This window comes from Barbus barbus (assembly GCF_936440315.1).
Source record: "Barbus barbus genome assembly, chromosome: 15".
In the NCBI taxonomy this organism is placed as follows: Eukaryota; Metazoa; Chordata; class Actinopteri; order Cypriniformes; family Cyprinidae; genus Barbus; species Barbus barbus.
The window spans coordinates 26,858,310-26,930,398 of NC_136743.1; the positions used below are offsets into that span (position 1 = coordinate 26,858,310).

The window sequence follows — 72,089 nt, forward strand, 5'->3', positions numbered from 1 at the left end:
ATTGTTCAGTATGAGTTACTCAGAAATGTTATCATATGCAGAATTTCCATAATATGGCTATCAGGCTCCTCAATTCCCTGACATCTTCCACCTAGAGGAGAAACACTGGACTGTTGAACTGAGGCTAAATGCAGTAACTACAGAAACATTTGCACTACTGCTAGTACTTGGCATATTTATCAATATATGTATAATACATTGTTTTATTAGTATTTCTTCATACTATACTGTATCAGCAAATTACTATAACAATAATTGTTACAGGTTTTCTTACAACACTGCTGCTACCACAAATGACATACCACTTCAGGATTCCATCTCGTATATAATTATTATTAAATTGTACACTGTGTTTGACTATTGTTCAAATGTTCAAAAGAAATGAATGCTTTTATTCAGCAAGGATGCATTCAATGGACGAAAAGTGACAGTGAGAAGACATTTATAATGTTATAGAACGTTTCTGTTTCTAAAAATTATTATTAAAAAAAAAAAATTCATCCACAGAGTAAAAAACCTATCATGTTTCCACAAGAATTTTAGGGTGTCTTAACTAGTTGCTTATTAGTATGCATATTACTAGAATAGTAGACATTTATTAGTAGTAATTAAGCACTATGCTTTATTCTACATCCCTAATCCTACCCAATACCTAAACTTACAAATCAGCAAATACCAGTATTTTAAGCAGCAAAGCTGTTTTCAACGTTGATAGCACAATTTATGATTACTAAATCAACATATAAGAACGATTGTGAAGGATCATGTGACACTGCAGACTGAAGTAAAGGCTGCTGAAAACAGCTTTAACAGAAGTAAATTACATTTTTACAATTTATCAAAACAAAGAAAGTTAGCAATTTTACACTGCTAATGTTTGAACAGTAGTTTAATTTTTAGGCAGACGCAGTATAGATACTTTGCACGCTGCAGGTTGCAAAATTTTCATCTATTTGATGGCTGTTTAAACATTAACCCCACTAAATATTGTTAGAATACAGAAGATCATTTTTATTTTATTTTTTCTCTAGTAAGAACAATAGACTTGTTTCAAATCACTTTATTTAATAATGTGGTAAAACTTTAGTATGGGGACCAATTCTCACTATTAACTAAAGTTGCTTATTAGCATGCCTATTGGCTGTTTATTATAAAGCACATATTCTGCACGACCATATTCTATATCCCTAATCCTACCCCATACTTAAACTTTACAACTACCTTACTAACTATTAATAAGCAGCAAATTTGGAGTTTATTGAGGCAAACGTCATACTTAATAGTTTGTTAATAGCAAGAATAGGACCTTAAAATAAAGTGTGACCGATGATGTTAATATTTGATCAAAATATTTATGCTCAATAATCAGTGCAAATAAGGCATCATGCAAGGTTAACTATCTTGTCATTAAGATCAATCTATTCACTTAAATTTTTCTTCCTCTTTATAATTTTCTCTCTTATGTCTTATTTCATGTATATTTTCCTCTCAATCACTAATCCACAGCATTGGTGTTTGTATCCTAAATGAACGTTCCTTTCATTTTTTATGTCATTCAACGACATTGCAATCATTGAGGTAGTTAATCGAATTCCCATCCTTTATTAAGGGCTATGATTAAGGGCTAGATTTAGCATACCCACGTGGGAGCAACTTGATTACATAGCAGCCGTCGTGAATTAGCACCACTAGATTAGCAGGGAGGTCTGTATGTGCTCATCTAGTATCCTCAACCACCCAATTATACACCGAACTCACTAATTACTCATCCACGCTCTGCAGACTCCCCTGATGTCATTGAGTACACTGAGATATGTACTAGGTACTTCATCTATTGGCAGATAAACTTTTAGCAATGAAGTGAAAATGTTTAAAGCGCCTTAATTATTTCTTACCGACCATGAAACTGTATTTTGCTTTCTTTTTGTTTCTAAGCCAATGGCAATTTTGATTTTTTTTTTTTCTCTCCTGCAGGTTATTGAGTTACTCACAGCACCATAAAAGATGAGCCATTCTTTCACACATTGTGAGTTTGTTCCTATTGTTTTGGTAGCTTAATGTGAGGAATATTTGTGTCGCCACAGGAAAAAGTAAAACTTTAGGCAAATGCCTGAGGCTCCAGAGGTTATAACACAAGAAGAACAAAAGATAAAAAAACAGCAAAACAAAAACACAGCGGAGATAAAATCATACGAAATGCACATTAAAAGTATAACTAATCTTATAATAATGCAAAATCAAAAAAATCTTGCTAAAAGCTGGTCAAATTAGGCAGATGCCAACATCACGCACCTGCATATTTCATACCAGCCAGCTGAAAAAATTGTAGAGATTGTAAATGTAGATCCTCACCAAAGCCAGTTTATACTCTCCTGTTAAAATAAGTGTGCTTAAATGTACCGAATTTTACTTGTAGTGTGCTAAAAATCTTAAAAGTACATTTTTGTACTTTCAGATAATAAAGTATATTAATGAAATAGAAGTGTACATAAAGAGAGTACAATTTTATGATTGTTTCATAACACACTTAAGTAAACTTTTAAAAAGTGTCAAAGTAAAAGTTTTATTTTAAAAAGCATTTTTCATTATTTTTGATGTTTTAACAATCTATTGTCATGTACAGTTCTTTTGATGTTGAATAACATACACAAAGTACTTGAGGTTACACTTTATTTTAAAGTGTCCTTATTACAGTGTAATTATACATTTAAGTACATATTAATTAACTACATGTACTTAGTATATGGTTAGGGTTAGATTTAGAGTTTGGCTTTACTTGCATGTAATTATACATTATTTGTTGTTATTATAATAGTAAGTACATGTAACGTAACAAGAACACTTTAAAATAAAGTGTTAGTGTACTTGATTATAATTTTTACTGTATTGTTATTCAAACTATAGCCCCCGGTTTCACAGACAAGGCTTAAGCTAGTCCCAGACTAAAATGCTTGTTTGAGCTGTCTCAATTGAAAATATCTTGATCTGACATATCTTAAAATATGTCAGTGCCATTGTTCCGTCTCTAGATGCACACCTGTAAGGTTCTCTTCTAAAGCATTTTTATAAAAGCTGCTTAAATATCTTAATTTAAGGCCTAGTCCTGGCTTAAGCTAAGCCCCGTCTGTGAAACTGGACCTACATGTACTAAATTGAATCTTTATCATTACAAATGTGTATTTACAAATATATTTAAATACACGCTGTGCAAGCTTCAATAGAAATTACAATATTTTAGTTTGTAATTTACCATACATCCTTGTCAGTACACTTTAACCATATTCAAAGACAATAAGCAATTCTGAACTTAAAGAAACTTAAATCTTACTTAAGTGGGTTAAAAAAGCACTCGTAAGTTCAACTAATTGCATTTAATATGCATTTAAACTAAAATACATTGTTATTTAATTGCATGCACTTAAGTAAAATATGTAAATTACATGCAAATAAGTGTCCAAAAACACTTACACTCAGTTGGCACTTAAGTATATTATTTAAAAGTATATAATTTCCATAATAAGCACTCTTTTTAAAAGTATGCTCAAGTGAACAACTTTTTCACAAGTGCTGAGTGGTAGTTTTGGTCCCTTTCTACTGGAATGATATATTAAGATGCACATATGCATCTAAAGGTACTAAAAAGGCCTCCGTTCTGCAGCCTGTTATAATGCCCCAAAACAAGGGTGATTGTAGGATGCGATTATCTTTCAACTGTTTTGTCAGTTTTAAAAGGGATCCTTTGAAAAGACATAAGTCCCTTCGGCTGCCTCAGACAAAAAACGATTATTTTTACCTCCCCACTATTACCTCTCCCACACTCAGTTTTATTAACACATGAGTTAGAATTGATCGTTTTGCTTCTCTTTTTTCTCACCATATCACTCGCAAATCCATACTTTGGGTCTATTTTTTTTTTATGAATATATTACCATAAATTTAGTCAAATCCACACATGGATGTCGCTTCTAATGAGGCCACATTACCATTTCAGACAGAGCAGGCGCTGGTTTTATCTTCTGTTCATGGAGACACGCTGCCTCAAAGAGAATGGCAGAAGCGAGCAGTAGAGGCTCTGTCATTCTCAATAAAGCGTGATGGTGTTTATCAGGGAGGATGGTTCCCTTTGCCAATTGTTAGCCTTGCGAGCAGAACCCAGATCTTGCACTTTCACCGATGCACGCTACAGTCAGCTACTGTGGGCTTTTGTGCCACGGCTAGCTGCGTTAGCATGCAGGTGACAGAGTTTGGGACTTCAGTGTGCTGGAAACAGCAGATTTGAGTTAACCCAGGTTATTGAGCACAGGTTGAACCAGCTGACGACTAATGACCCGAAACAGATTTCTCATCTCAACTTAAGGGCATTGTGTTTCAAAACCATTTTTAACTGTTTTCAGGGTCATCAAATTGTCTGTCAAATCAAAAGAGGGTCTGGATCTGCCCTTGGACATGAAAAGTCTTTTATCTATATGACAGTGTTTTGTCTCTTAAAGCTCTCTCTCTGAGCACAAGTGCTGCAAATCTGACATTAAAAAATGCCATAAAATATGCATAATTTAAAAGAAACACTGTGATTGTATTTCTGCTTTTCTTTTAAAGCAATAATTCATCAGAAATTTATATATACATTTCTACAGTAATTTTTACTCACCCTCATGTTGTTTCAAACCATTATGACTTTCTTTCCTGTGTAGTAGACCTACTTAAAAGGAACTATTTTGAAGATTCAACTAACTGCTCTTTGTTAATTTTGAGACTTTCAAACTTCAAAAAGGAAGCAAAGCATTACAAAAGTATCATTGAATTGGTCCATATGACTTGTGCACTATATTCAGAAGTCATATGATGCTTTATCTGAGAACAGACAGAAATGTAATTTATTATTCACTAAAAAAAAATAGAGCCATTAACAGCTGTGAATTTACCAAGTTGAAGTCGAGGACTGGATCAGTTCCATTTTCTGGTTTGTGAACAAGATTTTGTTTTGTGAACAGAATCAACTCAATGACTGAAAAGATTCAACAGCACTACTTCTCTTCTAAACATCCTTTGCGAAAAAGAATAACATACTTTGAATATTTATAATGTAAATAATATAATTTAAAAAAGATATGCTTACGTGCAAACTGAATGTAATGTTTTTGGACACTTGATGCATGTTATTTACAATTAAATTAAAAAGTATTATAGCTAAAATTTATATTAAATGCAATTAGTTGAATGTAAGAATGTTATTTTTTGTTTGCTAGTTTTGTTTTTTTCTTTTGGTATGCGCTCGCACTTAAGGGATGTGTTACATCTCGTCCTGTGTTTCTGAAAAATTGTTCAACCGTAATTTTACGAAGCTACGAGAATACTTTTTGTACGCAGAGAAAACAATAATAACGACTTTATTCAACAATTCGTCTCCTCCACGTCACCACAGCGCAATTTTGGAGAGTATCCAACAGCGTATGCTGTTCTGTGTCAGCCGCACCGCACGGATACATTTTCTATGTTTATTTATGCTTTGATTTTTAACGAAAACAGCGTATCCATGTGGTGCGGCCGACACAGAACAGCATATGCTGTTTGCATTCAGTAGATACTCTCCAAAATGGAGAGGCAAATTGTTGAATAAAGTCGTAGCTTCGTGAAATTACGGTTGAACCCCTGATGTCAAGGATTAGTTTACTGATCTCCTTGCTACGTTTTTGGACGTTGATCGTGTTAATTACATTGCTGTCTATGTAGGGTCAAAGAGCTCTCAGAATGCATCAAAAATATCTTAATTTGTGTTCCGAAGATGAACAGAGGTCTTACGGGTTTGGAACGACATGAGGGTGAGTAATTAATGACAATATTTTCATTTTGGGATGGAGTAAACCTTTAAGTATCTTTATATATAATTGGATAATTCTGTTGTCTTTAAAATATGGTTAAAGTGTGCTGTCATAATTCTGACAAGCATTTATGGTAAATCAAATTGTACTTTAATGTCACTTCTGAAATGTGTATGTTATGTATTTAAATATATTTGTAATTACACATTAGTAATGATGAAGTTGTAATCAATATTTTTAAAATATATTAACTTTAAATGTAACATCAAATAAACACTACAGTTCAAATTAAAGTAAGTACTTTATATATGTTACATACATATGTACTTTTTATATGTTAGTCAACACAGAATAAGTATACTTCTTTAAATCATAAGAGAATATTATTAAAATGTGTTTTGAAATATACTTTAAAGTAAAACTTTTAATTTGACATTATTACAAAGTGTACTAATGTATATCATATAAAAGCGCCTTTTAGTCAATACTAAGTGCACACTTAATACAATTAGACACACCAAGGGATGCCATTGAGAGCTAGTCCTAATTTAAAGATTTTCAATCAATAATGAACATTCTGTTTCCTAATCAAGCCATTGTATGGAATAAGAAGATATGGTGCATTTTCATAAATATATGTTGTTTCTGAAAGCCTTTGCACTAATTCCTTGTAAATTAAATAGTGTCCAGCACATTCTTCAAAATCCACTTTTTTTTTGCTATTCCCTTTGCAAGTCCTAAATAGTCCCTTGCACTGATTTTTTTGTATATTATTATTATATTTTAATTTATTATATTTTTTTAATCATTTATCTCACTACATGTTAGTTATGGAGTTATGGAGAAAAAAAAAAAAACTAGATCATCTTCAAAATTTTCCAGTGAAACAAACGTCATTAGGAGTTGCGACAGATGCTGACACAATGTTTTGTTTCTCATAGCCCTTTCTCTGAGGACTAGTGCCGCAAAGTACCATTGCCCATATGCGTAATTTAAAAGACTTGCAATATTTCGCGCTTCCACAGATGGTAGACAGATGGAGGCGTAGATCAATGACGAGGTCTGTGACTAGTCTCAGATCAGAGAGTCTTGAAAAATGGATCACCTGCACGGGACTCATTGTTTTCACCCACAGATGAAGGTACTTTACACTTTATCACCTTTTAATTATCAGCAGTCTCTTGAAATGCCTCTTTGTCTGTAAATGCTCCACAGAGAACAAGGGTGGCAATGACACCGGAAGGTTTGGCTGTAAATCACTCTCTGAGAAAAGTGAGCAAAATGCCTCTTTTGTGGGATTTTAGGTTATGTGAGGAAAAGAGGAATTTAAAGGAAAATTCTTAGTGAGGCTCTAAGTGGGCTGGAGAGTCTAGACTATTTTAGGATCAGATTTAATTTTTCATCATGGGTCAAAACCTTTCTGAAGGATAAACTAAAACACCCACTGGCCAGACCGATGGTCAAAGGGCGAATATTTTAATCTCTGTCTGAATAGTTCAGACTGGAATGAAAGTTCTGTCATCATTTACTCACCTTTGTCTCAAATCTGTACGACATTGATTTTATTCCAAGGAATGCTCTTAAAATGCCAAGTTTATGATGTTTATGAACATAAATTTCCTTGAAAGATCAACTTTTATGAATGTAAATCATGATCAATGTAAAAGTATGTTTTACCTTGAAAACTATATTGAAACACTTTTATGATTAGTATTCAAGGTGTAAGGAATATGAGCTATTACTATTACTGTGGTTCTTTTCCTGGCTACTATAGTATGCTGGCCACACAATTTTCAATTCTAAGCTTGTTGCAAATAATTGTTTGCCGAAAAAATGCTGTTGTGTGGTGTCATTACGATTATTTAATAATCAGGAGAGCCAATATTGATTGTCCTCCATGTGTTTCTCATCTCTAGTCACGTTTGATCTCGCCAATCTCTGTCAGATCTCGTGTCACTGTGAAATCGTTCATACAATCAACAATCGTGTGGTCCCACAGTCTCACAGTCAGTTCGAATTGTCTAGTGTGTGCGTTCAGAGGATTATAAGTCTAAAAATTGGTTGAAACTGCTTTCATGTCTGTGGTCTCCCATGGTTTTACAAGCCCAAGGCCTTATATGGAAAAGGGCAGCAGAAACAAAACAAAAAAATATTTTTTTATGTTTCTTCTATAACCTTTCAATTAGACCTAGTTCTGTAGCTAGCATTAGCATTGCTTTGTTTCTGTTCTGCAAGTAACGACGCCACAATAGTGTTAGACATTGCACTGCCATCTGTCGACATGGTTAAGTGCAAGTTTTAAGTAAATTACACTGCTAATGTGTTTTTGAGAGTGGTTTATGCAATAATTAACTTCCTTACAACAACAACAAAAAAGAGCAGCTTGGGCATCATTGCATCAATACTCAGGATTTCCAGTAATCGAATCTTACCACGTATCTACCGTACCGATGTTTGTCTTCTACAGGCATTTTCTTAGGTACTGATTTTTCATTGTCTCTGCTTGTAGAGCACAATAATAAAAGTGATTCATTGTCTAATTTCACTCCTTGCATCACCAAAGAATGCATCATTTGTTACGACCATTTTTTACCTAAAATACTACTGTATTTGTAGAAAATATATGAGCAGAGTCTCATGTAATCTCATGTAAGTGTACTCCAGCATGACTCTTCACAAAAACACTATTTCTTAATTTGTAAAACTTTTAAAATTAGCACCAAACCTGCACCATGAAAGAAGAATCTTAAGGGAAATGTACCCAACAGGCACAGGACGTAAATATAACTTTAGGTTGATGCTGGACATGACGTCGGACAGAGCTTGCATTTTGGTTGAGAATGAAAATCGGGTTGACGTCAGTAATTGTTAGCACTTTGACTTTATATTGAATTTTGGTTACACAACCTAAAAACCACAAATGTCAATGTTTATCGTCGGTATTGGACAATCAATTCAACATCAACATTAGACGTTGAATTGACATTGAATTTTGGTCACCCGACGTCCCAAACGAAATTTAACCAAAAATCAACGTCTTATGTCATTGTGTGCCTGCTGGGTTTGTAAAAGTCTCTGTGAAAGAGACAATATCCACATGGTTTAATGTATTTATTATATCTCCACTATGTAGCTACCTTGAATTTTTTTGTCAATATTACAATCCTTGGCAAAACAATCATGCTGATAAAGCTTCTATTGACTCTGACTCAGATTCTGACTGTGGAAGAGTCATAAGTCAAAGAAAGAGCCGATGTAAATAGTTAAAATATTAGCTAAAATATTTAGCGAATGCCAGCTAGTTCTGCTAGCAGAGCAATGACCAGTTCAGTTCATCCTTTATTGTCTCCATGAGGAGAAATTTGTCTTAAGCAATCTTCTTATGGAGACAAAGACAGAAACGAAGCTGCTGTCCACTGCGCTCCATGGCAGGACGAATAACTCATGATGACAGGCAGTGCAAAGCAGAGAACTTCTGTCTATATATAACATGCTCTGGTGTCAATCTCTTGCTCTCGCTGCCTGAGCCTCGTGTCTAATCACTCCATAATCCCGCACACATAGACCACCTCAAGAACAAATGGCTTTTGTTGCTCATTTGGCACACATCAATTTCCTCATGACAGAAAAATTTTCCCTTAATCCTACCGCTTTGCTAAATGTACTGTAACAAGGGAAAGATGCGAGTCCTAATGCCATTACTTGTGTTCTCACGGTTACGGTCGCTCTTATTCCCAGTAGCTTTTTCTAGGGCACAGGAGACCTTTAAAGTAGTTTTATTTCCTCTACAGAAGTGAGCCAATGCACTGCCACTTAGCTTCTTATCCCACTGCCCTGGCCTCACCCCTCGGCTCTTATGATTAGGAGCCAGAGAGGAAGTGAAAGAGAGAGGGAGGAAGTTTATAAACTGTTGGAGAGAGGTCCATCTGTTAGAGCTGGAGACTGCAGCCACCATATGATACCCCATCGTGGGAGAATTGCCCCCCTTTCTGTGGAGATGAGGGAAAAAATAGAACATTCCATAAAGTATGGACCATAAAGTATGTATATCCTAACCCAGGAATATTTTTAGTTACATCTTTCATTAAAAAATTGACAGACCACCACTAATACATGTCTCTGTTGTAAAACCTATAGTGAACTGCATCACAGTATTCTAATCTACATGAAACCTCATCGTAAGTGACGGATTTGGTACACTCTACATGAGTAGCAACTTCACATTGCATGCAAAAATAACTTATTGGTAAGCTAAGCCTAAAAATGTATAAAATATTAGAAAATTTAGGGTTTAAAGCGATCTTTCCCCCAACCCTGAAACGCAATTTCGACAGAGGAGAAAACTGTGGGGAAAAAATGGGATTGGGCTAGTTTTTGGCTAATTTTGAGTTGGGCTGGTTTTGTTTTGCAGACCTGGCAACCCTGTAAATAATCCATTTTAATTATACTGTTTTTATAGATGCTTTTCAGTATTGACTGAAATATGAAGTTATTTGTAATTAAACATTTCTTTTGCCTCATCTGCCATCTTGATCATTATTATTTCACTGAGCCCAGCATAATGTATTGCGTTGTCTTCTCTGCAAATGATACATGCAATGCTTGTTTGGCAGAGTGCAACTAACAGTACTTAATATTAAAGTTTAAAATTAAGTTTAATGCAATTTAAGTTTTCTAAATAAATAAAAAACCTGAATAACATTTAATTAATTTATTTATTTATTTATTACTGAGTTGTCACTTACTGTGGACTAAAAAAGTAACTATAAAAGGAACAGCAAAAATATGCATTTTAACATGCATTGAAATATTTTCTAAAATGTATTATTATGGTGTGTCTGTACTAGATGGTGCTCCCTCCACAGATCTGCAAAAATGCCAGGGAAGAGACTGATGTGGGTCATACAGCAATGTGATCAAAGAGTCAATTTGCTCAGTGCTAGGAAAAAAAAAAAATCATTTTGCACATTGTTATTACTATGTGGAATTAGGATGTTCTGATTTGATCAAAGTTACTGAAGTGTGAGAACCACTGCTCATCGCTCTTCTACAATGAAGTAAAGCAGGATCTTCGGCACTCGTTACGCAAAGCCCCAAAGCACTTCAAAGCTATGAAGACAAATGGGTAAAATGAGTGTAGGATCGTAATATATTGTAATTCTGAATCAAAATACACTAAATATATAGATACTCATAATATTAAAGTATCATGGTCTGGATACTGATATAATATTGCATCACCATGCAGATCCCTGCAGATTTCCACCACACTGCCCACACACGCATTCAAGATATTTTGTGGGCATTGTACTCCAATGCTTCACATATTCCTGCTTGGACACACACACAGTATATTGTGGAGCAAATTCACTATGCAATTATTTCTCCCCTCCCACAGAAGCATTTTTTTTTTTCTTTGCCAAAGGGGGTATGGAGCGTCTGGCAAGTCAGAAAGCTAATCAGTGACCTGGTTAATTCTACTGTCAGTGCTTAAATCCTCAACCTCATGACCTTCATGGTGTTAAGTATGTGAGTAATGGATGGTATGTTTATTGATATTGCTCTATATATATACACAGTATATATATATACACTCACTTAAAGGATTATTAGGAACACCTGTTAAATTGCTCATTAATGCAATTATCTAATCAACCAATCACATGGCAGTTGCTTCAATGCATTTAGGGGTGTGATCCTGGTCAAGACAATCTCCTGAACTCCAAACTGAATGTCAGAATGGGAAAGAAAGGTGATTTAAGCAATTTTGAGCATGGCATGGTTGTTGGTGCCAGACATTTCACAATCTGCTCAGTTACTGGGATTTTCACGCACAACCATTTCTAGGGTTTACAAAGAATGGTGTGAAAAGGGAAAAACATCCAGTATGCGGCAGTCCTGTGGGCGAAAATGCCTTGTTGATGCTAGAGGTCAGAGGAGAATGGGCCGACTGATTCAAGCTGATAGAAGAGCAACTTTGACTGAAATAACCACTCGTTACAACCGAGGTATGCAGCAAAGCATTTGTGAAGCCACAGCACGCGTCGCACAACCTTGAGGCGGATGGGCTACAACAGCAGAAGACCCCACCGGGTACCACTCATCTCCACTACAAATAGGAAAAAGAGGCTACAATTTGCACGAGCTCACCAAAATTGGACGATTGAAGACTGGAAAAATGTTGCCTGGTCTGATGAGTCTCGATTTCTGTTGAGACATTCAGATGGTAGAGTCAGAATTTGGCGTAAACAGAATGAGAACATGGATCCATCATGCCTTGTTACCACTGTGCAGGCTGGTGGTGGTGGTGTAATGGTGTGGAGGAGGTTTTCTTGGCACACTTTAGGCCCCTTAGTGCCAATTGGGCATCGTTTAAATGCCACGGCCTACCTGAGCATTGCTTCTGACCATGTCCATCCCTTTATGACCACCATGTACCCATCCTCTGATGGCTACTTCCAGCAGGATAATGTACCATGTCACAAAGCTCGAATCATTTCAAATTGGTTTCTTGAGCATGACAATGAGTTCACTGTACTAAAATGGCACCCACAGTCACCAGATCTCAACCCAATAGAGTATCTTTGGGATGTGGTGGAACGGGAGCTTCGTGCCCTGGATGTGCATCCCACAAATCTCCATCAACTGCAAAATGCTATCCTATCAATATGGGCCAACATTTCTAAAGAATGCTTTCAGCACCTTGTTGAATCAATGCCACATAGAATTAAGGCAGTTCTGAAGGTGAAAGGGGGTCAAACACAGTATTAGTATGGTGTTCCTAATAATCCTTTAGGTGAGTGTATATATACAGTGGTGTGAAAAAGTGTTGGGCCCCTCCAGATTTTTTATTTTTTTGCATGTTTGTCGCACTTTAATGTTTCAGATCATCAAACAAATTTAAATATTAATCAAAGATAACACAAGTAAACACAACATGCAGTTTTTGAATGAAGTTTTTTTTATTATGAGCTGTGTTTTCTTTTTTTATTTTATTACAAAATCCAAACCCACTTGGCCCTGTGTGAAAAATCGCTTGCCCCCTAAACCTAATAACTGGTTGGGCCACCCTTAGCAACAACAACTGCAATCAAGCGTTTGCGATCACTTGCAATGAGTCTGTTACAGCGCTGTGGAGGAATTTTGGCCCACTCATCTTGGCAGAATTGTTGTAATTCAGCCACATTGGAGGGTTTTCGAGCATGAACCACCTTTTTAAGGTCATGCCATAGCATCTCAATAGGATTCAGGTCAGGACTTTGACTAGGCCACTCCAAAGTCTTCATTTTGTTTTTCTTCAGCCATTCAGAGGTGGATTTGCTGGTGTGTTTTGGATCATTGTCCTGCTGCAGAACCCAAGTTCGTTTCAGCTTGAGGTCACAAATAGATGGCCGGACATTGTCCTTCAGGATTTTTTGGTAGACAGCTGAATTCATGGTTCCATTATATCACAGCAAGTTTTCCTGGTCCTGAAGCAGCAAAACAGCCCCAGACCATCACACTACCACCACCATATTTTACTGTTGGTATGATGTTCTTTTTCTGAAATGCTGTGTTACTTTTACACCAGATGTAATGGGACACACACCTTCCAAAAAGTTCAACTTTTGTCTCGTCAATCCACAGAGTATTTTCCCAAAAGTCTTGGGGATCATCAAGATGTTTTCTGGCAAAACTGAGACGAGCCTTTATGTTCTTTTTGCTCAGCAGCGGTTTTCGTCTTGGAACTCTGCCATGCAGGCCATTTTTACCCAGTCTCTTTCTTATGGTGCAGTCATGAACACTGACCTTAACTGAGGCAAGTGAGGCCTGCAGTTCTTTAGATGTTGTTGTGGGGTCTTTTGTGACCTCTTGGATGAGTCGTCGCTGCACTCTTGGGGTAATTTTGGTCAGCCGACCACTCCTGGGAATGCAACCACTGTTCCATGTTTTCGCCATTTGTGGATAATGGCTCTCACTGTAGTTCGCTGGAGACCCAAAGCTTTAGAAATGGCTTTATAACCTTTTCCAGACTGATAGATCTCATTTACTTTCTTTCTCATTTGTTCCTGAATTTGTTTGGATCTCAACATGATGTGTAGCTTTCGAGGATCTTTTGGTCTACTTCACTTTGTCAGGCAGGACCTATTTAAATGATTTCTTGATTGCGAACAGGTGTGGCAGTAATCAGGCCTGGGTGTGGCTAGAGAAACTGAACTCAGGTGTGATAAACCACAGTTATGTTTTCCCTTCATATTCACTGTGGAGTATCCCATTTGGATTTGAGAGTTCTCAGCAGATACCCAGTGCATATGTTCCTGTACTCAGTCCTGCTGCCTTTAGTGAGCTCGTAAGTGTATGCTGTTCCTGCATCTTGCATCCTGCATCCTGCTCTTAGGAGCTGGATTGTCCCTGGGATTCACTGTACACTTTCCATCTTGGGTTGTTTTGTGTTGTAGACCTTTCAATTGATCGGGTGCAAAGTACATGTGCTACTGTGATTTGCACCCCTGTGCTTTTCCTCAGGCCTGACACTTACAACAGCTCATGGGATTTTGCTATAGGTTCCACTTTCTCCTCATCAGTTTCTCCAGTTGTTCCACCATGTCAAAGCTGAAGTGTAGATTAAATAATATTTGTTAAATGTATTTGAGTGATCTGCGATATCACTCTGTGGTTCAATAGCTGTTACTGGCATCAATCCTATGTGACAGAATTATATATAGGCCCGGTTTCACAGACAGGGCTTAGACTAAACCAGGATTAGGCCATAGTTCAATTAGGACATTTGAGTAATTTTTTATAAACATGCCTTATTAAAAACATTACTGGGGTGCATCTTGAGACAAAACAAAGGCACTGATATATTTAAAGATCAATCAATGCAAGTTTCTTTCAGTTGAAACAGCTCAGACTTACATTTTAGTCTGGGACTAGGTTTAAACCTTGTCTGTGAAACCGGGGGAATATGTGTTATTATGACAGTGAGTGGTTCCAGGGACATTTTGAATGATCTAAGCATTATCTTATCCACGGTGTTCACTATATCTGAAAGAAAATCAGATGTTTTTATAAGTCCATATAAGGCCTCGGTGGTCTATAAACATTGTCCTACGTTCTGTCAATGTCACACTGCATTGATTGATTTAAATTAGTACCCTGATCACTGTGTAACACTGAGCATGCCACAGTAAGCAGCAGCAACACTACCATTCACCTCCTTGAATGAGGGACATGCATAAATAGCCTGAGGGAGCAGATTCATTTAGACCAGAATTTCAGCTAGGTTTCAGACTAAAAAAAAAAATAAAATAAAAAAAAAAAAAATATATATATATATAATAAAAATTAAATAATATAATAAAGAAATATAAAAAATATGATATAATTCTTCTATATTCTATAAGATATTTTGAACTGTCTTGACCATAAAATAAAAGTCAATGGGGTCCAAAACAACTACATCAACAACAAAAATCAAAACCGTTTTCAGAAACATTTTCAAACTATTGAACTTAATGCTTTAAGGTATTTTGAAACTGCCTTCTAAACTTCAGTAAAGTTAAGAACTTCAGGAGGTTTTTGCGTTGTTTCTCTCTTTTTTCTTACCGAGTTGGAATCTGTTCGCAGTTCTAAGTGTCAGTTTGTTGTTTTTTGTTGTTTCAAAATTGTTTTTAGTTCGGATCTGTTACTACGATCTAAGTCACTAAGATTTGTGCCAATTATTGCCAGTGATAATTTCATTCCTGGCAACCGCACACAGCTGGCTATATTAGCTTTGATGAAGCATCAGCATATGCCCTAAGGGAACCCACTGCTTTCTGAGCTTTATTGATCATCTGCCGTCCAATCTGCTGCTGAGGTTTTTTGCTCGAGTGAGAATGAGAGATTGGTCAAATTTTTCAGCAGTGTGCTTTGACAGCTCACCCATTTGTTACCTTATCAGAGACACCACCTGTGTTCCCCTATTACCAAGATCACTCAAGCCTAGATGTTGAAAAATGAAGATGAATTTTCCTAAAAATAGAGCAATCTTGTTAGCGATGCAATTTCTCTCCTTATAAATACAGTTTATGCCTTTTAAAGTTGTAACTCGTCTTTATGGCAGTCCAGATTATACACCATAGCCTTAAATGACACATTTCCAAGTGTGCACCACATAAAATTTCAGTGCTCCACCAGATGGCTGGCCATTCAGAAAATAAACACAGACCCATTTTGTAAGCACCGCGTGAGTTTTAATGCTAGCTTTCCAAATCTCGAAGGGAGCTCTATGTATTTCCAACCGGGACAGGAGCCGTTGCTAAAGCATCAGCATAAATGAGGAAACGCAACACATTAGCGCAGTTAGCTTTCTCCTTGCAGTGTCTGACTCGTTTTTGTTTGTGTGTCTCAGAGCGTATGCCTCTGTTTTACAGCAGGAAATTCATTTCGAATCAGATTTGGCTGGTTGTTATTTATGGTGGTGTGGCACTTTGATGCATCCGAAAATAGCATTGCCTCCTGTCTCCCCTTATCTAAAATGCCATTACATGCTGGCAATGAGTGTTCAACATTTATAGAAAGCTTCCCTTGAGGAAACCACACTCATCTATTTTTCAGCGTGGTTCTGCTTTTATAATTAGCACAAATTAGCATCAACATTTTCCACTTACAGCACACACACTGTAAGCGAGGGAATCAGAGTCATCTGATGTTGCATATGGCTAGCATGGCTGATCTGTCACAATTAGACGTGAAACTTATTTAACACCCATATCAATTCGCTCTAGTGAGGACAGCAATTATGTTGGTCTAATGCCTGGCCTTATGCGTGGCTTTCCTCTTCTTTGGGTTTATTCAATATGCCACACGCTTGAATACTGCAAGGAATTATATACAGGGCTGCGGCTCCAGCTGGCTGCTTTGTCTTTAGTGTGATTCCCACTTAGACCTGACATGCTGAGACCACTGAGCTGTGTTAATCTCTCCCTGCTCAGACAGGCTAAATTCACAGTACAAATACATGGTTCCTAGGGCTATACTACATCAAGTATGCCATTAGTGAATTTTCATTTATAAAAGTACCAGAAATAGACAATAAGTGCCTGTTCCATTAGCCATCGAAAAGATTTATACAGTTTTTTGGCTCTGCATTTGTAAAAGTTTGCACAAAAAATAAGAGCACTTCACAAAATTAACACTTCACAGTCTTTTGGGGTAATGTATTATCTAAATTAAGACATTTATTAATCCTTAATGTTGGTTAAAACAACAACAACAACAAAAAACTAGGGTACAGCTTCATTGTTTGTTCATGTGAATTCACAGTGCATTAATGTTGACAGATGCAACTTTTGATTTGAAAACATATTAGTAAATATTGAAATTATCTAATTAATTAGTTTTTAACTAATGTAGTTAACTGATGCTAAAAAAATAATAATTTTCTTAATCACTATTTTTGTCATGTTTTCCAGTAAAAAAAGAAAATTCCAGTAAAAAATATATATTTAAAAACAGTTTGTTCTCATTCCATTAACTTTATGCAAATTAAAACAATCTAACAAATAGTGAGTTTTATGGTAAAAGGAAAGAAAGAAAGAAAGAAAGAAAGAAAGAAAGAAAGGCAGTGGGAAGGAGTTTTTTTTAAAGTTTTTTAACATAATTGATTTCTATTGATTTTCTGAATGTATTTTAAAATTAAATGTATTCCTGTAATGCAAAGCTTAATTTTCAGCATCATTACTCCAGTCATCAGTCACACGATCCTTCAGAAATCATTCTAATATGCTGATTCATTTCTTATTAATATCAGTGTTGAAAGCAGTTGTGCTGCTTAGTAATTTTGTGGAAACCAAGACCTTTTTTCAGGATTCTTGAAAATTTAAAAAGAACAGCATGTATTTGAAATGTAAAAATAACATCCTAAATGTCACCCTTGATAAGTTTCATTCATTCAAATGACATTTGTCTACAGAAGTTTGTGAGCCCCTCAATCCACACATGGTTGAAACCCAGTGACCTTTTGTAATCATCCTTGGAAGTGAGCTCACTGTGGGAGACGCATGTTGTCAACAACATGTTGCTCTGTACTGATTCGGCACTGATCTTTATCAGAGTGAAATGTTGATCAAAAGATGAAGTCAAAGCATCCCAATTTGTTGGCTCGGCACGGCGCCGTCCTGAATCACAAGCTTTGCTCTATCGATCGACGCTGCCATGCTAAAGAGTTGCTGGCGTCTCAGAGCGTCCTGAGCCTGAGTCAGCATGTCGATGCATTTGATCTGTGGATGCACCTCAGGTCTTTACTCTTCATTCATTTAATAGAGATGGAAAACCTGGTCTGCTCTCAAAGGTGAAAATTGAAGATTCAGCACAAAAAGGCTCAATAGAGGTTTTCCAAGCCCTTAGTCAAGCTTTATTGCTTAAAAGGTGAAAGATGAAGGGAGGAACTGTGGAAGGGAAATTGGATATTCATTATACTCACCACCAACAAAGTCAAATATCTCAAAGGTTTAAATGTTGATGTATTTGGACACATGCTTCTAGTTATTTAGAGGTTGTAGAATATCTGCTCTGTGTCTTTTGGTGAAGTATTAAGTTTACATACAACAAAAGTAAGCAGTAACATGACTGTCAAGCTCAAAAAAACCTTTAAAAGTATCATAAAAGTAGCCTGGAGCGATTCTAGAAGTTCACCTTTAGATGGGCTCAATCCCTTACTTAAAAAAGAGTAACTGTGACACAGAGGAGTTAAATATTGATCATCTGACAATGTTTTAAATGAAGGTTGCAACATATACTTCTGTTCCACCACATCCCAAAGTTGCTCTGTTGGATTGAGATCTGGTGACTATAGAGGCCAGTTGAGTAGTGAACTCATCACATTCAAGAAGCAAGTTTGAGATGATTAGAGGTTTGTGACATAGCGTGTTATCCTGCTGGAAGTAGCAATCACAGGATGGGTTCACTGTGTTCATAAGGATATGGTCAGCAACAATACTCAGGTAGGCTTTGGCATTTAAACAGTGCTTAATTGGTACTAAGGGTATACCAAGGTGTGCCAAGAAAATATTTCCCACACCATTACACCAGCAGCAGCCTGAAACACTGGTACAACGCAGGATGGATTCATCCTGCATCCAAATTCTGAGCCTACCAGAAATCGAGATTCATCAGACCAGGTGACCTTTTTTCCAATCTTCTATTGAGCAATTTTGGAGAACCCGGGCAAATGTTAGCTTCAACTGCTTTTGATATGTTGTGAGTTCAGAGATGCTCTTCTGCATACCTTGGTTGTAACGAGTGGTTATTTGAGTTACAGGTGCTTTTATATCAGCTCGCACCAGTCTGGCTTTTCTCCTCTGACCTCTTGGCTGATTAGATATTCGCATTAACAAACGGAAAGAAAAATATACAGAGAACTAACTGGATTGTCCACTTTAACCTCATGCACGAGCAGATTCGTTTGCTCTCTTGAGAAGTGTCCAGTCTTTGCTCTTCCAAATTCCACCATGGTTCAAGCACAACTGGCTTTTAAAGGGAATGGGAGACTCTGGTTGGTTTATTGCACATTGCACCCAAAACACACCCAAGATTCATTAAGAGAACAGGTCCAACCTTTTTGGATCATGTGCCTGGTGCGCCAACCGTCGTAAAACTAGCAAAAGTGGATTCGGACATGCTCTAGGTGTACCATGCACTTCAGACCATGTGCTTAGATCATTAAAATAGGGCCCTTTATTTTATTCCTTGAACTCAAAAAATATTCTCGTAGTTACAAAACATTAAGGTTGAACCACTGATGTCACATGGACTATTTTAATGATGTCCTTACTACCTTTCTGGGCCTTGCACGTGTCAGTTGTGTTGTTGTCTATGCAGAGTCAGAAAGCTCTTTGATTTCATCAAAAATATCTTAATTGGTGTTCCGAAGATAAACGAAGGTCTTATTTGTAATAACAAGAAGTTATTAATTATTGACAGAATTTTCATTTTTGGGTGAACTATCCCTTTAACACTGCTGCACGAGTGTTTCTAACACAATAGCTGAGGGAGTAATGGCAAATTTGACATCTTTCTCTCTAATATTTTTAATTTCATTGTCGAAAATGTAAAAAAATATATATGTTTTGTTGTAGTATCCATTTACCACTGTAAAAGTTTAACCAACTATGATGACTTCCACTTTTGAGAAACCTGCAAAGGTGAAAATTGTCCATAAAAATAAATATGGTCAATCTTGATATTGTTTTATAAAATGTATATTTTAAATAATTGTATTTACATGAAAATGTGAATATTTGACATTTATTTTAAATATATAAAAATAATAAAATAATAATTGTTGAAATTATAATTAAAAAACTTCAATGCTTCATATCTTTCCATAACAGTTTTGTATTTGGTTTCATGTTATTTTCAGTTAAAGGGCGGTGCTTAGATGAGATATGGCAAAAATGCCTCCTGTGTCTGTTCAGACCACTGATCCACAGAAGGAAGATTGAACAAACCAGAAAAAAGTGAAATATCCTTATATAATTTACTACATACAACATTTTTTAGGGGGTCGATCTCAGATCTTTAAGGAGACTGAGATGAAGTCAAGTCACCTTTATTTCTATAGCGCTTTATAAAGTACAGATTGCGTCAAAGCAGCTTCACAGTGATAAACAGGAAATAAGCATTTATAGAAATTTGGCTATAGAAACAGTCCAGATTCGGCTGTAAAGCACCTCTAAAAGTCAATAGTGTTATTATTAACTCAAGTTGGTTCAGTTAGTTCAATAGGTTAATTCATCTGCTATGGGCAGTTCTACAATATAGGCATCAATGTTGTTATTCAGCTCCAGTCAGTTTAATGTTGATTCAATCCAGTTCAATATCAGTTTTAATGTTTCAAGATTCAGATGTAAAGCAGTTCTGCAGAAAACAATCCGCAGATGTGCTAACATCCAGCTTAATCTTAATCTGTGTTCTCATGGTGTCAGTCAGTGCGGTCATATCAATAAATTATTAAAAGTGTCTTTCAGACTCCAACTAAGCAAGCCAGAAGGCGACAGTGGCAAGGAACCCAAACTCCATCAGGTGACAGAAATGGAGAAAAAAAAAATCTAGGAGAGTTAGTGGACCAGTTCTGCTCTGGTGAAGTGAATGAACTTGGTATGATATTGATCGAGGTAATCATACCAGCATTAAGTGGGAAGGAAGGGTTGTATTGTGTCCAGCAAGTCAAAAACATAATGGAAGAGCTGCTCTTTAGCCAGTTAGTAATAGATGACTGGCTTGTTACTGGCCTTAAGGACAATGAATGTTCTTCTTGATAAAACTGCATTTTGGTCCCAGCTGGTCCTGGCCCAACACGTTCATAGCTGGCTATAGGGATCTGTGCCGAGGGCTTGTCTAGATGCCAAGATCTTCGCTGAGGACTTGTGCAGTCACCAAGGTCTTTGCTGAAGTAGCACATTATATTCTACATTATATCACACAAAGTTAATACTGAATTCTCACTGATGTCAATCAAACCTGGTGTAATGCACCATTAGTTCATTAATGTTTGTCTCTGTTCACATGTACATGGAAAAAGGCAGCGTGAACATTCTGTTTAATATCTTCTTTTGCATTCCACGAAAGAAATAATTCCATACGAGTTTAGAGTGACATTAGAAAGAGTAGATGACTTTTTTTCAGTGAATTCTGCCGTTAAATAAAACTGATACTTTTTGAAGTTTGTGGTTAAGGACAAGAGCAATGAGAAAGAATTGAACAACACTGTATCCTGCAGTGCTGTGTTATTTGTGCCAGTAATAGAGATGGATGGCAGAGGGGTCAGTGTGTAGTTCTACACACACACACACACATACGCACAAACACTCAGAGCTGTAATCATGAGGCCAACACAGCTCTAAAAGTCCCCCAGGGGGTTGTGGATGGTGTTCTTTCTTTTTTTTTCTGCTCAGGTCAATAGTAATCACATCCTATGTGTGTTCTGTGGGGTGGTCATGTGGGCCTTGAGAGTAATGGGGGCACAGCTGTTCAGACGCCCCGCTGTGTTGGTTTTCCAAGCACTCTCTGTTTCTCTAACCTCAGTGCCTGTGGCCATCTCACAGGGCCGCGCTGACAGAAAAGACTGTACCAAGACTGCTCTGTTCCAAAACCTAGTGAGCTGCCTGCATACGTACCATTTTAAGAGACCATAGGTGTAATCCAGATGAGAAGCTTGTTTCAAATGGTAGACAACTACATTATGCTGCCAATCTTATTACCAAATACATCAAAAGGCAGAATCATAATGCAGGAACATACAAGATGATGGACAAAATGGTGATTAGAAATATAACTCATTAATTACTGAAAGCTAGCAATAATAATATAATTATTATTTAAATAATAATAATAATAAGAAGAAGAAGAAGAATGTTTGCATTAAAAACTATTTTCCCCAAAATTGTGTCTGATATAAATATATGTGACAACATGATGAGTAAATGATGACCAAATTAATTAATTTGTTTTTTGTGAACTGTCCCTTTAATGTTTTTTTATTTACTTATTTTTTAAATAAATGAAATTATACTCTAAAAAAATTAACTAAAACTACTAGCAGGTGGCGGTAAATGTCTTTATGAGTCGATTCGTTCAGGTATGAAGTAAACGGCTTTTACGAATGTGCTACTGAATCATTGATTCACAATGTTTGACAATTCACAATCATTGAATCAATAATTCTGCTGTGACTTTATAGCTAATATTTTAATTGGCAAAATTGAACAAAACACACAATATTGAGTTTAAAATATAACACAATTTTAACTCGAACTGTTGTATCAAATCACATTTGCACTTGCAAATCAGGACAAAAGCTTCGCTCGTTTGATATTGCTTATCATATAAATATGAGACAAAAAGATATGAGAGATATGAGACATACAGGGGCATTTTTTTCCCCCAATATCTTACATTTTAGGGTATAACTGCATTTATGGAGTTGTTATCCTGCATCATAGGCCTATTTGTCAACAGTCAACTGTATGAAATGTAAGATGATGTACAGGTCTGGGTGCTTAACTGTTAAAATATTTTAATAGCATTATTTTTTCATAGCTAATTAATTAACGTGTTAAACTGACAGCCCTAACAAAAAAATAAATATATTTGATCCCCTGCTGATTTTGTCCGTTTGCCTACTGACAAAGAAATTATCAGTTTATCATTTTAGTATAGGTTTATTTGAACAGTAAGAGACAGAATAACAACAAAAAAATCCAGAAAAAAACGCATTTCAAAAAAGTTAGAACTTGATTTGCATTTTAATGAGTCAAATAAGTATTTGATCCCCCATCAATTAGCAAGATTTCTATCTCTCAGGTGTCTTTTATACAGGTAAGGAGCTGAGATTAGGATCATTCTCTTAAAGGAAGTGTTCCTAATCTCAGTTTGTATAAAAGACACCTGTCCACAGAAGCAATCAATCAATCAATCAGATTGCTAACTCTCCACCGTGGCCCAGACCAAAGAGCTGTCAAGGATGTCAGGAACAAGATTGTAGACCAACACAAGGCTGGAATGGGCTACAAGACCATTGTAAAGCAGCTGGGTGAGAAGGTGACAACAGTTGGTGCGATTATTCGCAAATGGAAGAAACACAAAATAACTGTCAATCTCCCTCGGTCTGGGGCTCCATGCAAGATCTCACCTCGTGGAGTTTCAATGATTTCAAGGCAGCTGGGACCATAGTCACCAAGAAAACAATTGGTAACACACTACACCGTGAAGGAGTGAAATTATGCAGCACCCGCAAGGTCCCCCTGCTCAAGAAAGCACATGCACAGGCCCGTCTGAAGTTTGACAATAATTCAGAGGAGAACTGGGTGAAAGTGTTGTGCTCAGATGAGACCAAAATCCAGCTCTTTGGCATCAACTCATTTGGCCGTGCTTGGAGGAGGAGGAATACTGCCTTTGACCCCAAGAACACCATCCCCACCATTTCTGCTAAGGGGACAGGACAACTGCACCACATCAAAGGGACGATGGACAGGGCCATGTACCGTCAGGTCCAGGGCATTGAAAATGGGTCGTGGATGGGTATTACAGCATGACAATGACCCAAAACTCAAGGCCAAGGCAACAAAGGAACGGCTCAAGAAGAAGCACATTATGGTCATGGAGTGGCCTAGCCAGTCTCCAGACCTTAATCTGTGGAGGGAGCTGAAGGTTCGAGTTGCCAAACATCAGCCTCGAAACCTTAATGACTTGGAGAGGATCTGCAAAGAGGAGTGGGACAAAATCCCTCCTGAGATGTGTGCAAACCTGGTGGACAACTACAAGAAACGTCTGACCTCTGTGATTGCCAACAAGGGTTTTGCCACCAAGTACTAAGTCACGTTTTGCAAAGGGGTCAAATACTTATTTCACTCATTAAAATGCACATCAATTTATAACTTTTTAGAAATGCGTTTTTCTGGATTTGTTTTGTTGTTATTCTGTATAAACTGTTATACATTTTATTTTACGCTATTTGTATGTTTGGAACTGCATCTGTAGGGGCTGCCGTTGTTGTTTCGCGGGCTATGTGACGTCAGAGCGTGAACTGGGAGTACATCGATCTAGTATGAGTTCACGGGTGGGAAGTCACGTTCCAGTGCAATTTCACGGGTAGAAGGTTGGAAAAACACGGGTTGCCTGGAACGCAGCATAAAACAAATCCAAAATGGTGGACGAAATGTGGATTATAAATATACTTATAAATATGCAGAGCTATAAAATTGCTTGAAATAATTCAAAAACAATTTATTATTTGTTTAACTCTTTATTTTACCCCCTAAAATATAAATTCGGAAAATTATCAGTAAAACTAAAACAATTTAAAAATGTTACCTCTAAAATTGTGTTTCCTACGTATATCTATTCTCAACATTTTCTACAATTCTGGGTGTATATTGCTCACTAACCTAAATATACTGTACATGGCTCATTATTTGGGGCTCAAATAAATGATATTTATAATCCTCATCGTGCCCATTGTGAATTCGCCATTCAATAATAAAACTCGAATAAATCATGAGTCGGTTTTGACTGGCAACGCAATTCGCCTCGAGAATGGAGATGTCAGGGAAAATGAAGAAACTAAAAAGGAAAATGGAAGTTCAAGAGATAACATTGAATTATTTTTGCGCGGCCCCAGCCTAGAGATTTAAACTTTTTTCAAAATTTGTTGTGGATGTATGAGATTTCCCGGCCTGAAATTTTGTCCCAGTATATATTTGTTTAATATTGAAAACTTTTGATGAAATTAGTTTCAAATAATTAAAATTGTACTATTTTACCTCAAAATTATCTATCCTGCCATTTCACAAGCTGCTTGTCCTATGTAGGTAACATGAGGTGTTGGAGACTTCTGACAAATATTGATATAAAGGGTTTAAAGTTATTTAAAACATAAAAATAAATCAGAATAATGAAGATATTAAAGTATATCCTCACACATCACAGTTTTAATGCCTGTGTAAAGTGTCCAAATCAGTCATTTATGAGTTGATATTTGTCTTACTGCAGGATGCTCTCACTACATCCTGCAGCATCTCTCTACAGCTACAGTTTAGAAAGAGCTTGTGTGTGTTCTGATTTGAGCTCTCAGCTGACGGTAGATATAGAGCAGCTAATGGTGTTTTCGGTACTGTCAGGTCAGGTGCTTGTCATTTAGAGCTCAATTGTTTTATCTTTGTTTTCACTCAGTTTCTCATCCCCGCTCAGAGAAAAAGCAGCACAGTTCCCCTCCAGAAGCTGCTTATTTGCTTCTTTCCTGCTGCCCCTATTTACAGTGAAATATAGCTGTAACATCTGTGCTTACAGCTCAAATTTCTGAAAACCACAACCATGTGGTTCTTCCGAGTACATGGTGACATTTATGATGTGATGTTTTTGTCTGCATAATCAGCAACAAAGTGGCCGCAATGTGCAAAAGTTTCCCGTTGAGACTGAAATAATATTATTCGCAGCTGTAAATTTGCCACTTCCAAATTGATGAAGTTCACTCGGTAAACCTGACCAAACATCCAGATAATGAAACCCCACACAGCTGGACAGTTCTCTGACCATAACGTGCAGATGTGTTCTAATTTAGGATCTGAACCATTCTCTTCTGGTGTTTTCTAAAACAACAACATTCAAATAAAACATTACATAATCCAATGCATACATACACGGACATCTAACAGCAAACCTCAATGGTTCTAATTTGATTTTAGAATAAATAAAGGCTCAAATCTGATCCGTTCTTCATATAAAGTTGTCATAAATCCACTTTTCCATTCTGACTGAAGTTGCAGTCAATAACTCCAGTCTCAACAACCTGAGGTGCTTCAGTTCACTTTGGCAAAGGCGGCTTTGCATAGTTTTTTCTGCACCATCAGATAAAAATAAAGACTCCAGCATGTTTTAAACTGTACTGTACATTGAGGTCATGACCAGTATCTTGACCTGTATATCTTCACACTGTCATGTCAATGAAATAATGATGGCTTCTGAACTTATGGCCATTAAGGGGGCCCACGCATGACTAACCAAGGCTATGTAACAAGATCACGTCTAAAGGAAAAGTTCTTCTCTTCCTCTCTGCTTCTGAAACTAAAGAACCTCATCTGTCCTAAAAAGCTCTGCATTAGCCACAGGCTGGGAACATTTAAATACTGTTGTGCTGAGCAAAGTCAAAAATTAGGAGCTTGATATGCTATCAAAAGGGAATTTATATTTAAAATGTGAATTTATATTTTTTATATATATATATATATATATATATATATATATATATATTCGTTATTATTATTATTATAAAATTGTCCCTATATAGTGAAATTATCTTTTTTTCCATTTTTTGAAAGAAATTAATGTTTATTCAAGAAACATGAATTAAATTGATCAAAAGTGACAGTAACAATTAAAAAAAATAATAATAATACATAAATACTATGCTGCATAATTGTTTTCAATAGTCATTTTTAAATTATAAAAAAAAATAAAAAAAATTCAGCACTAATGAAATTGCATTTATAATAATTATTTTGTCCACCATCTAGGACTTTTTATTTTTTATAGAGCTAAATTCATTCAATACTGAATACTGTACAATTATCAGTTTCCACAAACATATCAAGCCGCACAGCTGTTTTTAATAGGCAGTGTTTTATCATTTTAAACTCATTTTTAACAATAGCTGTTGTATTAAATATTAAGCTGCACAACTTTTTTCAACACTGATAATAATAGTAATATAAATATTAGAATATAATATATAAATATAATACAATAATAATAATAATAAAATGTTAATTTAAAATGATAAAAATATTATAGTATTTCACAATATTACTGTTTTAATATATTTCAGATCATACAGATGCCACAAATGCAGCTTTGTTAGCATAATAAATCTTTTAAAATATTCAAAAATCGTACTGACCCCAAACGTGAATGGAAATGCATGTCTTGTATATCCTGTATAGGTAAGACTTTACAATAAGGTTCATTAGTTAACTTTAGTTAACAACATTAGTTAACATGAACTAAAAATGAACAATACTTCTACAGCATTTATTAATCTTAGTTAATGTTAATTTCAGCACTTATTAATGCATTAAAGATTAATAAATAGTGTAATACATTGTTCATTGATTGTTCATGTTAGTTAATACATTACCTGATGTTAACAAATGACACCTTATTGTAAGGTGTTACCCTATATATTATAATATGTATATGATTCTAAGTAATAGCCAAATTTATTAAGATTAAACATGCCTTTAAGCTTTTGACTTTTATATGGTTTAAAAAAGTTCCTCCTTAAAATCACAAAAAAATAGCTTCTAAGTAAAAGGTTTCTAATAAAAACATTTCTGATGCTGGTGCTCATGTACTTTTTCCACTTACTGAAACCCTTTAAGAAGCCTGAAACTTTGCTTGTTTGGCTCGATTTAGCCTGGAGTGAATAATACGAATGGTTTCGGACTGTCTGGGATATATTGGATGTCTTTTTTTACCTCTCCACTAGATTTCGAGAACTGTCAGAGCAGTGCTGACTCTGTATTCTCAGAGTATGGGTCACCTTGCCATGGCTTTTCAACCAGAGGAAGAAATATATATTTAGATGCCATGGGTGAATGTGTTTAACTTTAGCCCAGAGTCGTTCCATTCATCACGGGAACACACTCAAAGGAGGGCAAACCTTGACTCCAGCTTCAGGCCTTGATATTAATTACTTCTGTGGTCAACCGAACAGCAAACACTTTATATTTATTTACAGTGTACTGGCCTATAAAAAAAATAAATTTTGCCTGACAAAACTTGATTATCCTGAAGCGATTCACATTCTGTTGAAGCTGAAGGATTGAAAAAAAAGGTTCATGTTCTGTTCAGTTTGACAAGTTTTCTCACACTCCTGCTCAGGATATGTGTGTTGGCTTCATTCCAGATGAAACCATATGGATGTCTTCACACACACACACACACACACACACACACACGCCTGAAGATATTTTATTACCACAGGAATCAAAGTGATGCAGCCAGAACTGGGGAAGTCGTGGCCTAATGGTTAGTCAGACTCGTAATCCAAAGGTTGCGGGTTTGAGTCTCGGGCCGACAGGGATTGTAGGTGGGGGGGAGTGAATGTCCAGCGCTCTCTCCACCCTCAATACCACGACTGAGGTGCCCTTGAGCAAGGCACCGAACCCCCAACTGCTCCCCGGGCGCCGCAGCATAAATGGCTGCCCACTGCTCCGGGTGTGTGTTCACGGTGTGTGTGTGTTCACTGCTGTGTGTGTGTGTTCACTGCTGTGTGTGTGCACGTTGGATGGGTTAAATGCAGAGCACGAATTCCGAGTATGGGTCACCATACTTGGCCGTATGTCATTTCACTTTTCACATTCACAATTTTTGCCATTATCAAATCTCATAATGTATTCAGTACTGCTGATTCAATAAAGACAATAAATCAGATCAGGTAAGCATAGATATACTTTAATATAACTTCATATTCTCATCCAGTCGAAAATACAACTTTTGAATGAAAGGCACAGTACGACCAGACTTTTCCTTAGTCTCAAAACAAACGCATACAGAAAGCAGACTTTTCTTACAGAATAAATCATATTTTAACAGAAACAGCGGATTTCAAAAGTTGGAATGCCTACAAATCAATATGAAATAGATATTTATAAAGCAATAATTCATTAGGCTCAATCAACTCCTAATATTGCTTATTACAAACATGGAAAGTGGCACACGAGTAACATTGTTGGAAAAGAAGAACATTAAAATATGCACACAAAATATTTAAGGACACAAAATTGATAACAGGGCAAATATTAAAGGGTCTATAATGAAAAACTATGATCTGACAATGTAGTGCAACTTGTCTCTGTAAACACAATGCAAGTGCAAGTGAAAGAGACGGTATGTCATATCTGCCGGCATATTAGAAATTAAACTGCATTGGTCCAAAAAAACAAAAAGGTAGTGGTAAAAAGAACAACACTAACAGGCTCATGAAGACAGAAACAGGAAAATTAAGAGCTTTATTGTGGTTTCCCTTTTTAACAATCTTAGTCAAAGCATTGCTAAAAGAACTAAATGAACCACACAACGTTGACAATATTCTTTGGTATTTTTATTCTTGCATACTTATTTGTTTCAAACCCATTTTGTTCTCCTTACTGTATTTTCATTTCAGGGTTGTTTTTAAATCAAGTCATCCAACTAACCATCACTGGCACTGACTGCCACTTTTAAAAAAAAAAGCATCAACGTCTCACCAAAATGGGTCACTGTAACAGGAAACACTTGATCAAATTTCCCCTCGATAAGAGGCATAATTTGACCAAGCACACTTACAAATTCAGTTAAGACTTCACTTCCCGTAGCAAAGAAACCAGGTGGTTAATTGAATATACTGTATGTAGACTAAAATAAAACACAAACGGATGAATCTAAAAGCTTTTCAAGAACATGTCCTAGTGATATTTCACCCAAAAATCTCATTTTGCTTAAAGAAAATGTTTTAAAATCATATTTTTAAAAATATTTAATTATCCTGCTTTAAATTGATGCAGAATTAAAATTAACAACAGAATTTTACTCGTTTTACAAAACAAAAACACAAAATTAAACAAAAACAAAACAGAATAAAAAACAACAACCCAACAAAAAAACACAAAACTAAACAAACCAAAACATAAAACTAAGCAAAACAAAACAAAAACAAAGAAAAAAGAACAGAACATAAAAGAAAACAACAACAACAAAAAACAAAACATGCAAACAAACATCTTAAACATCTTGGCATTATGATAATGTGCAAAAAAAAAAAAAACACACACACACAAACTCAAGGAAAAATGCTTCTAAAATATAATTATATTCCAGGCCAAAACAGGAACGCATTATGTTTTGGGTTAAAACATGACCTGGACATGTTTTTGTTAAGATTCACCCAAACATAAACAAAGCTCCCTGTGTCACTTCAGTTATAACCCCTGCTCACGGTGCACCTACAGCACCCAATTTATAAATTAATTAGAAACCGTATTACAGGATCCTGACCAGAACCTGTAATAGCAGCAAGGGTATTCACTGAAGCATCAGATATTACAATCAACTCTCTCACACACACACACACACCAGTGTGATCACAGCAGTTTGAGCCTGTATTCTGCTGATTTTCACACGACCCTTTAATCCATGTTCATGTGCAAACTTCTTTAATTAGCCCCGGACAGGACTGGAGCCAATGTTGGCATGATTGATAGCGGCAACGAAATAGCGACTCCCTCGAAGGTGAACAAATGTGTTCCAGAATCTGGTAGCACATGTGTAAAAGTACTTCAGAGGTCTTTTTTGAGTGGGGCGGCCGCACAGAACGTGCCCTGTTCTGGACACTACCTGTTAGTATTGCTCAGCTGTGTGAGTTGTGTCAGGAACTCCCGCAGTTCTTTAGCTGCCTGGAAGCGACCGTACTGTTTCTGAGGCTGGGTGCACTCATCCAGCAGGGCCGTGAGGCGGCCGTCTTTGACCACGTCGGCAGGGGGGTCGTGGAGGAGACCGCCTGTGGTGCCACGCCAGGTGGAGAATCTGGAGAGCAGGTTCTGACAGATAGCGTAGTAGTTGTGGTCCACGGTGACTCGAGAGCAGAGGATGTCCTTGGAGAAGGAGAGACAGGCCTCTTTGTCGCATTCCTCGTAGTGGCTCTCGTACCACACGTCATAGTTCTCTGGTTTATCTGAGTGGATTAAAGAAAACACAAATATAATGTCTGCCAAAACAATACAAGAAAGGAAACCTCAAAATCAACATGAAACTGCATTTGCATCTCATGTTTCTGGGTGAAAATGGATATTCGATAATATTGAAGGCTGAAGTTTAGACCCTGTAACTTCAATTTACAATCTAAAATAAAATGTCATTGAATTTAGCCAATTTTACATGAATCAGTCAAAAGAAGGACTGTATGCTTAATTCACGATGTGGACTTGTGTTTATGAATATTAAAGTGCAAAAAGACAGCTATTTAAATATTAAGTCTGCTTTTTGTATGATTGAGCAGCGCAGTTTCGTCTACTATACAAACACAAGCACACGCGATGCTTGTGGTGTTTTCAGCATCTGCCGTCTCACTGTATGAGGACCTGAACACTTCATCTCCAGAGCTGCTCTGAGGGTTCACTTCATCAGCATTTAACCTTTTCATTTGTTCTTCATGCCAACCCATCAAAAAAGTTCAAGAAAATGTGATGGAAATAATACTATCGCACAGTAGACTGTACTTGAAGAAATAACAAAATTATTAAAACTTATATTTTTAATGTCCATGTCTTTCATTTCAAAAAGTCAACCTCAGCACTTTACCTAAAAATAAAAAAATAAATTCTTATGTAAAAATTAAATTTTAATTTTGTTTTGCCTTTGTTTAATTAACACCATATTTGATGATAAATTTGTTTTACATACAGAAAAAGGAAAAAAAGGCAACACTAAATTTCTGGGGGGAAAAAATGAAATATTTCACAAGGCATTAATTATTGAATTATTAAAGTTTTATACATTCAATTGATTAGACGTGCTTTTTATTTAATTAAAATCAAAATGTGATTATTAACTATTAATCCAGATCAATTCAAAAGGAAAACAGAATTTTGGTAAATAAAACAATAAACAAAAAAGTGGTTAAACTGCTTTTATAAACTTTTAATGAAGTGGTTTAATTACCTTTTAATGAAGTGTTGTTAAACGCTGTTTTTAAACAAATTTTGATTACTAAAATTTCATTTAACAATTAAAATGAAATAAAAAAATACACACACACACACATTTCATAGGGCCCTATGAAGTGGTGCTAGAGTTTTCAGTGTTTCGAAACACCGCTGGTGTCAAAGAGTTAGGACCCATGTACAGCACCGTTCGGATTGGACCCCAGGAGGCAGCCGCTCGTAACAGCTAATCAAATGCTGTTATTGCAATATCTTGTTGTAGCTAATCAAAAGAGCCTAACACCTGTTATTGTTTTGTAGCTGTGGTAGCTTGATCTAGCATGTAGGGCAGACAAAGTATAATGTAACCTTATGTAACCTTTAAAGGGTTACATAAGCTTTCCACTCAAAGAATCCAAAACTAATTCTAATAACAAGAAATGTTATTTGAGCACTAAACCAGCATATTAGAATGATAAATCATGTGACACTGAGACACTATATTACAAAAGAAAACCGTATAATAAAAGGCAGCATTGGTCAGCATTCCTATTAAAAATAGGAAAACCGTAATGATAATGATAAAGATAATGGTAGTGTGCGAATGATTTAGGATGTCTAATTAGGCACTGAACAGAGTACTTTTTTAGTCAAATTGCTTCGGGGTCCTAGAGAGACTGAAACCCAGCAATCGGACTGAACATTTCATCTATTTCTTATTGCATGTAGCAGCAAGTAGTTTGCAGTAGATTTCATTACAATGTTAACTGGCATTTAATTACTCTTAATTATTAAATAAAACATAGAAAAGGCTGCGTTATCTGAAACATAAGCCTAAAACAATGCCTAAATAACTATTTGGCTATTGGTAAAAAAATATGTATTAAAAGGAAAAACTAGGGTCAATTTCATGTTAACATTCAACACAAGTTCCCTATCCTTTGCAGAAGCAATGACTGAACTTCCTGTCAAGTTCTCCTCTGTGTTTCACAACATGCCTAGTTTCAGTCAGCTGACTTTTATTCAATACGGCCTAATCCTTATTCCACTGGCTCTTCCTTTTAGAAACAACTTGCTGTTACATTCAGTATACCAGGCAACAAAGCTCTTTATCATTACACATCGCTTTCTTGTAGCATTTCAATCTTCTTTAAAAAGCACAACCTACACTAAAATGGAACAACGATCTGCAGAATAAAGACACTGACTTGATTCAGCTCTTCACTGTGAGAAGACAAATAAAAAATATATCCTCAAAGCAGGTGCAGTTCTTCTCTAGCCACCCATTTTAATGCAGAACAAATCAATAAAGCCGAGGACCCTGCAGAAATAGACTGGGCTGTGACATCTACTCATCAGCAAAGCTATATTGAGTCATAAAGCGCCTTAAAGAGTTGGGGAACTGCTGTCTTGGTCATTTGACACAGCTCAATATCACGCCAATAACTAATTAGAGAAAATGAAGTCACCGTGCTGCCAATCACTCTCGTGGGAGCCAATTATGAAATCCAGAGGAGTTAATGTGCCACAGCCAATCAGAGCACACGCTGGCTTCGGCGCTTTTCTCTTTCACTGTGTGTGCTGAGAATCACATCCAGAGATTTATGGATGAACAGCACAAAATATTGTTCCAGAAGTGATGGAAATCTTAAATTAAAGGGACAGTTCATCATTTATTCACCTGTCACTTCTATGGAACACAAAGGAACCCTATTGAAGATGAAACAATCTTTAAAATATCTTTCTTTGTGTTTCGCAGAATAAAATCATTCAAGTTTGGAACAACATGAGGGTGAGTAAATAATGACAACAAACATGTTGGATGGACTGTTCACTAGTGATGGGTCGTTCTTGAACGATTCGTTCATTTTGATGTGACTCGGGAAGAACGAGTCGTCTCGGGGGGTGATTCGTTCAGTCGCGCATGCGCATTGCACAGCATTCTCGGGTTTGAGTCGTTCGTTCATCACGTGACAGCCCCATACGCTTAACCAATGCAGCCTGAGCCGGAAAGAGAATTGATTAGTTCGTCTATATCGAGTCTCGGGTTTGAGTCGTTCGTTCATCACGTGACAGCGCATTAAAAAAAAACCTCCTTTGCCATTCATGGATTCAGAAATGATTTCTATTCAATCCTTAAAAGGTTCACATTTTTAATTAACTAAATAGTAGATATTATAAGCAGAATTAATTCAAATTAAAAGATTAATAAAAGCCCATCTATCCAATGCCCTCTGCAAAAAGACTTCTAACCTTGATGCCCACACATGTCCAATAAAGTGGTTTGACATCATAAGCACACGTCAATTCAGAATAAAAACGCAATAAAAAAAGCTTGTGTTATCTAACATCTCAAAAGACCCATCTGCAAGCAAACGCACGCACACACACAAGCTCCATTCAGATAAACGCTGGCAGGCTGAAGCAAATAGCCATTGTTGTGTAGCACACATGCTCCAAGTTCATCCGCCAGCCCAGTCTGGCCTCTCTGGATGGCAGATCCACTGGCACGAATTGTTGGTCCAGCACTGCACCCATCCATGCCAACTCACAACTGTCCAGAATCAAAAGTGCAGCTTTGGGCCACGTTCATCTGTTGCAATGCAAACACTTCAATAGCAATGCTTACTTGAATGTGAAACTGGAATTTAAATGCCATGCATTATCAAATTAGGGGCTCCATCAGGGCCAGAAATTTACTTTTCAATTAGGAATTGATTTTCAGGGGCATTTTTATAATTACCTTATTTAATGTATATGTGTTGTTTTTTTTATGTCAAACGCTTACATTTAGCCTATTACTTTAATCAATCAGAATTCTATAGACTAAAAATACATCAACAAAAGCCATCTTTACACTGGAACAAAAGCTGCATCTGAAATAGCTATTATTTTTAATGTTGCTCGAAGGTGCATAATTTAAATAGCCTAAATAAATAAATGAATAACAGCAAGTTCACTACCACTACAAAGTAGGGCTGCAAGATCATGACAAAAACTATAATTGTTGATTATTGCTCTTGATATTGTAATAGCCTAATTATTAAACGTTTTGTGTTTGGGGAAACGACATGTCATTTTCCTGACAAAAACTGTTCATGAATTACTTTTTATGCATTCGAAAATCAAGACTTCACATTGCTTATTTTAGTAGCATGAAAAACAAAATGTCATTTAAACTGGGAATAAAGCAAGCAAAGTACACTCTCCATCACTGAAGCGGTCCATAAGTCAAGCACGAGTTATGCACTCATGCAATAACTCATGTTATAATCACTGACGCGGTCTACACAGCAAAACGAATCTCTTACTTGTACAAAATCTCTCATCACAAAAAAGCAATATGCAGATGCAGTCCAAGTCAGTTTTCAGCAATGACTCATCTTGACACCTCTGATTGGTCACTGGATTCATAAGCTCAACAGAAATGTGAGTGACTGGTTATACTCAAAACTGCAAGAAAACGTTAAAAGAAATCTGATGCAATGTGAGCAGATCTAAATCTAATGTCACAATCGACACTTTACATTCATGTTCACATTTCATTTAAATCATGACAGCCATAATTAAAACATTTTGCACCCTTATCTTTGCTCCCATTAATTTCTGACCAGTGTTACAGGAAAGCCATCTGTGTAAAGTTCTTAAAAGTCCCAAAAAAGTAACAGCTCTGAGACTTTAATTACAAATCTGAGAGCGTGGGAGGCCCATGGGTTCCACCTGGTCTGTGAGACTGTGATAATTCTTGTCCTGAAAAACATTTGATGGAGAAGGCAAAGTACAGAAACAAACAGGCCTAAAACAGGTGCTCCAGCCCATCTGAGGGAAAACTGAAAGTGGGTCAGAACATATGAAAGTAGACAAAAAAAATAAAATAAATCTGTCTAACCTGGATAACAGTTTCCTGCACAGTTTAATTATGCTGTAAAAAAAAAAGAGCACGGAGATGCTGGAATGAAGTTGTTACTTACTCTGCTTAATCAGTCTCTTGTCCGCCACTATGATGTTTTCTGCATCAACGACGATGACTTTTCCATCACGAGCCCCGACTGCAAAGTTGTCGAAGCTCACATCTAGGAGGTAAAGGGCAAAGTCAAAGTCGTTGTTGGTCAGCTGCTCGGCGATGTCCATCAGCTGCTTGGCCAGATCCACTCTTTTCTCCCAGGGTGCATTGTAGAAGCTCCAGAGCTCCTCGCCCACGTAATTCACCGCCACCATCCGGCCGCATGCCCCCAGGTATTTGGCGAACGGCCAGCCCTCATCGGAGGGAAAACTCTGCAGAGATGAAACCCGAGGAGAGTCAAGGTGAGAGAAGTTCTCCGTTGACACAAACCCACACCATGTCCAAAAAAGGCAATTAAGACATAGACAAACTGCACAAACATTAGCTTGGAGCAAAGTAGCTGTCCCAAACTTTTCTTAAGTGCTGCGGATATTCGATAGCCCCATTTCAAGTCGAGTCATTAAATATGAATAAGTGACCATTAAACTTTAATCTTAGAGATTCAAATAATTTAGAGGACAAAACACAGCATTCGGTAACCAGTCGGACATCTGGCCACTGTGGTCTGAATCATGCTGTGGAGGGGATGTTTCCTGCTCTTCATGACATAGGCATGGTTTCTTGCGGACTTTGGCAAAACAAATCAGTCATAGAAATAACATTTTACCGGCTTACACACTTAAATGTCACAAATCTGATAACTGCAGGAGGCAGTGTCCAATCTGTTACATCTGTCCTTGAGTCTTTTAGGGGTCACGAGTGAATCAAGTGGAGACAAAACCTACAACAAGATCTGTATTTTCCTCTTGCCTTGACCAGTTCCAATGCTCATAATGATACTGACTGACAAAATCAATCGTTGACTATTTCCTTTAGCATTGTAATCACAATTATTATTGTAAATGAATGGAATTTTTATTGAAAAAAAATGCCATTTTGCATGAGGAATCTGACATTTGTGTAGCTACGCATCCAAAACTGAAAGTATTTATCACTATTTATTCAGTAAATTAAGACTAAATTGTGAACTTCACATTGGCCCCTCAGAGTAACATCAAAACAGAACTGTTATTTGAACCAAAGACACAATACACACTATTATAAATCACAACTTTTTGAGCTCTACAGTTCAGTGTGAGCTCTGGATTCTCACAAATGCTCCTATTATTATAAACAATAATAGGGTTTTCTAGGTTTTTTCTTGCTTATAGTTTTTATTGGGTATGAAGCATTCACACTGCATCTGAGTGACGCAACATTTGGTGAATCCAATTTTTTTTTTACATTTATTTCTAAATCTTCCTTCTGGCTGTCTGGCAATGTATCTTCAGCACTTTTCTACACTTTGTGTGCCAGAACAAATAAAAGTGACATAAAAATGCAATAGGGATATATCTAAACGGAATGTTGCAACCAGCATAACTGTAATGGTAATCTTGATACTTATTTAGCTTTACTAAAACTACATTTTGGTTTTAGGAATTAGACTGAATATTGAATTAAATTATTAGGTGCTAACAGAGTAACCGCTCGGTCTGTGACAAATGAGTCAATTACAGAAGGGAACATTGTGTCTCTAGATTTTTGTCTCACTTCTGGGAACACGTCATCGTGAAGTTTCATTCACCGAAAGTGTCAAATGTCAAAAATGGAAAGCAACAGAAACCGTGTAGTTGCACGTCAAACCGTATTTTACTTGTACTAAACATTTTCTCCTTATATTGCATGCCATTGTCAAACATCACTGTGTCAATACCCTGTTTCCTGTTCTGCTATCAAATTTCCAAGGATTTGCATCATTACCAAACGTGAAGAAAAACAAAATTCATATACAGTTATACACTATGATAAATTTAAACGAAACCAGGTTTTGACAAAAAACAGTTCCAAGAAATTCAGTGAAATAAAACAGCACTCCACACTACAAACCTGTTGAGCTGCAGTTGGCCGCTTATCACAGTCCGGAAGCAAGCTTTTTCTTCCTCCTCTCTTTTTTCCCGACGTGAAGTGCTGTTCTAGCTATAATTGAAACTCTGACTAACACTTAACTCTACATCCTTACCCACAGAGCTTTGCCTTTGGTCAAGGACTCTGGAAGATGACAATGCACATGACCTTCAAAAGTGTATTAAATAAATTCTATGCAATGGTGAAGTGCATCTCTTTACCAAGAGAGGTCAAAGAGATCCTCAATTCACAAACATGCTATTACAGCATGTGAATCAACAAACAGCTGTAAACCGCTTAAAATTAACAATACGAAAAAGCTGCAAACACATTCAAGAGCAAATTAAATCTGAGGTTATTGTCTGACAGCTATTGTCAGCTGAAGTCTCAGCTTTCAGAAACAATAAAATCAGACTCATTTTATCACATTTTATCAGTGTTGTCAGATTGTTAATGCATGGAATCGGTGACAAACACAAGCAACGCGTGCAAGAGCGAGCAGACAGAACCGTCTCAGGAAGGATAGTTATTTGTTTTTCCGAGCCAGCGGAAATTCTAGCCCATCAAGAATAGGAACTTGTTTGCACTCAACCCTTTCACAATGGCCAAACGGCTGTGTGAGGCTCAAAACAGGTGGTTGGAGGCAGGTGAAAGGTTTGTTTTAATAAAAGCACCATCAACACCACATAATGAGAGATGACCAGGTGCTAGTCATGTATATCTTACAAATACCCTTCAGATCTAAATTGCTAATGGATTAGGTCTGTGCAGTATAGCATTAAAAAATAATAATAATAAAATAATATAAAATAAAATGGTTGACCATCTAGTTATGTCGAGGCACCAATTCAGTATCGAGGGTCGAAAACATCGATCCAACCCTAGTTAGTGTAGTGGCAGCTTAATGAGATCTGGCCATGAAACCCAATGCCTGGTTCCAACCTTGATAGGGCCAATTCCAGAAACTGAGAGTTTGTTGGAGTGCCAATCGCCAAGAGACTTGGTAGCTTCAGAAAGACTGTTCTTGTAATATTTGCACTAAAGTTTCTTTAAATACAAACACATCTGCTAGACAACTAATGAAGAATGGCAACTTCCATTTGGGTGGCGAAGCTCCCGAGTCTACAGTTTGCTCACACTCTCTGCAATTATAGAGACTGTCAAACTGCTGCTGAAGTATGAGGAGGGAATATCAACTCTGCACAGATGGCTGTGCTCTGAGTGACAAACTGTAAAAGAATACAGCAGTGCTATTTTGAAAATATGTTGGAGCCGTAATACAGCATACTGATGCTCATGTGGGTAATGATTATTTAGAACCAGCCTGCAATTATTTTTTTCTGATTCCATTCCCAAACTCTACTAAACAAGATGCAATCATTATACATATTAACGTAAGAATAGTGTGATAAAACCACTAACCTTGTACATGCAAAACTCTGCAACTGTCACCCACAGGAACTATAATGATAATGTATAATCATCTGCCTAGCACTGAAAAGACTGTGTAGTCAACTTTATAGCTCAAGTAGCACATTTCTGGAAGAATATATGCCCTTTAACAAAACAAACAAAAAAACTATTAAAAAGAACATAAAAAAAGCATATTTCTGCTTTTAAATACTCCACAATGTCTTGCCCCATAGACTTCATTACTTAACACAATTCACACTAGGATGAACAAAAAGCAAATTTACACCAATACAATCCATGATGCAGCATACCTGTCAGCTGCAGCTACAGAGGAAGAAAAGACAGGATACAGAAGGAAGGGAGCTGTCAGCAAAATCAAGACCTATTCTGAGACTCACACAAGTAATTAAGAAAAAGAGATGTCAACGTGAATGTGTAGGATTAATTAATGTTTAATGCCATTAACACATTTAAACCTCTGTTTGGTGTCTTTATTCATATTTGCATAGTTCAATTAAAATGCCAAAACCAGGTACTCTTTTTGTTATTTTAATTGCGAATATTTCATTAAATTGATCAAAAGTGACAGTAAAGACATTAACGTTACAAATGATTTCCATTTCAAATAAATGTTGTTCTTTTGAACTTTCTATTCATCAAATAATCTTTAAAAAAAAAATGTGTCATGCTTTCCACAAAATAATAATATAAAGCAAAAAAAAAGCACTGTATTTTGAGCACCAAATCACTAGAAACTGTAATGGGTGCTAAAAAACGAAATTTCAGCTTTGCCAACACAGTAATATTTTAGTATATTTTAAACAGTTCAGTTGTTTTAAATTGTAGTAATATTTTACATAGCAATAACTGTATTATAGTTATTTTTTATCAAATAAATGCAGCCTTGGTGAACATACACATTTTTTTTCAAAATAGTTTTATATATATATATATATATATATATATATATATATATATATATATATATATATATATATATATATTACGTATTGAAATGTGTTGCTCTGCTTCATATTCAACTGAGCCTTTCCTTACAGGGATAGTTCAGCAAATAAAAAAAGAAAATTCTGTCATCATTTACTCAACCTCAAGTTTTTCCAAACCTATTTGGTTTTCTTTCTTTTGTTTTACATAAATATATATTTTGAATGTGGGTAACCAAACAATCAGTGAGGACCAGAAACCGTTTGGTTACCAACATTTTTCAAAATATCTTCTTTTGAGTTCGACAAAAGAAAGAAATTCATACAGGTTTGGAATGACATGAGGGTGAGCACATGTTGACAAAACTTTCATTTTTGGCTGAACTATGCCTTTAATTCTGCAGTATTAAGGTGCCTTAATCACCTACTGTCTCTCTTCCACCAAATTTACGATATCTGCAAACAATCAAACAGACATTTTTTGTACTATTTAATATATAAAACAGTCATTATAACTTTTTATGACCTTACATTTTATATAAGGTATTATACTTTAAAAACCTGAGGGAACCTAGATTAAAACTCACTCCGGGAATCGCTTCAAACACACTTTTTAGAGTACTGCAGGCGCTATCTGGGCACTTTTCTTCAACGGGAGGAGAGTTCACCAGTTTACTGCACTAAATAATAGCCATGTCCTTGATAACAACCTTGCTGTGCTCAGTCTCGTTTGTGAAAGCCTTACACACAAACAGCAGTTGACTCCTGTCAGCTCTGGGACTGTTTAGAAAGGTGCTTCGGGCATGGCAACCTCATAACAACCTCATTGTCAGGTGAAGGGAGAGGAGAAGCGCACCGCGCACACTGGGCTGTGTGCAAGATTAATGCTGTGATGGACGTGACCCTCAGGGCTCTGCCTGTGCTATTCTCAGCCTCGCCGAGCAGATGGGCCTCCGTTCTCAATGGAAGGAAGGAGGCACGAGTAATGCAGGCACAAAGTCAAGCACAGCAGCTTTTTTCCAGAGGACACATATTTCACAACAATCTGACAATACCAGGCTAAGGGAAACAAATTGTGTTTCTGACCTTTACGTCTATAAATAGCAGTAAAAATGCCAGTGGCCAAAACTTAAAAAAAAAAAACATCTCCATGAAGGGACATCTTCATTCTTGTCACACTCTGATTTTGTAATACTCTCACTGTCTTGCTTTTCTCTGGCTCCATAGGCTGTTTTTTTTTCACTTGAGAGCAGTACTCCCATCAACTCCTAACATAACAAATTAGTCCATTCTTTTTTCTACTCAAACCTAAAAATACACAGACCACAAAAATCTAAACTCGAGTGACTCCAGATCCATCCAGCAGGGCAAATGGAAAACAGACATAAGACAGAATCTAAATTCAGCTTTCCAACATATAGAAATCCTTAAATCTGCTACAAGAGACCTTAGTGTCTCCTTTACGGTCAAAAAATGCCTTCGCAAGCAGAATACAGAGGAAGAAAGCCAATAAAGCATGTCCAAATGCAATGTTGGTTTAGAAATCAGTCTACCAAGTTGCCTTCCATCTCTGAATGCAGATTAGATGTATCCATTGTTGCCTACGATATCCTACAATCCTGTGTGTGTGGTTCAACCACTGTTGGAACCTAGTAAATTTAATATAGTAAATATAATAGCAAATATATAAAGAGTTCAGATGCAAAAGCCTCTAAGTGCTATTAAAAATTTGCTTCTAAAAATGTGTAGATTCAGTAATTTCACTTTAATGGCAATGAACAGGTTCCTTTAAAATAGAAATTAATACGTTATGAACCGCCAAAATACATAAAAACTCTTGTTGTGTAAACAAAACGAACACCCGCCCCCTCTCAATTTTCTAAAGGATGTTATTGATCTTATTGTGTATTCTTTTAAGACTATCGCGTCACAATTTCCATAATTTAATCATTTATAAAAACATTTCTTCCATTTTGTGCAGCCCTATTAAACGCAACATTATGGTGTTTTAGAGGCACCTTCATACACCTTGATTGACAGCAAGGCAGCTGCCTCAGGTTTCCAACACAATCAAAAAATTGGAAAGCAGATTTTGCCTGCCTTATGAAACTGCAAAAGGTTGCTACAACTTCTGGCAAACTTGAAAAACTGGCTTTTCTTAGCTTCAGGAAGTGGGATGAATCATTTAGAGCATTCTGAGGAGACAAGCATCTGTTAGCTTTAACATCATGTTTTCAGCAGGGGAAGGAACAGCAAGCACTGGTGAAGATCACACTTAATCGCACCTATGGATTAGGAGCCAATTCATTAGCGGCATCCACAGCAAACTAATGACATTTCATTATGTTGACTGAACCGCTGCAGAGGTTGCAGGGCAAAAGGGGGCTAAACTGTATGTTGCTAATCAAATCGAGCGGCTCGCTCTCCGGAGAGAGATCAGATTGCCTTTATCACATAGAGTGCTTGAGGTGTGGCAGATGGAGTGAATGATGGGAGGTGAGAACGGATATTGGCTGCTCAGACAGAGATGTCCTTTTGTTTGCCCAGGCCTTCGACAAGCTGGGTCAATCGCAAAAGAAATTGGAATAGATTAGCTGGGTCTAAAAATCAATGCCGGACCGAGGGGTGCAAAAAAGAGAGCTGTCAAGGACTCTAATTGCTGTGAATGAAAAGCACAAGAAAAAATACACTGGAAATAGGGGTATGTGGTATAAATAGTCAACGATAATATCACAATTATTGTTTTAACAACGTGCGAGCTGACATTTTTTAAGTATGTCACTTTCACTGTTTTTGACATTAAACTTGGTGAAATGATTTTAGTGTGTGTATCAGTTTGTTGAACACTGCCAGCACATTTAAGCAATACTGTGATAATATTGATAACGGTGATCATTTTGGTCACTATACCCAAATTTACATGTCATTTTAACTCTACTTAGAATGCCCCAAACTTCAAGATATACAGGGTTAGGGCTGCACAATTAATCGAATTTCTAATCGCGATTACGATTATGGATATCAGATCAGAGCATCCAAGATAGCGCCGCTGATGGCAGCTATTGTGCGTTGCTCTCCAGTGTTTGTACTGTTTTTGTTTGTTTTTCCTGTTTTTTTGTTTTTCAAATACGATCAGCTTTACCAGGGATGACCTGCTGAACATTCGGCAGAACACACCACAAAATCTTTTACCGGATTTTGATTTTTCGAACTTTTTGCTGGACATTGTTGTTGGCGGAGCCGTAGCTCTGGTCAAACGCTACAGGAGGCGTAGGTGGGGGAAGCGAGCCGGAGTGCTCGTGAAGCTTAGTCAGAAGAAGATTTCGAACGGCGTTGCCTAGCATCCATCTGGCGAATCTCCGTTCTCTACCCAACAAAACGGATGAACTCCTTCTGCTCTCCCGGACAAACAAGGATTTTTCTAACTCTGCTGCCCTGTGTTTCATGGAAACCTGGCTAAATGGCGGCATACCGGACAGCGCAATTCATCTACCTAATTACCAGCTGATCAGAGCAGATTGCGATGCGGAATCAACGGGGAAATCGTGCGGTGGCGGGACGTGCTTTTACATCAATGAGAGGTGGTGTAGAGATGTAACAGTGTTAAAGAAGATGTGCTGTTCAGATCTAGAAACGCTCTTCATTAACTGCAAGCCGTTTTATTCGCCGCGGGAGTTCTGCTCGTTCATTCTCGTGGGTGTCTACATTCCACTGCAAGCGCACGTGAGCACAGCTTTACAGAAACTCGCTGATCTGATCACAGACACAGAACAACAACACCCAGACTCTGTTTTAATCATTCTCGGGGACTTAAATAAAGCAAATCTCTCCTGTGAACTGCCAAAATACAGACAGCATGTTACATGTCCCACCAGAGATGGTAATATATTGGATCACTGTTACACAACAATAAAGGACGCATATCACTCGGTTCCACGAGCAGCTTTAGGACTCTCTGATCACTGTTTGGTTCATCTTATTCCGACCTACAGGCAGAAACTTAAATCTGCAAAGCCTGTATTAAGATCTGTTAAAAGATAGACTAATGAAACAGAGCGGGATCTACAGGCCTGTTTCTCTCTCACTGATTGGACTGTTTTTGAAGCCGCTGCCACCGATCTGGACGAGCTCACAGAGACTGTGACATCTTATATCAGTTTCTGTGAGGATGTAAGATGCTTACAGAAAAGGGGATAAAGTCTTGTACAAACAGGCCAAATACACACTGGAAAAGGAGATCAGAGTGGCAAAGAGGAATTATTCTGACAAGCTAAGGAAAAAATTATCTTCCAGTGATCCTGCTTCAGTGTGGAAAGGAATGAAGGATATCACCAGTTACAAGTCACCATCCCCCAGCACTGTGGAGAATCAACACCTGGCAGACGACTTGAACGAGTTTTATTGTCGTTTTGAAAAATCACCCCACACCCGCCCTGAACACCTCTCCACACAACCATTAACACCTCCAGCAACCCTCCTCTCCCCCACACCAATTCAAATCAGAGAAGAAGATGTGTGCCAGGTCTTCAGGAAGAACAAAAGAAGGAAAGCACCAGGCCCAGACGTTGTGTCACCAGCCTGTCTGAAAATCTGTGCTGACCAGCTGGCCCCCATCTTCACACAGATCTTCAACAGATCACTGGAGATGTGTGAAGTCCCCTCGTGCTTCAAACGCTCCACCATCATCCCCGTCCCAATGAAACCCAAAATTACTGGACTTAATGACTATAGACCTGTGTCCCTAACGTCTGTAGCCACGAAATCATTTGAAAGACTGGTTTTGGCTTATCTGAAGGACATCACTGGTCCCTTACTGGACCCCCTGCAGTTTGCCTACAGAGCAAACAGGTCTGTGGATGATGCAGTCAACATGGGACTGCACTTCATCCTGAAGCATCTGGACAGACCAGGGATTTATGTGAGGATCCTGTTTGTGGACTTCAGCTCCGCTTTTAACACCATCATCACAGAAACCCTTCAGAATAAACTAAACCAGCTCTCCGTCCCCACTTCCGTCCGTCAGTGGATCAACAGTTTCCTGACAGACAGACAGCAGTTAGTAAAGCTTGGTAAATTCACATCCAGCACTCGTACCATCAGCACTGGAGCTCCTCAGGGCAGCGTACTCTCCCCACTGCTCTTCTCCCTCTACACCAACGACTGCACTTCTAAAGACCCCTCTGTCAAGCTCCTGAAGTTTGCAGACGACACCACACTGATAGGCCTCATTCAGGACGGTGCTGGCTGTCTGGTGCAGTCTTAACAACCTGGAGCTTAACATGCTCAAAACTGTGGAGATGATCATGGACTTCAGGAGAAACCCCCCTGCTCTCCCCCCACTCACCATCATGAACAGCACCGTGACTGCAGTGGAGTCATTCAGATTCCTTGGCACTACCATCTCCCAGGACCTGAAGTGGGATATTCACATAGACTCCATTGTCAGAAAGGCCCAGCAGAGGTTGTACTTTCTTCGCCAGCTGAGGAAGTTCAACCTGCCACAGGACTTACTGAAACAGTTCTACTCCGCCATCATTGAATCCATCCTCTGCACTTCAATAACTGTCTGGTTCAGCTCAGCTACCAAATCTGACCTCAGAAGACTACGGAGGGTTTAACAAACTCAAACACACTGGATAAAAGACATTTTGTCTAATTGATCACTCTGTTGTGCAAGATAGATATGTTAAACGCCAAACGTGTCAAAAGCAGAACAAAATAGCGGTACTCGTTTGAACTGCACGCCACACACAGACAGTTTTATCCGCTCGCCTCAAAAGAAAACAGCGCGAGCGCGAGCTTAGAGCGTATGCGTTTATTACAGTGATTATTACAGTATTACAGTTTATTCTCAATAGCAAGTATGCAAATTTCGGACTTGCATTCTTGGTAGTTCAGACTTCGCGAGTTCGACTCAGGAGTGTGAACAACCAGGGATGGAACAACGCAAGTCCTGTAATTGTGCAAACAGCAGCGTAGCTACTTGATAACGTCAGTCAGCTCGCCTCGGCTACTGCAATTTTCCTCACTGTATTTACAATAAGACAAAATATGATATCAAATACCACAGCCTCTTTTCATTTTCATGAGCACTGAGCGCACGCTGATCGTGTGGAGCTCACGTCTCCGAAATAGGCAAAATACATTTTCAAATAGGTCTTTTTTATAAATAAACCACAGATTTGAGTTTTAAACAACTACATTCTTGCCTGAAATTCTTTTAAATCTACATTTCATGACACAATAAAGTCCCAGATATACTTCAAACAAAATCGAAGAACGAACTGATATGATGTAATTTCGAACAAAATCAGGCCGGACTGAAGTTCGTTTTGAGTTAGTTTCGGCAGTTCGTTTTGAGTTAGTTTCAAAACAGCTCACCAAAGCGAACTTTCTGGGGAGTTTGTTTTGGCTCCTAAACACCTTTGAGTTACCATTGGTCTGTGGCAATTACGCAATCGGTGGGTGTTGTTCTGGAACCCCGCCTTCTTTAACATGAGATTTTTTTCCCCGGTTCGTTTCTCATTCAACAAAGGTCAGGCAGGAGAACAACATCTTTACTATACTATAGAGTATGCATTAGAGCTAAGAACTTCATACCAGAGATAATGGTCTAACGAAATCCAAATTGTGGACATTTTACTGTAGTACCATTTTTTTAGGTTTTTGTTAGTCCATTACCACTAGCATAAATCTTGCATGGTAGTTGTACACACCTTTATAGAAAGTCAGCAGTTATTTGCAATTTGCAAGTGAAAGTAGCATATCTTCTTAATGATAGATGCTATTTACACTAAGTGAATAATAGCAATAGATTATATTTACAATATGTAAAAGTAGCAGTAAATAGTGTAAAAAGTCGTTAGATACTAATTATACTTATAAATAGTGGCAGATACTATTTGCATCTCAGTATTGTTGTACAGTAACATGATGCAATAGTAACAAAGAGGTAAATTATTATATTCATTAAAATTATTAAATGGATGCCACCTTATGAGACAATAAAGCCCTCCCTACACATACCCCTAACCCAGATATACTGCATTACTAAACACTCGTTCTGCACATTATTTCCACTTTTCGAATATTTTCTTCATTGAAAGTAAATGTCTTTCTTCACTGAAAGTAAATTGCATCATATGGTACTTCTATGCGCCTTACTCCCAATGCCACTTCAGCTGTTACTTGTTGTGCATCATTTTTAATTTTGTGTGGCCCAACCAGACACGGGCGGAGTTAATGTAACTAGACTACTATATGCCAACAAGGAGGGTATATTGGACTGTGTAAATAGACAGTCCGTTATAGAAACAGCATCGTGAAATGGCCTGATATATAATGTCCCATAGAAACTTCAATGGTTCAGAAAAATATATTGGATATCAAAATTTGTATTTCGTTAGATCATTAAACCCTGCATTAAATCCCTTGGCTCATTCAATTCTAAAAGCATTTAAAAAGACAAAGTGCTGCATTTATTAAAAAGGAGCTTGATGTGTCAGTAAGTAGCAAACATATAGGCCCCATTTGTGTCCAAGCATAGGACCATTTCTGTTGTGTTGTGGTGTTGTGCCAATTTCGTTGTGTTGCGGCGATTAATTGTGTTGTGTAGATTTCGTTGTGTAGTCTAAAATTTGTTGTGCACTACTGGGCCAGTCTGTAAATATCAGTCCTTAATGGGAAAAGTTCATTTTTGTCACTGCTGTGAATTAACCACCACACATTTGTTTTGTCAATATTATACACACTTAAGTGGAAACTGTTTATCAAACTGAAAACAAGTTTTGAACAAAACAACTTTTGGAACAATACTCCACCTCTGTGTTTTTCAACTTTGCTTATGGAATAACAAATGCTTTATGATTTATGTCTGAAGGAATTCTTCATGACAAGCACGCTGTTGCCCAAAGCAGAGAAATCTCTAAGTGACCACCGACAGACACAAAGTATGTATTATTTGCAAAGCCTTGTGCAGTACTTTAAAATATGCAAAGATGCACCGTTAATTCCATTAACTTCCAAACGGGCATCAGACACAGTGCTTCAGCATCAAAAGAAAGGTTCAGCAACTTGAAAATGCATTTAAAGAAGATATTATATCGGCTAGTGTGTAGATACCTGCAGCACAAGCGGCTCAGGGTTGAACACCAAGGTCATCAGCAGCTGCATTCGTTCCGTGTCCTTAAGGTTCTTCAGCAGGAAGCTTCCAGAGTCCTTGGTCTCCGCATACCTCCTGACCACCCGGTCCAGAAGCCTCTGCGACGGGCAGTGCACCAGATCCGACCAGCCCTCCACCACTTCTGGGGTCAGCAGCCTTACGTCCCCGTTAAGCCGGGCGAACTCCGTTTTGTATATACCCTGAATGAGATCACAGCGAGGCCTTCCAGTGGCCCGTTTGCAGATCTTCTGATCGATCTCTGCAAGCTCTTGGTTGGAGCCCAGGCGTTTGAGCACGATCCTGCGCGTTCCTTCCCTGGGTTCTCCGTATTGAGCGAAAAAAACGTTCTTTACGTTGAAAAAGTCTAGGAAGCGCAGGCGACCCCACATCTCGAAGGTCACCTGGCTGTTCATGAACTTGCGGCACCAGCTAGTGCCAAAGCAGGCCGGACACTTGTTGAGGCCGATGAATCGCCGGTCGGTGAGTTCGTTCCTCTGGAAAGAGGCAAAGAGGTTGTGAGTGTTCATCAGCAGGATCACAAAAAGAGCTACGATGAAGAGGAACTTGCCACACCGGTAGACGCGGCCAAATTTGAGCGACAGTATCCGCAGCATGCTGATTGGCAGCAGCGCACTGAGAGCAAGTGCAGTTAATCTTTGTCAATGCGGCTGTTCCATCATTGCTATGTGTAATATCATCATCCCCATCACGTTCACGTTAGTTAGAGTGCTCCATAGTGGCAATAGTGTTGCCTGGTAAGCTCACCGGTTTCAAGAGCCCCTCTCACCATGTTTTACAAAAGAGATTTATGGTTTTACGTCGAGTTGGCATTAAGCTGCCACATCAGAAATCCCTCTACCTGAAACAGATAAATGAAATCAGATTAATAAAACCGTACATTGAAGTCGTAAGTGTAATGAGGAGATAATCAGTTGGCATTTCAGAGGTATCTGCATAGTTCACCCCCAAATTTAAATCCTGTCATAAGTTACCTCACCCAAACATGTATGACTTTCATTCTTCCTTGTAAAACAAAAGAAGTTATTTTGAAGAACACTTTCAACCAAACAGTTCTGGTTACCATTGATTTTCATTTGCCATATATGAAAAAATACAGGTTTAGAACAACATGAGGGTGAGTAAATGATTTCATTTTTCAGTGAACTATCCCTTTAAGAGAACAGATTGTATTTAAGATAAACAAAAAGGTTTAATGAGGAAAATAGACGAACAATCAATCTTCATGTCAGTTTGTATGCGCTAATACATAATAGTCAAACCCCAGCCTTGTGGGCACGGCGACAGGAAGTGGGAGATGTTAAAATATTTAAATGTCAAAGCTCACTCTATAGCACTGTTTAATGTGACCTATTAATGCTTCAAATACAGTGGTGTATAATTCGAAGCATTTAACTTTAGCAGACAGCTTAGACAAAGACAGAATTACAGAGAGGTTTAGCAGCATGTTAGAATACATTCAAAGGTGTTAGCTAATTAGAACTGTCATACAAACCTTTATAATACTAAAATATACAATTAGCAAGAGTTGATAAGAGGCTCGAAAATCCCATTGATGTAAAGCAGAGGCTGTTGCGAATAATCTTTCCAGAAGAGTGTGGGATAAGGCTCCTATAAAAATGTAGGCATGGTTTTGTTCATCATCTTTAACCTCATAAAAGATACAGCACAAACCAATAAAAGTGCAGCTTAGCATACAAGGGAGTGCACTTAGCGTCACCAACATTTTTTTTATGAATTCAGCTAAATGAACGCAAAAAAGGAACCAGCAAATCACACCTGTATGATCCTTCAAAATATATGTTCAACTAAGGAGTAATAAAGTGAAATCCTAATACTATACATAATTACACAAAATAACAAACATGACTCGTAAATAAAAAACATAACTCAGTTACAATCGCAAATATGGAGCTCAATGTGAACCTGCTTGCTTTCAATGATGAGATTTTAAAAAAATGAAATTTTTAGCTCAGAGAATAGTAGAGAATGGCACAGTCAATCTGCTATAATCCAGACATGATCGGGCTAGTCAAATGTGTCCAACTCAAACTATATATGACTCAGTCATTACATCACTAACTTGAACTCAAAAGACTCTTTCAAACAAGGCTGCCAGCATACTTTGAATATAGCATTTGACTAAATACTGGGTAGCGAAGGGTAAAGCTATTTTACAACCCCTTTGTACAAAAAGTCTTTCATATTTAATAAATGTGTTTGTATGTGTTAAACGGTGTTTGGCCCGTTGTACTAGTAGCCTCAATTAGGGCTGTGCGATTAATCGAAATCGCGATTTGAGATGTTGCGATTTGCTAATCGCAAAGCCTGCGATGTGGACGTGATATTACTCTGTTCCAGAGCATATGCATGACTGCCAGCCTTGAGTGTCAGTCTTATTAACCAATAGAGTGAGCGCACCTCCGTTCTCCCCAATCAGCACTGCTCTAGCCAACTGTGTAAATGCCCACCATTTAAAAAGGTTCAGATCGAAAGTTAGGCAAATTAAAACTAAAGAAAAACGTATGTAACTACAGCTTCGAAATGACAGACAACGAACAAAAAAGGTCATTTGCAAGAGCTGCGTCACAACGCATATCAAGAGCTCCCTTATCGGTTCTGCTTTCAGTTCTGGAGAATAAAAGATACATTTTTAGATGTTTTTATTAGTAGACTTCATGAACGTTATCTTACACATTTTATCTCTCCGACAGATTAATTAGAAATAAATTTATAATGCATGTTCGCTAATTCAGAAGACTGCACACACAGCCCATGTCTCTGAATACTCGCTCCGCTCTGCCCCACGCTGCGCGTCTCACGGACGAGCCATTTACACGCAGCTTGTCTCGTAATGCTCTTTTATACTCACGGTCTCGCGCCCGGTTCTGCTCCGCAAGCCTCTCATGAGCGCATCTGGCAATATGGACGAGGCCTGACGCACGCACGCAACCTGTGTCCACTCGCGCCTGGCTCCACGTTTGAAACAAATGTAAATTAAGTCTAACTGCTTGCTAATTTCACTTGGATGAAATTAAACATTCAGCACATTTCCCACTTGTTCCTAAAATCCCAAATACTTAATAATGAATAAATCAGCCCGTGTAACATGTAATACTTTAATAATTGACTAAAGAAATACAGTTCTTTATTTATAAAAAATAAACAAATCTTTCCTTTGAAATTCAGTAATTCTGTAAAAGTAGTAATACCATTATAATATTCCCAGCAGAAAAACAAAACAAAAAAATAGTAGAACCCCTCCCAAAACACAATAGAAAATGTAATTGATTTAAGGGTTTTAATGGGAATTGTATTGGTTTTAATGTAAACTATAATGGTGTCTGCTGGTATTTGATGCATTGTATTGGTGGGATGTAATCTAGCAGATGGCAACCAATAGAACAACAGTAATTCCTATTGGAATAATGCCCAAAACAAAAAGTTTTTATGGAAACTGTAAGAATTTCTGTGATGCTTTCTATTGTTTTGTTTTTTTTTGTTGCTGCTGTTTTTTCCAGCAGGGTAATGATACTCATACTGTCCTGCACATTATAGACAATATTGAGCTGAAGCTTGACTTTGCCAATTTAAAATCGCAAATCAAATCGCAATATTTGTCAAAAATATCGCAATTAGATATTTTCCCCAAATTGCACAGCCCTAGCCTCAATATATGAACATACAGTGTGGTCCCACTTTGCAGCTTATTCCGGTAAAGAGGAACCCAATTAGACAGGAAGAGACCAGCATCTAATGCACTCAACCACAAATTGTTTTGTTATTACATGTCATTTAGGCATGGTTTTTCTGAAATAGCTGAAAAAGCAATAATGGGGAAGGGTCAAAAAACGGTCAGGTTTGCAGGTGAATTTAAGACCTTTTTAAGATTAAGTAAAGAAAATTTAAGGAATAATTTGAAGGGAACAGTCATGTGTATTAGAAAAATTACCAAGCCATCTCCATTACTAAAAAACATTTTACACACACACACACACACACACACACACACACACACACAAAAGGTAAGGCTTGAATAACCCTGTTCCCAACCACTATATAAAAATAACTTATCGTACTTCTGATCACACTACAAAAAAAAAATACTGATGTTCTTCCCCAGTATTTTTGTCTTGTTTTCCAGTACAAATGCAAAAAAAAAACAAAAAAACTTAAATCAAGATACATTTACTTTAGAAGCAAAATTAAATTACATAAAAGAAGTTGTCTTGTTCTCTGTGGAATTGATCAAAATGTAACAAGTGTCTGCCAATCAACTTAATTAAATGGGAAAACATTTTAAAATGAAATTAATTTAAGACTTTCTGCTCTGATGCAAGACTTTTTAAGGACTTGTAGAGATTGACTTCCATATATTTTCCCATACTATGAAAGTTAATGGCTACCGTCAACTGTTTGGTTACCAACTTTCTTCATATGTGTATTCAGCAGAAGAAATAAACTCATACAGCTGGAACAACTTGAGGTTAAGTAAATGATGACAATTTAAATTTTTGGGTGGACTGTCCCTTAAATTTGTGGAAGGGCAAATTAAGACTTTTAGACCCACAGAAACCCTATATTTAGAAAACTCCCTGATTTTTTTTTTTTTTTTTACACATTTTTTCTTCATAAGGTTAATAAATACTGATTGTTTTATTTTATTTTATGATTATTTTGACATAACTGGACACACCATATTAAAACCACAATGCATATGGCAGCTTTGCTCATTAAAATATTAAAAAAAGATTTTGAAAACAGCATAAAAAAGCTAACTATGCAGCCAAATTATTAGCATGAAAACTTCTAGAACATGTATGCTTAGAGTTTTTCATGCGGCTCGTTGAGGCTGATGTGAGTAAAGCTGTACTCATTTTCTGCCTCTCCCTCAGCACTTTACGAGCGGGGGAAAAGGTCCAATAAAAACCACACCTTATCATGGAGAGAGAGCTCAGTTAACTTAGCCTGCTCACCGGACATGTTTTCCATACAGAAAAAAGACACAAAGCTCTCGCTGCTCACAACTTTTAAGATTTTGTGTAGAGTGCAAAACTTCTTCTGAAAGGATAAGCCGCACGAACGAGGGGTAAACAGACCTGGAAAACATTTGGCAGATGGTGACGGCTTTCAAGATGATTCATCAACACCGGTTTCAAAGCTTCACAACAAACCTGGGCTGCAACACTGCGAAACAAATCCAGTTTCTAGTTAAAACGTTCAACATTTACCCTCACAAATGAATTTAAACGATGATGTTGAGAGTCCTGTCACACTATGCAAACTTCTCTCCTCTCTCTCATCATATTTTGACAAATTTCCATCTGCAGGACTCCAAAAAGTCAAGCAAGAACAAGAACCAACGCTTACTAAAATGAGTCAAAAGTAGGCCTCTCTCTTTAGTATCACACACACTTCAGTGCTAAAATAAGTCAACACTGACTAATTCAGAATGTAAAGGGGTCCAACATAACCTCGATGTATAAATTAAACGTTAAATCCTCAAAAGAGCAGTTCTCTTCTCTATAAATGCTTAAACGATGGGTGCTGGGCCATTTATTGTGTTGCATGCTGCTTTAAGTTGCACTTCTCTGTGGTACTGAGAATGAAAAACCACAGTTGTCACAGCTATATCGACTGTTCAAGTCAATAATGTTTGATCACACGACGTGGCTGTGGCGTTATGCTGCGAGTACAACAGTCACTAACCCAACCAGTTAAAGAGCTATAAATTAACCATGCTGTGTGTGTGAGAAGCCACACAGAACAGGAACCAACAACGAATGTGAGGGGGGCAGATGTCAGCTTGCACTTTACACTCTTATGATTGATGGCTGCACTGTATGGAAGCAAGTGGGTGACCTACATGAACCACCCTTAAAGGGACAGTTCACCAAAAAAAAAAAATGAAAGCTCTGTCATCATTTAGAAAACCTAATGTCAGTCCAAACTCTATTTCTATCTAACGCACAAAAGTTGTGACAGATATTAATATTGCTCACCTCCATACAATGGAGCCCAGGGGGCCGCCAGGGGCTATCAAACCAAAAACAACACATTAAAAGCATAATGGAAGTAGTCAATTCAGATCATACAACATATTCCTAGTTGGACGTTGTCACCATATGGACGATAATACTATGAAGTTACTAGTTAATGTAAATCATCTCATTCTTTATTCCAGAGATGAAAAGAGTCATAAAGGTTTAAAACAACATGAAGGTAAGCAGACAATGTTTATTTTTAGGTGAACTCTCTCTTTAACACTATTCCCTAAAATACAGAAAAAAGTTGGACTACTCATCTGATGTGTCACCCACTTCCGTTGTGACTGTTTGTAATAATATAAGAAATTATGTAATAATTATCTTACTCAGCTTCCGGAACTGATCAGACTTGACTTGAGCTTTGTTTGAAAGCTGCGTATTTTAGTGCTGTGTAGCGCAGTTATTACAATATTACAAACATAAAAATAACATAACTGGTGTAAGTTCTCATTCAAATGAATTATAGTCACAAAAACACAAGTAAACACGCTGCGTTTTAAACTATATGACCAGCTTGAAAGCGCTGAAGGCAATAAGAAACGCGCACGCTTTAATCGCGTGAAGACGCCTCGTGTTGCGGTTAAGAGAGAACAGCAGGTAAACAATAGGAACGAGACAAGTCGGGAACTTTGTCTGTTAACGCAATCGTAATATAAACGACAAACGCGTGGATGTGATGTACATTAAAGCACACAATCACAAAATCTGTTAAAAGACAAGTATGTTGTTTATCTAATCATTTTCACCGCTGGTGGTCTATAAGAATAACACGATAGCTATCTTTGAATGTTCATTTTAATAATAAATAATAATTAAAAAAATTAAATAAAAAAAGCAAGTGCGATCCATTATCTCCGGTCCAAAATAGCAAACTTTCTCGATTCATTCGCTTTACTGGAGAACAGCAACCGACTGAAGTTACTTTCGATGCAAAGTTCAGAAGTTCATTCAAATTTCATAGTAGAAACCATTGCAAATATGAAACCGATCACATATCGTGCTTACACGCAAATCCCACAACCTACCAAATAAAAATGAGTGAAATTCCCGGTTTATTCCAGTCGCTCGAGTCTATTTACGAAATCCTGTTTCTTGCTACCAGCCGCGCGCATCCATGCTTTCCCACGTTGTCCATATGTTGCGTGCACACTGCTATTACTGTTTCTTTATTTCTTTAAAATTCGCAAGGGCTGTCTTTTCAATCTCGAGACAAGTTCAGTCTGCGAGCGCTGAAGCAGTTGCACAAAAGATCCGACTTCGCGGATCGTGTTTCGTATTTACGACCCTTCTGGTCAGTTTACGTTACTGGTTACTAGGTGATCGTGTTGTATCTCCTCCCCCGATCTCTAAAGCGTCCTCCTGCAGGAGTGAGTGCAGGCTATCCAACAGGACCCTGACCTGTGTAAAGGCTGGAGGCATCTTATAAGAAAACCCTGTTTCGTGGTGGAGAGCTGCTATATTTGAACACTCTAGTGAATGAAAATAAGAGAATATCATTTGATCTGAACGCCCGCATTACTCATAAAGAGTTTCATACAGCGAAGCTGCAATTGATGAGAGTCAAGAGATTGAAAGCCACTTTTGTCTCTCGCTTTTTCCCACGCAGTTATTCTGAGTTCCTGTGAGGACGTGAACATTCATTTCCTTTTATTTATGCATGGGAAATCAAACAATAACGCAGGAAAATCACATTTTTGGATTTTATACAATTTAGCATTTTATTTTTCACAGTTTATGACTTTGAATTAATATGCAAATAGCTTTATTTTGGCTCCGGATAAACTTATATGAGATTATTCAATGAAAGTATAACGCTGATTACATTAGCAAACACATGTTTGGATTTTATTTAATTTAGTAGTATTATTTTTCACAATATAGGAATGAACAGGAAATGCAAATATAGTTTCGAAATTTTGGTTCGGTTTAACCTCAGATTATTTAATGAAAGGATGTTGATTAATAATAATAAAAAAAATCATTAAAATAAGAAATTACATTTTCAAAGTGAGATAACCTAGAAAGAAACCCATGAATTGCTCCTCGTTACAAAATAAAGAGCTCAACCAGATATCAGTACTCTCGTGACATCTAGTGGTATTTACTGACTTTATTTTACGAATGTTATAAACTGGCTCTAAAAGTATTTGGACTCTTAAGGCACACATAACAGTTGTGGGAAATGTCCAGTTGCATTAGATAAAATATCAGACTCTTAAGTACCAAGTGCTATCTGCAAAAATGATGCTGTTTTTTCTTGTTTTTTTTGTCTTCGGTATTAGACTTTTCTGAGAGATTTTGCAATGGCAACTGGTGTAAAGTTGATTTAGTAAATGTATGAAGTCAATTTGTTTATTACTTTATCATTTGAAACATTACAAACTTTTTTTAAATGTTTTGTTGAAATTTGTTTGTGTGCTGACTTTCTTTAATAATGCCACCTTGTTTGATTTTTATATCTAAAGGAATTAGATACACTCTGAGAGAGAGAGAGAGAGAGAGAGAGAGGGAGAGAGAGAGAGAGAGAGATTTCTTCACATGTAACAGTACAGTTTATAACCATTTCAGCCTGAAGAAACCCTTAATGCTGAAATTGTTCTTTGTGTTAGAGTTTAGGGCAGTGGTTTTCAATCCTGGTCCTTGGGATCCACTCACTGCTCTTTTTTGTATGTCTCCCTTATTTAACACACCTGACTCAGATCACCAGCTCATGAGAGAGCTCCATGAACTCAGCTGAGAGTGTGTCAGATATGGGAGACATACAAAATGTGCAGAGCAGTGGGTCCCCAGGACCAGGATTGAAAACCACTAGTCTAGGGTTCTTTATTCTTGCCTTTTTTTTTTTTTTTTGGAAACCTGTAACTGTCAAAGCCACGTCACTAATGATTTTACTATGTTTAAAAAAAATAATAATAATAATAAAAAAAAGATTTTAGATTTGTTTTATTTAACAGAACATAATGTGACCAGGTGTGTTCAGTTACTTCTCTCCTGTTCTCCACCAAGTAAATAACATATATATTTAATTTATGATCCATATTGCTGGAGTTTTCAGCTATAATAATAATAATAATAATAATTATTATTATTATGCATAAGCATGCTCAGTCACAAAAAAGTAAAGCTCGCTCTTTCTTTCTTTCTTTCTTTCTTTCTTTCTTTCTTTCTTTCTTTCTTTCTTTCTTTCTTTCTTTCTTTCTTTCTTTCGGTCACGTGTCGGTTTCCGTTTAGTTCCTGTTTTCCCTTATTTGGTTTTTCCTGTCCTAGTTTAGTTAATCATCATTTATTCCATTCACCTGTTTTGTATTAATCATCTGGTTTTTCTCTTTTGTTCTTGTTTCGTTATAAGTCATCAGTTCTCCCATTGTCTTGGCCTGAGTTTAATGTTTATTAAAGGTTTAAAGTGTGTTGATGCTACTTCGTTCTCCTGTCCCTTTATTTTTACTACAACCACCTATACCGTAACACTTTCTTTCTTTTATTTTTGTATTATGAAGGACTCTCATACTCAAATGGCTATTTTTGGTATACATAAACATAATAATTGTCACATCCTACAACCTCATCATCTGCTAAGAGAAACTGCGACTCCGTTACAATGATGGACATACAGTAAGACTTCACATGATTGTGAAGATATTTCATTGGAACTTGGTCTTCACTGTATCTTTTTTATGTTTTTTTTATGTATTTATTCATGTTGAATGTAATTTATCCAGTTATTAAAATGACAATATAAAAAATAGGGGAAAAAAGTCATTTTATTTATACTAATATTTCATAATATTACTATTAATACTTGTTAGAGCACTGTCTTTTTTATATACAAGTAACCATGTCAATGAAAAATAAATATATTGACATCACATGGCTTGCTGGCTTTTTGTTTTTTTTTTTACTGTAAAACCCTAATAGATACTATAAGATATTATTAAACCAGGCATAAATAGAGGTGAAATATTAATATTAATAATAAAAATAAAATACTAATTATAGTAAAATGTTATTGAAAAAGCTATTTTTAACACTATTAAGGTTCATAGCATTTTCAAAACATGGTTCTTTATAGAACCTTATAAAAACTGGTTCTGTTTAGCACCTGCTATTATTACAAGCTGAAAAACCTGGAAAATCTGCTACTGTTTAGAACCATTTTTATTAAAAGTGTACCTTTTAATTGCATGCAAATTTAAAAGACTTAATGACTTATGGCATCTGCTGGCAAGGTGATTTACTTAAGTTTTTAATTAATTATTATTTTCTTTCAATTATTTCTATGGCATATTTTCATAAGTTGTTTTCTGTTCTTTCTGTATATGTGTGACTATCATTTTACCTGAATGTAAATTCAGGAAAAAAGAATGCAGCAAATTGAAGATGCTGCCAATATGGTCATCCTGCAACCAAATCCTACCCCCTAAAACTTTTTACATAGTATGAGTAAGTTCTCCCGAGGCCATCTGATGGATCTCTGTGGCCACCACCCAATAAGAGTCATTAACCTGATGTTCCAGATGAGCAGAGACAAGAATGATAAGAATATCATCCCATTATTGAGTCCATTAAGAGAGCCAGAGGAGGGAGAAGATCCATGCCGTCTACAGTTAGATTTCATTCACCTGATCATTCAAATGATCTTTGCCTTTAAGGTTATTTAAAGCCAAAACCAAAGCCTTTAAGCAAATATTTTAAATTTGTTAAATGTTTTTGAAAGAAGTCTCTTATGTTCTCCAAGGCTGCATTTATCAAAATATTTTAAATATTATTAAAACATAAATAAAATATATGTGTGTTCTATTTGAATGTATTATAAAATTTATTCCGGAGATGCAAATATGAATTTTCAGCATCATTAGTCCAGTCTTCAACATCACATGATCCTTCAGAAATCATTCTAATATGCAGATTTTCTGCTTAAGGAAGGAACACTTATTATTCTCAAAGTTGAAAACTTTTCTGATGCTTCATATTTTTGTGGAAACGTAATACGCTACCATCCAAAAGTTTGGGGTAGGTAATTTTGTTTTTTTTTAACAAAGAAAATTCTGATTCATTCTTTATTGTCCTCAGACAATCCTACACGCATCCTACACCAGGTACACGTTTACACACTTACACATACATTGCCCGGAAGTGGTAGAACAGTGTATAGGAGGTATTGGTGATTCTAATAAGCTTATTTCTCTTGCTGCAAGAGAGCATGTTGAAATACAATAGCAAGTAACACAGTATAGAATAATGGATTCAATGATACTGAGGTACAGAAGAAGCAAGTTTACATATAACTATAAGGTTTTTTTTGGCAGTGTCTGTGAATATCCGTGACACGATGGACAAATCTTAGCTTATTGTCCAGGATATGCCAAAGTACCTGAAGCTGTTGACAATTTCCCATTGATGGATATACGTTTTGTGCCATGTGTATAAAATGAGTTCCTTTGTTTCAGTGACATTGAGAAGAAAATGATTGTCTGTACACCATTGGGTGAAGCAAGCAACAGACTGATGATATGCTATAGCTGATTCGTTCCCAGTAAGGAGGCAAGAGATTTCTTTCAAGAACATTAAAAAATCTTAATTTTCCCAAACGTTTGACCAGTAGTGAATAACAGATTTATTGTCAGCAATTTATGATTTTAAAGTCTGCTGAAGATTGTACTGAGGAAGTTTATTTTTTGGTATTTTACATGGAAATGAGAGAGCTCAGAGCAGGAAATAAAGATCATAAATATCAAAACATTGACATTTTGTGTTCCCTTGATTTTATTTATAATTAAACACATATGACAGAGTTACAAAATATGTTACAGATAAAAATGTGTTACAAAAGTAGGAGTTGAATCTTATTGAATATTAATTTGTTGAATTTGAATGTGCTTTGTGAAGTAGTGCATTGTTTTATGGCTCATTCTGAGATGCTCTTTGTGCTATAAGCTAAAGGGTTATAGCAGGTGCAACAGTCAGTAAGAGTAATTAATCTGAACGGGTCAAAACCGATTCACACCACACACAAAATTAGGGGTTGGAGCTAAACTCTGCAGGACACCGGCCCTCTAGGACAGAGTATGGTGACCTCTGACTTAAAGGGTTCATATTGGTAACTTAAAGTTTGAAAGGTACCACCCCAGTGACAGCTTTTGGACCTTTTTTTTTCTTACAGTGTAAGGCCGTCCCTGCACCCACCCATCACAAGCCTGGCATAGGAGCCCAAGTAACTTACATGAAGCCAAGTGCCAACGTAAACCATTCAGGTCAGCAGGTACGTAACCCCGAATTTGCAGATCCAGACCCACAATCCACAAGATGTGGAGAGATGAGTCTGAAGAACACATAACCAGAGTTAGATGCGCAATATTCAGAACTGATCCAAATATCGACACATGATAGTGACAGTGCACTGCGTGACAAAAAGATCGTTTGGAATATCAAAGGTCTTGAAGCTTCTGAATGACGATCAGCTGCAAGAATCCTATAAACCTGTATTAAAAATAAAATGTTATACTAACTTTTATTAATGATTGATAATCTGTTTAGACCTGCTAAAAACCATATATCGTAAAGAGCAGAAATTCATTTAAAATTAAGCAATAGCCCCGTGTAACTCTGAACTCAACTGAAATGTGGTATTCATCATATCTATTTTGTGTTTCTGTTTTACTTTTTAAATTATACTTATTCATTCATACTTACTTACAGTGTGCACTAGATGGCGCTACATTTCCAATGTTGAGAATTGCTTGTTAGAATTTAAGGACTACCTTTTTCCATTAATGTTGACAGACATAAAATTGCAGTTTGTGGACAGTTTTATACTTACAAGTTATTTAAGAAAATGCATTATTATTATTTAAAATAAAGCGTTTTATTATTATTACACTTGCCCAAAATGGCCCTACTGCTTTTGAAAGTGGCCTCTGTCCCAAACCTGAGGGATCATATAGGGGGATATTTTAACACCTCCTGCATTCTAAGTTAATGAAGGCCTGCAGTCTTACCACTATTGTGTTGCATTCTTTCTCTGAGCAGACTAAAGAGGCACACAGATACACAGAGATCACGGCAATAAGTGAAAAGCTATTCTTACTTGGAAGAGGGCATGTACTGTAGCACCCAGTCACTCAAGAGTTCAATGACCTCTGACTGTGAGGAGTTGACTTCATTCAATAAGCTGCTGACACCGCTCTGAGAGCATGTTTTATTTAGATTTTCCCTGCCCTACAGTATCTTTCAGGTAAATGCTCGACATCACTTAAAATAGGCTTTGTCACAAAGAGCATTTCACGAAAGGAGAGACAGGAGTACATTTCCTTCTTATTGAAAAGGAACTATTCTAGGACTAGCTGATGGAAAGGGCTGACCACATAAAACTGAAATGACCCTAACAAGAAATAGACCAAAAATGCACGCTATATCACTCCTCCAAGCCTCCAGCCTTCTAAAGATTTGGCAGGATCCAACCATGACTCTAATTTTCCATGGAGAATTACTGGACATAAGTTTCTTTGTCTGAAAATGTCTGTGTCATAATCCTCAGAACATCTGGTTTAAGAAATGGTTGCAATATAGACTAAAATAGTTTGCTCTTTTATGGAAGTGTAAGTATTTAAATCTCTTGGATCACTCTTAGAAATTTACGGATGAAACAGAAATGCTCTTGTTTTATATAAAGCCAAGCTTTCAAAGCAATTATTGTTAGTTTTGCTTCCAAAAAGAGGCTTTGGACCAGATCAGATACCAAATTAAAGCTTCAATTCAATCTTATTGTGCTATGGTACTGCCTTTTGTGCTCAATTTAAAGTAGTTTTGAACATTTGTAAGCTGATGCAACCCTTTTTTAGGATTGAGAATGAAATGAAAGAATAGAGCCGACTAATATAATCATTGTGTCGCTTTGTTACCTCAAAGGCTTATGATCACAGAACCGAAAGAAAGAGCTTTTTGTTGCACCCAAGGGACGCTTCATTCACTAGGGTGGATACATCTTGGAGTAATTTCAGTGCATGAAATGTCTGGTTCAAACACACAGCAGCTTTGGTCATTGTAATAGCTATACTAACCTACAGCAGGTACTGCGCAGGCTTCCACCAAACCTTCACTGTAATAAAAAAATTGTTTTTTCAACTTAAAATAATTTGTTACCCCACTGACTTCAAATTTTTAGTTTAGTCAACTAAAATATCCGAGTTGTCCCTTAAATTAACATTGAGTAACTTAAAATTTAAAGTTGACTAAACTAAAAAAATTAAGTCAACAAATTATTTTAAGTTGAAACAACTTTTTGAAACTATTTTTTACAATGACTATGTTTACATGCACTGTAAAAAAAAAAAAAAAAAAAAGTTAAGCCATCTTAAAATTTTAAGGCAACCAGCTTTAGCAGATTTTTGAGTTCTCTCAACTTATTTTTGTAGGAGATTCTCAACTTTGTTGTATAAAAACAACAAAGTTGAGAGAACTCAAAAATCTGACTTAATTATCTCAGAATTACGAGATAATTTTTCATTAAAAAAAGTTTTTTCTCTGTTTTTCTGAATTAATGACTTAATTATCTCAGAATTACGAAATAATTAAGTCATTAATTCAGAAAAACAGAGCAAAAACTTTTTTAATGAAAAATTATCTCGTAATTCTGAGATAATTAAGTAATTAATTCAGAAAAACAGAGCAAAAACTTTTTTTTCATTAAAAATTATCTCGTAATTCTGAGATAATTAACTCGTTAATTCAGAAAAACAGAGTAGATTTTTTTTCCTCAAGTGAATGCAATACGCTTCTGTAAAAATCTGCTGAAGCTGGTGGCCTTAAAATTTTAAGCCTTTAAATTTTTTTTTACAGTGTGCGCACGAATAATGAGATTATTTCCTATAATCAGAGTAAGGACTTAATCGCATTATGATGGTTACATGAAAGCTCTTACTCCCCTTTAAATGCCATTTCCATTATTTTTATTATTCGCTAAGAATTGTGGTAAAAATTTTTACTGCCATTATTCACATACCCAAATGATGGACATTGTGTTTGTGTTTAATTATAAATAAAAGCAAGGGAACACAAAATGTCAATGTTTTGATATTTATGATCTTTATTGCCTGCTCTGAGCTCTCTCATTTCCATGTAAAATACCAAAAAAATTTAAAATAAACTTCCTCAGTACAATCTTCAGCAGACTTTAAACATCAGAAAAAGCAGATGTGTTACTGGCTGCTGTTTTAATTTATATACATCTAATGCATACTGATTTTGTATGGCTGTATTCCAAGCTTATGTTATTAAGTTATAAGGAATTGATATTTAAATATCGACCATTCCTACTGATCTTACACAAAGGCTAGAAAGCAGCAATGTTATTGTTACTCGAAGTAAAAGTGTCAAACAACAGCAACAAATGAGCAGAAGAGCCTGGAGAAACACCAGGGCTGGAGGAGGAACAGAAAGAATGTGGCAAGTAGAAGCAAGTCTGGTCTGTCTGCTGCTAATAGGGGCTCGCAGGGATCTGACATAACAGCTTGAGATCAGTTTCCAAAAAAAATGGAAATGTTTCATGAGCTAAAAATAAGATACTGCACCAGACAGCTACTCATTACGCAATCAGACTCAAGTAATTTCAAGCACAGGAAAGCAAAGTAATGCCAAAAGTGAAATGACCCAACAGTGTTATACTAACAATACCAACTTTTTAAACGTTTTGGCTGTTATTTTACACACTAACAGTGTTGTTTTGGGGCTTGAAAACACAACAGGTTTCAAAAGGTTTTTGAAAACAATATTGTTATTGTCTGTGTAAACTAAAAAAAGCTAATTTGTGAAAACTGTGACGTGTGCATAAATACTATTTCTTCAGTCTAGTTATGAGCGCAGGCACATAGCATTACTTTACAATGTGACATTGCCATCTATGCTTAATAGAGTTTTAGTTTTTGGTCGATTTTTCGTGGATCTGTGTGAACAGTTTGGTGCAACAGTCAGACACACAAAATCAGAATCACGGAGTGTAAATACCTTCAAAAAGCTGAAGGCAACAAAATAATGCGAGGCTCTTTTGTGATTGGTTGATATAATTCTAAAGCTTTAAATCATTAAATAAAGCGTATTGTCTCGGCTTAGCAGATAGCACGGTCAGCTTCAGACTCTTATAATAACCGCATGAGAAAATAGAAAGCTCTGGATTTAATCATGCTTTTCTGTTGAGCACTGACGAAGAAAGCATGAACCCATCAATCCTTGCTCTAATTCAGTCAATAAGACCCACTTCCTTGGCTCACGCCGGCCCGCTGTCGGCTCACAGACCCCTGATTCAGTGTACTTTATTAATATAATGTAATAAAAGTGAGCAATATCCAACAAAGCCATGGTTCCTTCATTACCATAAACAAAGAAAAACACATCTTTTATGAGCAAGCACACAGACTGATAAATCAAATGCAGGCAAGTGAATATTCTCTTCCTGCTCTGTATGACTTTTCAAGGGATGGAAAGACCTGTATTTCAGGGTGAAACCATCCTGTGTCTATTAAAAATGTTTGCATTTTGATTTAAAAAGAAGGCTGTTTCATAGTCACAAACATATAAAGCCTTTTTTATTATGTTCAAATTCAAATTCAAATTTTATTTGTCACATACATATACATACATAGTACGACATGTAGTGAAATGTATTGTACGACTGTCCAACAAAATTAAGAAAAACCTTTTACAAAAATACAAATAGAAAAAGTACAGTAAACATATATATAGAAATAAACTAGCAATAAAATAAAATAACAAATAGATATGAGAATAAAAATAGATATGAAGAATAAAAATAGAATATGATTCTATATAGATTCTATAAAAAGTAAAGTGTATGTCAGTGATAAAGTGTCCGTGTGCTGTGCAGTAAAGTGTATAAGTGAGTAAAAGGAATACTAAAGACAAATGGTATGTAAGTCCCACTCATTTATCCTTACGTGACCTTCTACAAATTAGTGCAGATTGTAATGAAAATGTGCAAAGTGGAAGTGTGGGGTGATGTGATTATAGTGGAGAGAGGTTAAGACTCCGAATGGCCTGCGGGAAGAAGCTCCTTCTCATTCTCTCTGTGTTCGCCTTCATGGAGCGGAAGCGTCTCCCTGAACGCAGCAGAGAAAAGAGTCCATTGTTGGGATGGCTGAGGTCCTTCACTATCTTCCTGGCCCTGGTCAGGCACCGCTTGCTGTAGATGTCCTGCAGGTCAGGGAGCTTGGTGTGAATGGTACGTTCCGCTGAACGCACCACCCTCTGGAGGGCTCGTCTGTCCTGCATAGTGCAGTTCCCGAACCAGGAAGTGATGCTGCCCGTCAGGACGCTCTTGATGGTGCAGGTGTAAAAAGTCTTAAGCACCCGAGAGGGAAGACTAAAGTCCCTTAAGCGTCTCAGATGGTACAGACGCTGCCTGGCCTTCTTCACCGGGGTGCTGGTATGACAGGACCAAGTCAAGTCCTGCGTGATGTGAACACCCAGGTATCTGAAGCTGTCCACTCTCTCCACTGGAGTCCCGTTGATCGTGATCGGCTGGTATGACCGCTCCTGCTTTGTACTGAAGTCCACTATCAGCTCCTTAGTTTTGCTGATGTTCAGGTGTAGACTATTCACCTGGCACCAACGCTCCAGGTTCTTAATCTCCTGTATGTAGGCCGTCTCGTCGTTGTCTGAGATCAGGCCCAACACAACAGTGTCGTCAGCAAACTTGATGATGGTGGTGGAGTTGGAAGTGGCCACACAGTCATAAGTGTACAGTGAGTACAGCAGGGGGCTCAGAACACAACCTTGAGGGGCTCCAGTGCTTAGGGTGATGGAGGATGAGGTGTGTTTACCCATCCGTACGGCTTGCTGTCTGTCCTTCAGGAAGCTGGAGATCCATTGGCACAAGTATGTGCTGAGACCAAGGACCTCCAACTTGGAGGTGAGTGTGGAGGGAATTATGGTGTTAAACGCTGAACTGTAGTCCACAAACAGCATTTTTACATAATTCCCTTTTCTGCAGTCCAGGTGACTTGTTGTGGTGTGGAGGAGGTGTGAGATGGCATCCTCCGTGGAGCGGTTATGTCTATACGCAAACTGTAGTGGATCCAGTGTGTCTGGTAGTGATGCAATGATGAAGTCTCTGACCAGTCTCTCAAAGCACTTCATCACCACTGATGTGAGGGCTACAGGGCGATAGTCGTTTAGGCAGGTGGGCTGGGGTTTCTTGGGGACAGGAACAATGGTGGACTGCTTAAAGCATGAGGGGACTATGGACTGTTCCAGGGAGAGGTTGAAGATCACAGTGAACACCGGTGCTAGCTGGTCAGCGCAGGCCTTCAGAACCCGACCTGTGATGCCATCTGGTCCTGCTGCCTTCCTGATGTTCACTCTCCTGAATGCCCTCCTCACGTCATGCTCCGTGATGGTGAAGACGTTGTCCTCACCGGCTTCCTCAGCGTGCATGCAGTTAGCACTGCTAGCGCCGTTAGCGTGATTAGCTGCAGCCTCGAAGCGAGCATAAAAAGTGTTCAGCTCGTCAGCCAGAGAAGCGTCCGCATTCCCCGATCTGGAGGGTGGTGTTTTATAGTCCGTGATGGTTCTAAATCCCTGCCACAGACTCCTATAGCCGCCATGTTGGAATTGCGACTCTAGTTTCCTCCCGTAGCGCTGCTTCGCCTCCTTCACCGCTCTGCGCGCGCTGTAAGATGCAGCCTTGTAATCATCCATGTCCCCGGTGATGAGCCCTGTGTTGTAGGCAGCGGAGCGGGATCTCAGGGCGTCGCGGATGGTTTTATCCACCCATGGCTTCTGGTTGGGAAACGTCCTGATGATGGTTTTCTGCACCGTATCATCCATTAGTTTCTCTATAAATCCCACAACCGCTTCCGTAAGCAAGCTGACGTCATCAGAGCTGCGCCGGAACATGTCCCAGTCTGCGTCATCTAGCGCGTCCTGCAGAGCGGCCACCGATTGGTCCGTCCAGCGTTGGACCTCCATCTGCACCGGGGCTTCCTGTTTCAACCTCTGTTTGTAAACAGGCATGAGGAAGATGGCGGCATGGTCCGATTTCCCAAACGGTGGTTGTGACTGTGCCTTGTAGCTGTTCTTGTATGGGGTGTAACAGTGATCTAATGTCCTTTCGCCCCTTGTGGGGCAGCCGATGTGCTGATGGAAGTTCGGCAGTGCACGCTTGAGGTTGGCACTGTTGAAATCTCCCAAAACAATGAATGCGGCGTCCCGGTGCTGTGTCTGGTGAAGGTGTAGTGTTTCATGTAAATCCCATATCGCAGTGTTCGTGTCCACTTGAGGTGGAATATAAACGGCACTGACGATGACCGAGCTAAATTCCCGAGGGAGATAAAAAGGGCGACATTTGATGGTCAGAAGTTCAAGATTCGTTGTGCAGGAGCGTGAGAGGGGAACAATGTCGCACCAGTGTTTGTTCACCATCAGACATACTCCACCTCCCCTAGTCTTCCCCGAGTCCAGCGTTCTGTCCATGCGGTAAACCGAGAAGAACTCGGCCGGCTGGATGGCGTGGTCTGGTACCGCTGGGTTCAGCCATGTCTCGGTGAAGCAGAGAAGGTTGCAGTCCCGAATGTCCCTCTGGAACTTGACTCTTGCCCTGAGGTCATCGAGTTTGTTATCCAGCGACTGGACATTGGCGAGCAGGACACTTGGTAGGGGAGCGCGGTGTGCGCGTGCCCTTAGCCTGTTCCTGACGCCGGCTCGTTTCCCTCGAGGACGCCGGTACGGGTCGCGTCCTTTGTTCCTCCTCAGGATCTCGCTCGGCCAGGATGGGTCCGGGTTCAAAAACGGCGAAAGGTTAGTGCATTGTGCACCAATAGAAATAAGAGTGGCCCTGTCGTATGTAAGAATGGCCATCTTACAAAAAGAAACCGGTGTTTATAGTTTACAATACGAAAAAATAACAAAAGAAGACAAGGTTTGGTCGGAGCAGTCGTGACGGCAGCCGATCTCACCGGCGTCATCTTAGGATGTTTGTTGTTTTCTCATTTATGGATCCAATTTGCAAGGAATTATGATGCTTAGAATGTATGACTTTAATTTTCTCTCTTTAGTGTTCCGTCTTTCTTGCAGCTAATTTATCTTAAGTTTACCACACAAATAAACCATGGAAATGATTATTTTCTTAATCAGCACATTTTTATTTATCAAAATATTTATTTTTATTTTATTTCAGATCCTTAAAACAAGATTAGTTTTCCTAAGAAACAACATAAAAACCTTTCACCTTTAGTCATTTTGTTATGCATTTGTCATTTTAGTTTTTTTTTTTAGTTTTTTTTTGCATTCAATTATTTTCATTTTAAATAAGTTTTCATCTATATACAGTTTGTCATCTAATATTATACTTTATTTCAGCTTTATTTTAATGAACAAAAATAGTTTTTTGTTAATTTCAGTTGAAACAACACTGATAAACACAAGAACTCAGCCATTACGGTACAAAAAGATAACAAAACCTTTAAAAGTTATGCAGCAATAAAACTCAAATTGATTAAATGCTTGAAGACCATCAGCCTCAAACCACAAGCTCCCATATTAAAACGAAGCTGTAACCGGTGCTATTATTCATTAAAGATCATTAGGAGTTGTGCTGACCCACAGCACTCTGTAAACAGACACATGCAACACAATATCCCTCAATGTTTTCATTATTTTTTTTACTGACTGTGAAGAAGAACGAAAATAGCATCCATTAGTTCTTATTGGAAATAACCATGTCCAGATGTGCTAAGGCAGAAAGGCAAAAAGACTTTTACAGGTGCATTAAGGTGTGCATTGCTTTCCATATTTCCAGTAAAATATCTAGGAGCATAAATCAGCGCTGGACTCAATATTGTGCATATTGTCCATAACGAAGCATCTGGACAAACAGCAGTGAGCTGAGAGAGCCTGAGGGCTGCTGGCATCTTTGCTGTGTGTCTGGTCACAGTAGAGCTGCTGCCAGGCATCTGGGACTGCGACCGGCTCTAGTTTACAGTTACACTACAAGAACAAATTATTCAAATGTGGCTAAAGAAATCTGATTCTTGATCTTATCATTACACCATGTGTTCAGAGAAGGATAAGCATTTTGGGGGAAAAAAAGGCACAGTTCAGGTGGACATATACCACTGTTAGGCACATTTTTGGTATTGACTGTTTAGTGATATTTGATGTATTCTGAGATTTATTTGTATTGTCTTTACTAAAATCTAATTAATTATGTTCAGTGTTCTTTCAAAGTTGCTTTACATTCAGTGCAAAAAAGGTGAGTCAGTTATTTGGGAGTGCTGTTTTTCCAATATCAAATCAAAATTGTGTCCTTCCTAGTAAAAGTATACAAACATGCTTTATCTGTATTTTTCCCTTTTTCTAATAAATAATATAAACAAAAGTAACGTATATAAAGTACATAAAGGAAAAAGGTTCCTGAAAACAAAAACTATTTACTCATACATTATTAGTAGTAGTAGTAGCACTGATTTTATTATTATTTTTTTTTTATTCTGATTTTGTTTTCAATAATCCTCAGAATTCAGGTTTCTTAATCAGTATGTTTGTCCTTTTTCAAGTAAAAATATCTAAACAACTAAAAATAAAAAATAAAACCCTAACAGCATCATATCACAAGTTTTTGGTTTCAGAGACTATTTCATGATCAAATAATTTAAAATATAATTACATTGATTGATTGATTGATTGATTGATTTGGACTTTATGGGGTTAAAAACGTGCGCGAGTCTGATTATGTGATGTAATGTTGCTTCTCAAGTAAATTGAACTAGTTTTAAGGATATTTACAGAAGATATTACTGGAAAACAACTTTTTTGTTTGTTTTTTTGTTTTGTTTACCATGTTATTTTATGTCTGCATATCCACAAACAGCAGTTAATATAAAGTACTATAAAATTAGAGCTGACGATAGATAGATAGATAGATAGATAGATAGACAGACAGACAGACAGACAGACAGACAGACAGACAGACAGACAGACAGACAGACAGACAGACAGACAGACAGACAGACAGACAGATAGATAGATAGATAGATAGATAGATAGATAGATAGATAGATAGATAGATAGATAGATAGATAGATAGATAGATTTTCAGAGCTTGAAACCGATTATAAGTGTATTCTCAGTAGAATACAACCCACAGAGCAGAAGGGAAAGGATGGGGGAGGGCGAGAAAAAGAGCTGCTCTACACCAAATCTCTCTCCAGAGATCTACAATGCACTCCTGTTGACTGGGGTGTTCTTCTGCCATGTGAAGCAGGCATTTATGAGTATGAAAACAAGACAGACCCTGAGGGGCAGTAGACAGAAGTGATATAAACAGGGTGGGGTGGTCCATTGGGTGTGTTCTTTTTTAAAGCACTGATGCTTTTTGGGTTGAAGCTTTAAAGTTCTGTTGTATTTTTTTTTCCAAGAATCCTCAGAAGTCAGTGGTCAATAGATCTGGATGAGGATAATGACCTTTGCTCCCTGGCTTCCTGACATTTGCATAAGCCAAGCTGTATTTTATTTCCTTTCTCTTGTTTTTTTGTTTTTTTCTGTAAATTGTATTTACTCTCCTGAGGTCTCTCTCTCTCTCTCTCTCTCCTCCTCAAACTTTACGCTCACATGGGTTGCCAGATTGAGGACATGCAACAGGAATGAGCGGAGCTGAAAATGTGATATGAGTTGTTTTATCCGTGTTTTAATATCCCTCTGCTCATAGAGATTTTTAGTTGGCTGCCAAGGGTTTTTAGGTTGGGTAGTATTTGCAATCTGACCCATTTTATTTGCTGGCTTCCATGGCTGCAATGCGCTGTGTTTTCCGCCAAATAGCAACCGGGGCGTCAAAATACTATTGGGTAAACTGGCAGTGGGTGGAGTCACACAGACCACAGCAAAAACAGACATTCCGACACAGAACACACATTTCAAATTAGCTGTAGAATTGTTTTTTCAGAGAAACAAGTATGAGAACTTAGAATGATTTATGTCTTAATATCTGCAAACATTAGATATTTTTATGCTTTAGTACAGTCAAAAAATGACAAATAGTAAACCGTTAAACATTAAGGGATTACTAAAGGAATATTTATTAAAACACAAAGTGCACTTTAAAACACTTTAATCATACTTCCTAATGTCTGAATGTTATTTCATTAATGTAATTTTCATCTAAAAATGAAAATTCTGTCATCATTTACTGACTGCCATGTCATATTAAACCTGCATGACTTTCAACTAGAGATTAGTTCATAAACATATGAGGAAAGAGAATCAAGCATCATATTTTAATACATCTCAACAAAAAATGCTGTCTAATTAATCATTGTTGCAACATAATTTGTAGGTATCCATCATTTCTTTTCAAAACAACCATCAATCTCTGAAATCAGTTTTGCATCTGAAGCTGAATTATCAGTCGTGTGAAGGGACATGCAGACTTAATCTGCATATTTCTCATCTCGAGCTCAGTGTGAGGTCCAGATGTCCCTATTCATTTTTCTCTGGATTGGTTGCAGAATGATGCTCTGCCAGAAATCATAAACAA

At 37.3% G+C, this 72,089-nt stretch overlaps 1 protein-coding gene across 2 annotated transcripts; it reads right to left on the bottom strand.

Annotated features, from left to right (window-relative positions):
- Nucleotides 1–28,773: 28,773 nt before the first annotated feature.
- LOC306881947 (divergent protein kinase domain 2A-like) lies at nucleotides 28,774–55,837 on the bottom strand. 2 transcript variants are annotated; one of them, XM_079436336.1, is made up of 4 exons: nucleotides 55,576–55,837; nucleotides 48,446–49,344; nucleotides 35,989–36,292; nucleotides 28,774–31,050 (listed from the first exon to the last, which is right to left on the bottom strand). In XM_079436336.1, exons 2-4 carry the CDS (start codon nucleotides 49,097–49,099, stop codon nucleotides 30,710–30,712), a joined length of 1,299 nt encoding a protein of 432 aa, XP_079292462.1. In that variant the 5' UTR covers nucleotides 49,100–49,344; nucleotides 55,576–55,837; the 3' UTR covers nucleotides 28,774–30,709. The 2 variants fall into 2 exon arrangements, with proteins under 2 accessions (XP_079292462.1, XP_079292463.1); XM_079436337.1 differs by having other exon boundaries at nucleotides 48,446–49,340; nucleotides 55,572–55,767.
- Nucleotides 55,838–72,089: the final 16,252 nt, after the last annotated feature.

What these genes read in the sequence shown, in the direction of transcription:
- LOC306881947 (XM_079436336.1), bottom strand. Translation starts at nt 49,099, where the DNA reads ATGCTGCGGATACTGTCGCTCAAATTTGGCCGCGTCTACCGGTGTGGC. An exon ending in CTGAGCCGCTTGTGCTGCAG is followed by an intron (nt 36,293 to 48,445) that starts GTATCTACACAC and finishes TCATCTCTGCAG; the next exon opens with AGTTTTCCCTCCGATGAGGG. An exon ending in CAAGAGACTGATTAAGCAGA is followed by an intron (nt 31,051 to 35,988) that starts GTAAGTAACAAC and finishes TAATCCACTCAG; the next exon opens with ATAAACCAGAGAACTATGAC.